The sequence below is a fragment of the Ceratotherium simum genome, chromosome 31 (assembly GCF_057802395.1).
Source record: "Ceratotherium simum simum isolate JZ-2026a chromosome 31, ASM5780239v1, whole genome shotgun sequence".
Lineage (NCBI taxonomy): Eukaryota > Metazoa > Chordata > Mammalia > Perissodactyla > Rhinocerotidae > Ceratotherium > Ceratotherium simum.
In genome coordinates, this window is record NC_141930.1 from 24,697,135 (window position 1) to 24,769,223 (window position 72,089).

A 72,089-nucleotide genomic window follows, 5' to 3' on the forward strand; every position below is an offset into this window, starting at 1 on the left:
CCTCGGATGAAGCTGCTTTAGACAGCTTGCTCTGTCTCAAACAGCTCTCTGTTACTTCCCGTCCCCTCACCCATCTCTGTCTTTCTTTGGAGCATTTATCACCACCTGATATTAAACATATTTACTTGTCTAGCTGTTGCTGGCATGTGTATGAGGTCAGGGACTTTGACTATTCTGCTCACTGCTTATCCTCCTGGTACGTGGCAGGCACTTAATAAATATCTGTGAAGGAAGGAAAGAAAGAAGGAAGGAATGAAGGAAAGGAGGAAAGGAGGAAGGGAGGAAGGAAAAGAGGAAGAAAAGAAAGAAGAAAGGAAAGGAAGGAAGGAAGGGGGATGCATTTCTTTCCAGCTTGAAGCTAAAATACTCACGATGTTTGGCCAGGTTGCCAAAAAAGACAGGCAGAAATCCTACCTACATATGGACAATTCAGGCACAAGGTGGACCTTTTCAAGATTCTACCTTAAACCACTGGTAGATCTAGGACTAAACCATCAAATTCTGTGACTAACAGACTAAGCCGTTGCCAATTATCCCATCAGTGGCTTCCTACCCCCTGCAAATTGTGGCTGGGAGCTGATTTATTAAGCTTTTTCAAGTCTTCTTCCTGTCTACTGCACAACTCTTGCCTAGACATCACTAATCCGACTACCAACACTTCAGTGGCTCCTGGGAAGCAGAAGCCTATTGAGTTGACCCCTGTGTCTTCCAGACAGAACTCGAGTACTTTTTCTAAAAGTCAAAGAATGTAATTCTTGTGTTTGCCATGATCCTCAGAAGTAACTCCTTCCAGTGTGTAATACCCTCATGCTTAGGAGATCGAGAGGAAATGTCGGAGCAGGACCCCACTAGATACTCCTCTAGAGCAAGCCCCGCCAGAAATCTCACGTGTGTAACAGAGTCCCTTCAGACACCGCTCTTTCTTCGTGGTGCTTTAACTTTTTACCTCTGAGCTGCAAAAAGCCAGCAAGGGAAGGAAGCCAGCATATCTGCAAGTCCATTCCTGGCCTCTGCTTCTGGGCCCAGGAAAGAGACATCTGCAAAGTCAAATGTGAGGCAGCAGATGTGAGGTACAAGACTAGACCAAGGTACCAAACCCCCTCCTCTCCCTTCCTTTTTTCTTTTCTTTTCCTTTTTTCTATATATGGTCCTTTAGGCAAGTAAACTTGATCGAGATGAACCCAGAAAGAAGACTCACTCTAAACTGAATGCTTCCACTCTTCCCCAATCATGGTGACCCACAGGAGGTGATTCAAGGAAGCTTTATTGAGGTGGTGGGTGTAGGGGCTGCACAATATGTGAGGCACAGTTTTCTACTTCAACTTCAAGGAGATGAGCATCTCAGATTACACAAGAATACACATTCAAGTGGATTGGTTGGAGGCACCAAAGGGAAGGAAGGAAGAAATCACAGTCTACAGAATCACAGTTGAGAAAATGAGGAAAGATTTCATGAAAGAAGTGGTTTCTGAGATAAATCTTGAAGGAATAGGCGGATTTTAATAGGCAAAGATGGCCTGACGGGAAAATGCCCTACATGGGGGGAGTGACATTGTGACATTGCAGTGGAGAGCTGGCAGTGTGAAGGGTTGGGGTGGGGGCAAAGGCTAGGTGAGTTTGGCCGGTGTATGGGGTACATGCCCAGGAATTGCAGAAGATAAGGCTGCAAAGGAATTGGGGTGCAGAAAGCCAGTCAAATAAGTTTGTGCTTAATTTAAAAGGCAAAGGGGAATGAATGGTCCATCCCTACAATGGGTACCATTCTGCAAAAAGAAGAATGAGATGTTTTTAATTTGATTCAAATTCAAACCAGTGTAAATTCAGCTCTAAAAACTGACATTTGATTCATTTATTGGAAAATTTTAAGGTATATTTGGACAACTTGGTTTTGAATCTTCTCTTAGAACTGTACATCTTATAAAAGCTAAATACAGATTAAGTATATCTGATCAAATTTAACTTCCAAATTGAGATATGCTGTAACTGGGAAACACACACTCGATTTCCAAGCCAGTATGAAGAAGGGACATAAAACATCTTATTCATCACTCTGATGTGATTACATTTTGCAATGATAATATTTTGGATTTCTTGGGTTAAATAAAAATGTTATGAAAATGAAAACAAAAAAAAGGCAAAGGGGAGCTATTGAAGGTCTTTGAGCTGGGCTGTCACATGATTAAAGATACACTAAAATAATAATAATAAAAATCATAACTTTGAGGAAGTGTGAGAGGCAGATTGCAAGAAGGAGAGTTTAGAGACAAGAAAGGCCATTGAAAGATTCTTTTAACAGCCACATCAGAAGCAACCTGACTGAGTCAGAGCCTCAGAAATATGCTCTTCACTCCCAAGACATGACTCAGAAATGGACTCCCTGTTCTCAGGAATGTTTCCACTGGCCGAACACTAACCCTTAATCACTCCCCAAATACTTCGAGGTCAGGAAAGTTCTGGGTTCTATTGGGAAAGGTCAGTTACTGTGAAGGGTCAAAGGTCACCCCAAAAGGTTCTGGACCAAATCTGACCCCTGGTTTGACTCCAAGGAAAACCTGACAAAGTTTGTTATTGCATCTCGGGCTGGAATTTACCATTGGAAATGCAGCCTTTGTCACTGGCACAAGGAGAAATGTTTTGCATTTGATGACATTTTCAAAATGGTGTGAAAAAACCTTGACGTTTTTATTAGGAAATCTATAAAACCCAAACAAATGGTTTCATGCTGCTTTGCCTCATTCTCCATAGGTTCTTCGGCAATCCATCATCCCTCCCACTTCTCCCATGCCCTCCACTCCCCTTGAACCAGTCAGCAGCAACATCTTGCCCATGAAAAAAAGGACTACTCAGAGAAGCCCTTTCAACCTTAGTTGTCCTTTGCTCTCAACTTTTACCCCTTAAATCAACTACAATCATTCCATTTTCATTCACCTCTTTCCTGAAAGGCTAAACAGTGTTGTCACCTCCTTCCAGAAAGTCTTCCTTTACCTCTCAGGACACTGAATTACAGAAGCTTGACCAGCCTTCTCTTTAGTTAGAGATGAGACTCTTTCCCTGGTCTCCCTTACCAGTGATTAAACTTCCAGTTTGAACTAAATAATTGGATTCAGAGCAAATAAATGAAGGATTTCTCTCCTGAAAAAAATGGCGAGTCCCTTTCTTAGATTGCCATTTTGAATAAATATCTCTTCTATCCCAAATATCAACTAAGGTAACCTGCCTCCTTCTGCCTCACTTCAACTCTACCCTATCCAAGCTTACTCCATCTGTCCATCAGTAGGTAACTTCCTGCCTATGCCTTCAGTCTCCCTAAAACAAGCTGTTGTTTGACTTCTTGTCACCCACCTCCATCCTGTGGCTTCTTCCCTGCTGACCCTCCTCCTGTCTGCCACTCATCAGCACAGGGGACACGTTAGGTTCTATAGCATGGGTATCCCTGCTTGTTTGTTGGACCCTGTCACTCTTTTTCTATTTTTGAGTGAGTCTGATGCCTCTGCCAACACCATCACCATTTGGTTCTTTCTCAGTTCTCCGCCTAGCTCCCCCTTGCTCACTTTGATTAATCATCTTTCCTCTATGTTCTGTTTTATGCTCACCCATTTATTTATGCCTTCAACCAAATTTGTTAAGTAGTCACGGTTGGCCAAGTAGTGTGTTGGCATAAGTTTGAGCTTATGGGGTTTTAATGCTTTCATTTAATTCTCACAATATCCTTATGAAATAGGGTGGGTAGAGATTATCATTGGCTCCATTTTAAAGATGATAAAATGGAGGCTCAAAGAGGGTAAATCCCTTTCCTAAGGCTCCCCAGCTCATAAAGGGCAGAGGTGAAACCTAGGTCTTCTGCTCCCAAATCACGACGCCTTTCTACCATACCCCTGTTTCACTTCCTCATCGGGTGCTGTTCCGCATTCTCGTTTCTGATTTCTGGCCTCTCGCGTCTCTCATCAGTCCTCTGCTTGGCTTCACCCACATTGCTTCCTCTCCACTTGATCCTCTGCCCAGGCTCCCTTTGGTCAGTAACTGCCAGCCAGGAGCATTGCACACTAAGCTGAGAGGAACAAATCAGCCAGAAGTCCTCTGCCATCTCGGAGCGAATTCCCTGGTTTGGCTATGAGTCTTTAGAGTAGGATTTTGGTCTGAAATGCTATCATCAGTTGTCCCTACCCTGCTCTTCACCCTCTCTTCCACCCTGCCACCTCGCTCTCACACATGCCCCTCATACCCCAGGACAGTGGCTGCTTAATGGAGGATTGTCCCCTGTGTTCCCAAACCACCATGGACTGTAAAACCTTGAGGCTCATCTCTGTTTTTTTTCTCATCCTCGGTGTGTTTTGTAGCACTCCCTGGGAGCAAATAAATACTGGAAGAAAAAAAGAAAAGAAAAACCCAGCAGGCAGATTCTCCAGCAGCATAAGGGACTGCCTGTGCCAACTCAACTTACACCAAGTGAGACAGTCAACAAAGCTGTGCTACAGGTGAAGGGAAAAGCTGCAAAATAAAGAAAAAATAGGCTGCTTTGTTGTGGGTTTTTTCTTTTTAAACTGAAACTTTTGGGGTCATGTTTACTGATTTTCCTCCAAGACCAGGAACAGACCCAAATAGCAGGAAATGTAGTATTGCTCTAAAATATGCAAATTAGCCAGTGGCAGGGGGCAGTAAATAGAATTCCTACAGTACCCCAAGCCTGGCAGGACTTCTTTTTGTCCCCTAATCCATCTCCTGTGCTACCGAGTATGACAGTAGCCAAACCAGGCAGGCACACAGAACCACGGAGGAGAAGTGACGCCCCACCCTTGTCCCTCACTCCGGAGACCATCACCACCAGGGGCAAGCTCTCACATCTTCTTATGAAAATTCAGTCAGGTATCCTGGTATTGCATGCAGCTATGGAATTAAGGTCAAATAAGTTCACCGAACAAGGCTGAGTGTGTTCAAGCTTGAAGATGATACCAGGATAGGCAGGAAGCAGGTAGGTAGAGAGGGGGGGCCAGCTGGCCAGCCCTCCCAGCACGACACAGCACTTCTCTTCTCCCTCTGCTGTGCTCCTCTCAAATCATTGCCAACTAACAGCCTTAGCACTCTTAGCAAAAGAGTAGGACCTGCTCATGTCTTAAGTCCTCCCCGAGAGAGCACTCAACTAGGAGTCTACTACTTGGGTTCTTTCTTAAGGGAGATGATGGGCAAATCACAAACTCTCAGCACCTCAGTTATTTTTGGAAAAAAAGATGATGCCTTCCTTCTGACCTATTCCCAACCTTCCCACCATCCTACACACACACACACACACACACACACACACACACTCATCTAGAAGAACCTTGAGGGTTAGCAAGAATCCCGAGAGTGCTGTGAGCTCCTTTCCAGGAACTCTGCATAAAAAAAGTACATCTTCTTTTGACAATGACCATCTGGCTATTTAAGGTGATCCTGTACTGTTTAAAAGACCAAGTTTTAGGCTCTTCTCAGCTCAAGAAGAGAGAGCTTGGCTGCAGCTAGAGTAAGGGGACAGCCTCCCCTTTCATTGATGGCACAGCTTCCACAGAAGGTAGAGAGCATGCCTCAGCCTGGGCTGGGCTGGGCATCGCCCATCACTTCAGGAAGCTGTTCTCTTCCCAGACAGGCAACCAGGGGCTTGTTCCCAATAGCAACATGAGAAAGTTGACAATGGATGGAGACTGGGAAACGTGTGGTCTGCCACCCTTCCCCCCACCTGATTTCATTCTAACCAGCACAGATTTAAAAAAGATGTAGTGTATATAGTTACATACATAAATCATATGTAGCTATAAATCAAATATAAATCACATATAGATATAAATCGTACATATAAATATATAAAATTTGTACACGGTTGCATACACATATATGCTAGATATATAGTTTGTTTGTTTGTTCTGAGTACATACTCCAGGCGCTGAGACTATATTGCACCTGTATTTTAGGCAAAGATGTCTCACAATTGTTTCGAGATGCTAATTGCGATGGCTCCCAGGATTCCCAGCCTGTCTGCCCGCTCTCTGAAAGCTCTTTGAGGGCTCCTTATCATTAGAATTCCCTGAGTTTTCACTCCTTCCTTGCCAGCCATCTGGCCTCTCCGTACTGCAGCTGTAGTCCGCCCTCCCCCTGTCACTCACACCTGAGCCTTTGACATCCCCCACCTGAAGCAAATCCATCCATCAAGAATATCCAAAATTGCAACCATTTTTTCCCCAAAATCTAAAATTAAAATTTTTTTTCCTTTTAAACCACGATTAGGTTCCATGCTTAATTTTTTTCTCAAATTCATTATTTATGCTCTTGGAACATATATGGCTGTGTACCGGAGAAAAAAATGTCTAACTCCATTTAATCATTTCCCCCAATTAGCGGAGGCCGCTTGCCTCAGTGGTGTGCCTCTTGAACATTTATAATTGTCATTAACCAAAAGAGCAGAGAAGGTCAGAATGCAGAGGCCTTGGAGAGGCAAAGGTTGCAGGTGATTGCACAATGGCGTAAAAGCCTCTGTCTGCTTCTCCCCAGAAGAAGGGTAGATGCCAACTAGCAAGTCCTTGCTCTCAGTCATTAACCCTGGCCAGAGGGACAATTTGAGTGACAGAGAGCCGCCAGAGCACCACTCAAAGGAATACATAACTGGTGATGGTATTTGTAGATGCGGGAACCTGGAAACAAGAAGAGAGAAAGGAGAGAGGAAAAGCCCAATAGAAGGGGCTGCTACTGTTCTGAAACTGAGACAGAGCTGGGCCTGGGGGTAGAATTTTCAAGAGAGCTTTTCACATTTCTTACCTTTGGAACCAAGTAATTCTTTCTCCCTCTTTCTTCATTTTTATGGTTGTTGTTACTGCTGCTTTTTCCTTGCTTTTGTTTTAATTGAAGAAATACTGAAAAGCTATTTTACAAAGATACGGCAAGCAACCCATATGACTCAGAACACATCTTCCTTCATTCATAAGATGACAATTGTGAACGTGTGCTCCAGTGACACAGGGCATGGGACCAGTAAGAGCAATATCCAGACAACAGAGATGAGGTACTAAAACCTCTAACAACACATGGTGTAACAAAATCACCAAGTCAACTTTCCACCCAATGGCGTTGCAATCAAAAAAAAAAATTCTTAACTCTCCACTCATTTGCCCCTTGCCAGCAGTGGCACACCAGATAGAGGTGTGAGGGAGTCGTGCTGAAAAATACAAGAAAATAAAGCCCAATGGCTTTATTAAAGTCAGAGCAGCAGGTCCATCCACTGCACACACCGTAGGTTGTCTTACGAAAGACAATGCAGCGACATACGTCAACATATTTCACTGGCACTTATCAAGTGTCTGCTTTATGCCAAGTTTTAACATACAATTTCTCATGTAGCCTTCTGTCCTGGGCTGAATTGTGCCCTCCCCCACCAAAAAATTCATGTGTTGAAGGCCTAACCCCCAGTACCTCAGAATGTGACTGGATTTGGAGACAGGGCCTTTAAAGAGGTAGTTAAGGTAAAAATAAGGCTGTTAGGGTCATCCTAATCAAATCGGACTGGTGTCCTTACAAGAAGAGGAGATCAGGACACAGACCGAGGGAAAATTGTCTGAAAACACAAGGAGTAGACAGCCATCTACAAGCCAAGGAGAGAGGCCTCAGGGGAAACCAACCCTGCTGACCCCTCGATCTTGGACTTCCAGCCTCCAGAATTATGAGGAAATAAATTTCTGTTATTTAAGCTCCCACTCTGTGGTATTTTGCATGGCAGCCCTAGTAGACTAATGCACCTTCTCAACAGCCTGTATATTCAGTGTAGAAGCGAGGACACAAAGGCTCAGTGACGGAAAGTAACTTGCTCGGAAACAAAATTATGAGGTGGCAGAGCAGGAATGAAAACACACCTTCTGGCTTTGACTCAGAGGCCTTGAAAAGAGAATGGAGTTTCCCAGCCCCTAAAGACAGGAGAAGCACTGGACAAAACGTCCCTTCTCCACAGATGGGCAGGCATTCCCCTTAAACCTGCCACCTGGGGTAGCTCCAGAGAAAGTATTGACAGGGAGGTCAGTGAGGGGCTGCGAAGAAGCCGGCCTGTCTCCTGCCATTGGTGGGGAGCGCCCCTTCCGCCAGACTTCCCAGCGTGGAGAGGCAGTCAGAGGAGCCGACTCCTGAGCAGCTTTTGGGCAAGTTCTCCTCTCAGAGTTTCACGTGTATTACACCAGATAATCCTCACCACTGTGCCCGGAGCTCGGGACTACTGTTTCTCTCATTTTACAGGTGAGAAGCCCGAGATGCAGAGGCGAAGTAATTGGCTCAGGGTCATCAGCCAGCAAGAGGCAGAACAGGTCGAGAGCCCAGGAGGGCACAAGGGCCCCAGGGCTGCCCACTGCACAAAACCACTTCTGGAGTGTGGGGTCCTGGGGCAGAATTCCACGCTGGGAACTTTATAGAAAAGAAGTGAAGGTCATTCCAAACTGACAGTATATAAACTAAATGGGAAAAGATCCTGTAGTTTGGGAAGCCCCTGTAATTCTCTTTTCATGGTTCCAGAAAGTCAATGAGGGGCTAAAGACCAAAAAATGCTAAGGGCCTCCCCCTCCCCACCATTCAGTGGGACTGTAGTTATTTTTACATGAAATTTAAGGGAAATTGCATAAAGAAAGAAAAAAACCCCACAACTTTCCAGACATTAGTTAACAGTCTTTCTTATCCCCTCATGATGCCCTTGTGAGGTAGACAAGAAGGTGTTTTTGTAATGCTCACCCACTCCTCCTCCTCCCCAACAGTGAAAATGAGGATCAATGAAGCAAATGACGTGCTCGCAATCCAGGCAGCGACAGGGCTCCTCCATGGGGTTTCACTGACCTTCCATGACCTTCCCTAACTCCACGCCCCACCCACCTCCCAGTTCACTGCTGCTGTTTCTGTGAAACGCTTCCCACATTCACCTCCTGGTTCTCCGTTGTCACAGGCCAGCTCTCATGGTGTCATGGTTTTCTCTTCTCCTCAGGTCTTCTGGTTTGTCTAAGGCTGACAAGGCTTTTAGGATCCTCCAAAAACTATGAAATTTACTCAGAAAAAAAATGCACATAAAAATCTCCATGGAAGTTTTCGTGCAGTTGCTAGAGATTCACAGACCTCCAGAACACGGACACAGGCACCTGGGAGACAACCCTGCCCTCGATGTTTCCCTCTCCTTCTCTAACAAACTTGAAGTCTTTTCTCTTTGTCCATTTTCCCCACCACGTTCCCCTCCAGTACATATGGTTGCCCTCCATTGCAGTCATTCAGGGAAGGTCTCTGCCTCAGACAGCGTCCTTTTGCGCTGGTTGTGCTATTTTGTGCTACTTCCTGTCTGAACATTCTAGTCTCTCTTCACCTCCACTTCTCATGGAAACTCTACTGACTCCTGCATTCTATCTATCACCCACATGCAAACTGATCATTTCTATAACTGTGGTGCCTTCACTTAAACACTATATTAAACTCTCACTAAATATGAGCTTGAAAATAGGTGATGAAACACAAGAGAAAATGAGACACGGGTGTGCTCTCGTAGAGTTTACAGATGAGTAAAAAAGATGAAATCAGACAATTACAAATTCGACCCACTACCCTACCGAAATAGAGAAGTGCGGGTTCTTTGGGAGCATGCAGCAGAGGGACCTAAAGGAAGTTGCTGAATGGGCTGCCCTGAGAAAGAGGCGTCTCCAGCGAAACCTGAAGAAGGATCGGGGTGGTCAGGCCAAGCGGGAGGGACAAACCTGGCGGCGCAAAGAGCTTGTTGGCTTCCAGAGTTAGGCGAGCTTGGCTGAGCTGAGAATCTGCAGAAGCCAGGATGACAGGCACAAGGTGAGAGGACACAGAAGCCAGATGGTGGCCATGCTGAAAGCCACCAAAAGGACTGTGCATTATATCCCAAGGATAATACGACCTGATAAAGGGTTTTAAATAGAAGAGAGCCATGGTCTGATATGGGGGAGAAGCTGAGAGCTTCTTTTACTTTTTATTTTAAATTTTTGGATATGCAATACATTCACATGTTTTCAAAAACCAGAAAGTATGACAAGGTATGCAGCAAAAGGTCTTTCCTAGCCCCCAGTTCACCTTGCGTATAGTTTCTTATGTCTCCTTCCCGACCTTTCTTTATTTTTATAGAAGCAATTAAGACTAGAGACTCTTGTTTTTTTCCTTATATATTCAGAAAGTAGCATAGCATGCAGTGTTCCGTACCTTGAATTGTTTGTGATAGCTTTTGACTGTTTTGCATATTGTCGATTTAGCTCTTCTATCAGTATTAGTATTAGTCACCTTTTCACAAATGTGAGTTTCTCCTCCCCTACCAGATGGTAAGCTTCTGAGGGGCAGAAGCTGTGTCCTGTTCAATTTTGCATGAGGTTGGTGTTCAGTAAAGTGTGTTGAATCGAAGTAGGTGATGACAAAGTATCTTTGCTGAATAACTCAGTTACTATTGAAAAGAACAAATGCTTTCTCTGGCCTATTTTCTTGCATTTTTTACTTTTAATTATGCCACTTTTCCAACATTCACAAAAGTAGACAGTATATATAATGAACTCCCATGTACCCATCCACTACCTTCAACAATTGTCAACATTCTGGCAATCTCGATTCTCATCTATCCCCACCACACGTCCACTTTAGGGAAGGAGAGTGCTGTGGTATTTTAAAACAAATGCAAGACATCAGGTCATTTCCTCTGTAAATACCCACTTTCAACGGATAAAGCCTTTGCTCTAAGAACATGAGCACATGCCAACAAAATTAACAGTAGTTCTTTAGTATCATCTAATATCCATTCCATTGTCAGATTTTCCTGATTTTCTCAAAAATGTCTTTATACAGTTGGCTTACTGGAATCAGGAGTCACACAAGGCCTACAGATAATATATGGTCATTGTGTATATAGTTCTAACATCTCTTCCATTCCATCACTGTCTTCTCCTCTCTTTCTCTCTCTCTCTTTTATGCCACTGATTTGTTAGACACAGCAGGTCATTTGTCCTGCACCGTGTCCCACATTCTGCATTTGGCTGACTGCTTCTTTGCAGGTTCATATAACTTGTTCTCTATCTGCCACATTTTCCTAGAAACCGGCGAGATTTGTGTTTTGAAAACTTTATCCAAGCTGCTATGTGGAGAACTGATTGAAGGGTGGGAGAGTGGACAATGAGAGGCTGTGTTAGTTGCCCAGGCAGGAGACAATAGCTCTCTAGATTACAGCAATGGCATGTTGCTTCAGGGGCTGCATGGACAGAGAAATGGGCCGATTCAAGAAATACTTGGGAGATAGGATCAACAAGACTTGTTGACCAATTGGAAAGAAGTGTGCTTTTCAATGCTCTGTTAAGAATCTGGGCCTCACCATGAGACAAACCAAAAAGGCTGCTTTCTCCTGGAAAAGCATTTACATGTTTACTGACTCTCTCCTCACAATTATCATTTATGACAAGTTTTAAGTGCATACAAAGTTGTAGTGTTATTGTTGGTATTAAATTTTATTGCCGTGGCTTTAAAACGTAAACAAAAATAACTCCTTAAGTAGTTGGAAAGTGTAATGATACTCTTGGGAATAGATTTTACTGCTATGGATACTATAAAGCATAAAGACAATAAATTTAAATTGCAGTATTAGTACTGGGAATATATTTTATTGCTTTGGCTAGAACACAAAGAAGCAAGATTCATAACTCATTTTTTTTTCCCCAGCAGCAGGTTTATATGCAATGACCCTAGGTCTGGTGTGTACGGAGGATCAAAGGTCACCAGCATCACAGGTCGTGTGACAGGTGAGCAACCTGGGCTGATGGAAGAAAGTATAGAGAGGCTTGATTCTTACAGGTGATCAGGGAGGCAGAGAGAAGCAGGTCCAGTCAGGAGCAGGAAGTGCAGATGGTCACATAGCACTGAGGAAGGGTCACCTGGGGGGAACTGCTCTGATCCCCGCTCCACAGAGATGTCTCTGCATCTGCCCACCAGCACATCCCACTGCGTCAATTGCATCCGGTTCTGAAAACAAGCTCCACAGACCAAGGGCTGGTTTGGGTTTTGGTGTTGTATGGTCTTTTGCCTTGTGGACACTGCCTGCGGCTCCCTCTGTGTCCCTGTCAGTGGAGGAGCCACCATGCACCCAGCCAGAAACCTAGAAGTCATTTTTGACTCTCCTCTCCCACACCCCTGGTCATCAGCCCTGCCGGTTCTGGCTCCCCAAATATCTCTCACATCAGTACCTATCTCTCCACCCCATTTCAGGCCACCATCATCTCTTACTGGCACTGTCATTACAGCCTCTTTACTGCTTCGGATTTTGCTCCTTGCAATCCACCCTCCACGTTCATGGTAATAATAATGACCACCATTTACTGAGCATTAATAATGTGCCAGGGACTGTGCTAAGCACCTTATACCAGTATCTCACTTGACCCTCACAACTTCCCTGTGTTGGATGGATAGCTCTTTTTTGTAAATGAGGAAACTGTGTTCAGAGGTTAAATATTAAAAGACATCGTGTAAGGGCCGGCCCCGTGGCTTAGCAGCTAAGTGCGCACGCTCCGCTACTGGCAGCCCTGGTTTGGATCCCAGGCACACACCGACGCACCACTTCTCTGACCGTGCTGAGGCCACGTCCCACATACAGCAACTAGAAGCATGTGCAGCTATGACATACAACTATCTACTGGGGCTTTGGGGAAAAAAAAGGAGGAGGATTGGCAATAGATGTTAGCTCAGAGCCGGTCTTCCTCAGCAAAAAGAGGAGGATTAGCATGGATGTTAGCTCAGGGCTGATCTTCCTCACCAAAAAAAAAAAAAAGACATCGTGTAGTTATGAAAATCACCAGGGAAAGGAAAAAATATATCTTTTTAGATCATTTACTATTCTTCAATACTCCTTGTTGCCATTTCTTCCCTCCTTCCTTTCTACCTTCCTTTCACAGATAAACTCCTTAGCATGAAATACACGAGCACTGCCAGTTTCTCCAGACTCATCCATCACCACAACCCCAAGCAATCATAGCTCTCACTAACCAAGTAACTTGGAGGTCTTAGAATGCCAATTGCCCTCGTTATTCCTCTCATCTAGAATGTAACTCCTTTCCCTTTTGTTGTCTAACTTCCTTTCATCCTTTGAGATTTATTTTAGAAAACATCTCCAGCAAGAAGCCCGCTTTTAAGCTATACACTTCCAAACACCATGAACACGCGGGCACGCGCACAACACACACACACACACACACACACACACAAACGGCTCAACCTTTGGCTCCCCTCTTGGCTCCTACTGTACCCTGGGCGTCTCCCTGTCACAGTGCTTATCATGCTACATTGTAATAGTATAAAATACAATGAATTCAACAGTAATTGTTAGAACAATGAGACATAAGAAATATCAGGTCATGCTTTTATTCAGTCTGAGGAACCGTATACTATGTCTCAAATTCAATCAGAAATTACTCACCTGTTTTCATTCTAACGCCCAACAAAATGTTACCTATAAACTCCCGGCAGAGTATAACTGACACTAAGAGAATAAGCAGTTCCTTTCAGGCACTTCAGCAAAGTACTTGGAGAATAGCACCCTAGCAACCACACAAATACATATTGGGAGTACTGTTTACTTTGTTACGGTAAACTTGGAATGCTTCAAGTAGTTAAGGAAATTAGAAGGGTTAGTAAGTGGGAATCCTCCCAAATGCCAGCGTCACCCTAACTTCTGTGGGCTTCTTGTTTGGGAGAGAACTCCTAAATTCCCAACTCATGTGAGGCTCTGTTCTCTGTAGTTGGTCCCCATTGAGGTCATAAACTCCCAGAGTAAGAGTATGGAATTCGGGAATGCGGCAAGTGGGAGAAGCTGACAGGAACCAAGCCTCTGACGGCGCAGGTTCCTGCCTCCCTTTCTGTTTCCACAGAAACGGCCATCCCATCAGCAAAAATAAGTCCGAGATCCTTCCACATTGTTTTCCTTTCTTCTTCCTTTGAGATAACCCCTCAAGGTTTTGCTAATTAGAGAAAACGGGCTTGCGGCTGAAACTTAGAATGTTCGAGAAGTCAAATATCCTCCTAGTGGAAACAGCATGTTTCTACTCCATCCACACATCGGCCTGCTCTGGGGACAGCCACCCGCTCTCCTCTGGGGTGAGGTGCTCACAACCTTTGGCTCAACGATCATCTTCCAGTCACTTCCGGCACTCGGGTAACCTTGATGACTGCACACGTTGCTCGGTATTCATGATGGTCCCTATCAAACTGAGATGACTGTGTTCCATAATGTCTGTTTTTATTACATTAGGCTGGGAAGATGAAATCAAAAGGACCACTTTCAACAAAAACGTCCTGTGTCGACCGTTCAATACTCTTGCTGCAGGCCCGGGTGATTGCCCTCATTGTCCGCTGGATAAAGGCTAACCGTCCAGCCGCCTGCTAGTTGACAAGGCTGTTCTCACGCCAGCAGGTTGCTCTGACTTTTTTTTTTTTTCACAGTAGCCCTCTAATTCCACCAAACCCACTGGATTAACAAAAACCTGAAAGTAAAATGGCACAAAATGATATCCCTGCATGACTTACTATTATACTTTGCAACCTCCAATTACACCGGTGCGATCTAAATGCCCCAAAACATTATTTCATTAATTCAAGCCGTTTCCGAACTGGTAAATATTTTCTCTGCTTAATTTTCTGTTATTATCAGTTTTCAGCAGAGACTTATGAGGCCGGCAAAGACCACCTGAAGGATGTAGTGTGGAGCCAACTGCAGTCAAGATGACAGGACAGAGAGGGGCTGGCACGGGAATGGGGAGGAGAGTTGACGAAGTTGATTTGGAGAGAAGAGAGAAAGAGATCACGGAGAGGGAGACCAGTGGAGATCAAGGAGGAGCTCTCCGGTCCAGGAGACCGAGCTGAGCCGGCTGGTCTCGTGCCTGTGGCCGGCACCGGGTAATTATCTCAGAAGCACCGTCCAGCAAAGCCCAGCGCCGCGGACATCGCGCATGCGCAGGACCCTGGCCTCGCCGCTGCTGTCAAGACCAGTGTTGGAGGTGTCCTCGGGTCTCCGAGTCCACCCCTTTAAAGAGATTTCCTCCTGTGACTGAATCCTTGGACCAGTAAAGATGCACAGTGTGTAGTTAATCTACTTTATAAGAGAAAAAAATGTCCTAACATTCTTAGTTGGTCTAAAATCTTCCTTCTGTAAAACTGCTTTCCGGGGTTGGGAAAGAGGATTTGGGGGAGGATTGTGGAGTTTGGACACAGACGAACAGTATGTGTGTTCGTGGGCAGCTCGGCGATGGGAAGGCGAGGAGCGGAAGGCTTACAGGATGTATCTCAGTCCTTGGCTCATGTCGGGGCAGGGTGGTGGTTAAGAGGAGGGATTTTGGAAAAAGAAAGACCTAGATTCCAGTAGCGGCTTTGCCACTTACTAGCTGTCACCTGGAGTAAGGTATTAAATTTCTGCAAGCCACCACTTCCTCAGCCATGCGAAGGAAATAAAAATAGCACCTACCTCATAGAGTTTCTGTGAGAACCAGATGCGATGACGCAGGTAAAGAGCTTAGCACATTGCTGGGCACCTATTTGACCTGAAATGAAGGTTAGATAGCATTATTTGAAGCAAAATAAAAAATATGACTAGCACTAGACCTCATGGGTCTATGAGTGAGGAAAGGGGTGGTCATTTTACGGTTGTAATTCTCATTAACGAATACTGGGAAGCTCCATGTTGGCGGGTACATCTTTCTAACATCAGGGGCTAGAATGGGAGAGAGGCTCTAGAGAGATGGAGTCGCTGCACCGTGCCTTCCCAGTGGTGAGGATGGACGTTTGCCCCTGTGCGTGAGGGCGGCACCAGGAAGTGCTGGGAGGGTGGAGTCAGAATGCAGGTGGGGTTGAAGCCAAAGGAGGTGGGGAAGAACTTGCTGGAATGCAGGTTAAGCTGAAAGTTCTCCTTTCCAGAACAACAAATATCTCCTGGAAAATGTCATGTTCTAACCTCAAGGGCAGCTCTGCCAGGAAGAAGAGCCTGTACCCTCGGGTCCTGTGGGTGGAGCGTTGGGGAGCAGAGGGTCTTTGGAGCTCATGGGTATTGTGCTCTCCTGGATTCACAACTGTTTGCACAATTACATAACAACAGACAACAGAAAAGGTGCCAATTCACTCTTCAAAGGCACATGAACACACCTCATTCCTGGGGCTGGCGGGCAGCGCTCACATATCACAAGCTCTGATCCCCACTTCCTGCTCCCTGGGGAACCTTCTTCAGTGTCCAGAACCCTCCCCAGGGGCATCCCTCCACCGCTCTCCTTTGGATGGAGCAACAGCTCCTTGCTGATGAGGACTCAGGATCACCACATACGTCTGTGGCAGCAGAGGTTTCCGCAAATACTGGCCCTTGGTCTCTTTGCCCTCCCTGGCTGCCAAGGAGAGAATCCAGCTGCATCTCGGAAAACAATTCCACTCAGCAAACAATGCCATGCCCCGGCTAGTCATAATGAGGTCTGGTTCAAATGTTGGCACACACACAAAATATTAATTAAAATAACGTGCATGATAAATAATATTGGGATCCAAAGCACAGGACTGCTCTCAAATCACGGTTGGTAATTATGTGAGCGCCTGCTAACCCACACTCAGAATTCCAGTGTTGCTTACATGACAAAATTAGTCTCGGGGAGGTGACCTTGAGAGGTCGTCTTGTTGAGCATCCTCCTGCTTATAAACTAAACAGTGTCTAAACAACCCCGGAAGAAGAGTGTCCGTCCTAATTTTCAAGCGCTAAGGAAAGAAATTCTTTGAGACCTCAATAATTCAATTTAACAATAAATGTTTGAGTAGCAGCTAGTGTAAGGCTCTCTGCTTAGCACTGGGGATAAGGGGTAGGGGGTTAGGTGAGGGAACCATGGTTCATGCTTTCAAGAAGTAACTGGTTATGTTTAATACTTGTCGCAGATAGAAAGTCCTTCTATATGCCTCACCTAAATCTTTCACGTTGCTGTTAAAAACCCACAAATTGCCACTTGTTTCGTCCTTGACTGAGGACCTCACAGGATTCCAGTTCTAATGCTTCTGGTTCCTTCATTAGGCACCAGGGGCCGGGGGTAGGGCTGATGACAGGTAAATGTCCCTTGTACTTCCTCTCACTGCTGAGATCCTGACCTAAGATTCCCACCAACTCCAACACAGCAAAGAAATCGCGTGCCACCTACTTTATCTAGACCATTTAAATTATTACCAAATTTGACATTTATTGCCCTAGTTAGTACAGAAACCTAACTGGGAGAAAAAAAGATCCCATTATTTTGATTCCACAACTATTTTCTGTCTGTGGCTCCGTCAACATTTCGGCATCTCGTTAAACGTATTTAATTTCATTCCCTCAACAATAACCCACGTACCACACCAGTGACCACCACTTCGGTGTCCCAGCCCCTAAATTCTATTAGTGTTCAGAAGGCCTCATGGTTGCAACATAATGTTCAATCAGTGCAGAGAAATTAATTAAATTAAAATTATTTTTATTGTGGTTTAATTAGCTTGATTTAATTACTTTGTTCACTGACTGAGCATTCTGTTGTTACGGCCAGATCCTCGCTCGCATTCGTGGCATGAATGTTCCCATAGAATTACCCATTTTCTCTGTTCAGCCATTGGAGCAGGCTGGGGGAGTTTGCCAGAAACTCACGATTTATCACAATCAGCATCATCACAAATTATAGGAAGCATCCAGCAATATGATAACTTCTAAATGAAGTGTCTGAAAGCAGGTCACACCGCCAGCCTCGGCTGTTAATCTGTCATATTTTATAGTCAGCCTGACACTCCGCCCAATTGGCCGGCCCTGCTTTATCACCGGGCGGCCCTGGCGAGCTGCTGCCTCTGAGCGCCCGCCCTCGTAAGAAGTCCAGCGCCTCCACAGGCTGCCTTCCTTGCAGAAGGCCTGCCCGGCCCTCCTTGGCCTCCCTGCAGCCCCGACTCCACACCCACTGGCGCTCCTGCTTTCTCTCCCTTGGAGCTGGAGGCCCTGCACCCGAGCTTCACAAACTGCAATTCGGCCTTTCCCTTGATTCCCAATGTAGGCAACAAACCACAGAGCATTAGCAGTCCCTGGGACCTGGTCCCCAGAGAGCACCAGATAGTTCCATGATCACATTACAGCTACTATACATGCCTTGGAGACTTCTACATTCATCACTACTTCAAAACAATAACAGTGGGTATCAGACCCCCCTCCCCTAGTAGGTCACACATGAGCTCAACCTCTTCACCACAGGCCCCTCCACAGTGCAGTGTGTGTGCAAACTGGGCCACAGCAGCCTCCCCACTAGTGTCTTCCAAAAATAAAATCAGCTCTAACTCGCCTATATTTGAAATGTGTCATCTTGATTAACGTGCTCAAAGCTGCACAAAGTTGTTTTCTTATGTTCTAACAACTGTATTTCAATACATTTGGCTTTCTGCGGGATCTTATGTATTTTATTTTATGATTTGAAACCATTTTCCTTGAGAAGTGATCCACAGGCTTTGCCAGACTGCTCTAACAATAGAGGCCTTAGCTGTTTTGTCCCTGTATGAGTTTCCTGTGGCTGCTGTGACAAGTTACCACAACTTGGTGGCTTCAAACTACAGAAACTTATTCTCTCACCATTCTGGATGCCACAAGTTCAACATCAGCCTCACTGAACAGAAATCAAGGTGCCGTCAGGCCGTCCTCCCTCCAGAGACTCCAGAGGAGAATCCATTCTTTGCCTCTTCCAGCTTCTAGTGGCTGCCAGCATTCTTTTGCTTGTGGCCACATTGCTCCAATCTCTGCCTCCATCTCCACATTGCCTACTCTTCTATGTGCGTCATCTCCCCCTGCCTTTCTCTTAGAAGGACACTTTTTGTGGGGTGGGCACTGAGGAAGATTGGCCCTGAGCTAACATCTGTGCCCATCTTCCTCTATTTTATGTGGGACACCTGCCACAGCATGGCTTGATAGGTGGTGTGTAGGTCTGCACCCAGGATCTGAACCTGCGAACCCCAGGCCACTGAAGTGGAGCACACAAACATAACCACTAGGCCACTGGGCTGGCCCCTATAAGGATACTTTCGATGGCATTTAAGGCCCAACTGGATACTCCAGGATAATCTCCTCATCTCAAGGTCCTTAATTTAATTACATCTTCAAAGGCTCTTTTTCCAAAAAAGGCAACATTGACAGGTTCCAGGGATTAGGGCCTGATATTTTGGGGGCCACCATTCAGTCCACTGTAAGTTTCTCTGGTTAATTCTTTATTGACCATACAATTCTGACCTTGAGTCTGATGACATAAGGGACATAAAGAGATTTCAAAGATGTGACAAAGCTGGTACCAAATTAAAATAGATGTCCATGCCAAAGCCCATTAAAATTAGTTGAGTTAATGTGATAGTTAAAGAGAAAGCAAGGCCATCAAAAGACTAAGTTTTCACCAAGGCCCAGGAGAGGAAACAGGCCTGTTTCTTCACCTCCAGATGAAGAAAGCACAGGCTTTGCAAACCTTGCCGCTAGAACACGTGTGGTTCTTGGGCCCTGAAGATCTCACAGGGCTCAGGCTGGCAGTTCTGTTTCTCCCTCCTGCACCTCTTGTCCTGCCCCGAGGGCGCTGTATTTATGTGTGCTGCAATGTGCTGAATGAGGAACTTACGCCGCTGACCAGAAGTGAAAAAGGGCAGAGACTGTGTGTTTTTCAATTAAACAGAACAAGAGGAAGTAAGTGTGAACTTCGACATGACATATTTAGGCTACTGCTTAGAAAAGAGTCCCTACAGTCAGGTGTGCTGCACCAGAGTTCATTTCCAAGTGGAGTTCTAGAACCGCCTCTTCTGGACATCGTGAAAATGGTGCACCAGCTGAGCCAGTGCAGCCTCATATCATTCTCTGGTCTCCAAGTCAGACCTGGCTTCCTGCCCCAGCTTCGCCTCTTCTCTTGTGATTTTATTCACAAAACCAGACGTCTCTAAGGGCCAGTTTCTCATCTGGGGCAGATGTACTGCATGGGTTTCTTAAAGGCAGAACTCACTCTTATTTTTCTGTGTGCAGCTTTGAGCACATTGCCTGGCACACAGAGGACCCTCAATAAATATTCATTTCCTTGAACTGAGTGTCTGCCTTACCTAACTCAGAGACTCAAAGCGATACTGGGCACACCCCCTCTGAAGATCACTCCGAAACTCTGCACAGACAGAGTCATCAGCGTTGCCACAGGTGTTGCCGCTCTTGCACTAAATCATTTTGCAAGGTCCCTTCCAGCCATGTGATACTTTCATCCCTTTTAAAATTAGCCTCAGAGAGTGCACATCTGCACTGGAACAGAGTAAAAAAAGATCTCCGTTACTCACTCTCTTCAGTTCAGAGGGTATGCCCTATTGAGGGGACTGTGTGCAGACCTTGGTGCCCATCATCAGCCTGGAAAGACCTTTGAGATTACTGAGTTCAACATCCTCCCTTTACAGATAGGAAAACTGAGAGCTCTCCAGTGTCACATGGCTGGTTAGCAGCAAAGAACCCAAGCAGCTCGAACCCACTTCTACTGTCTTCTAGTCCACTGCTTTCTCCATTTATTATGCTCCTTCTTTAACCCAAGGTCTTCACTTGGCCTTATAAAACTGGTCCAATGCACCACCTCACAACTGAGTGTTCCAAGCCATCAAAGAGGAGTGTATGTTACAGTCCTCTCACACAGGCTGGGTTGTGAGAACCCATAAAAAAAACCATCACAAGATATTCTGAAAAAATGTAGAAAGTTTCGGTAGTGCTTGATTTTTCAGTGTCCCATTTTGATTCTCTCTTCTTGCCTTTCCTTATTTTTCAGTTATTTTCTTAGTAGTTATCTTGAGAATTACAAATAACATCTTAAATTTATAACAACCCAGTTTGAATAATAGCAACTTAGTTTCAATAGTATACAAACACTCTGCTCCTATACAGCTCCATTTCTCCCCCTTTATATTGTTATTGTTACAGATTACATATTTATACATTGTATGCCCATTAACATAGACTTATAACCATTGTTTAGTGCATTTGCCTATTAAATCATATAGGAAAAAGAGAGGTTACAAACCACACCAAAAGTGCAATGATACGGGATTCTATATTTACCTATGTAGTTACATTTACCAGTGTGCTTTATTTTTTTTCTAATGGCTTTCATTTACAGTCTACTGTCCTTTCATTTCAGCCTGAAGGACTCCCTTTAACATTTACTGTAAGGCAGGTCTACTAGTAATGAAGTCTCTCAGGTTTTGTTTATCTGGAAATGTCTTAATTTCTCCTTCATTGTTTTCCCTCCCACAGGGAAAGATTCGCCCTGAGATAACTTCTGTTGCCAATTTTCCTCTTTTTTTTTTTTCTCTCCAAAGTCCCCCCAGTACATGGTTGTATATCCTAGTTGTAAGTCATTCTAGTTCTTCTATGTGAGCCGCCACCACAGCATGGCAACTGACAGGCGGGTGGTGTGGTTCCATGACCAGGAAGCGAACCTGGGCCACCAAAGTGGTGAGCACTGAACTTTAACCACTAGGCCATCAGGGCTGGCTCTCTTCTTCATTCTTTTTTTATTTTTGGTGAGGAAGATTGGCCCTGAGCTAAGATCTGTTGCCAATCTTCCTCTTTTTGCTTGAGGAAGGTTGTCCCTGAGCTAACATCTGTGCCCATCTTCCTCTATTTTGTATGTGGGATGCCGCCACAGCATGGTTTGATGAGCAGTGTGTAGGTCCATGCCTGGTATCTGAACCTGTGAACCCCAGGCTGACAAAGCAGAGCACATGAACTCAACCACTACACCACCAGGGCAGCCCTCTCCTTCATTCTTGGAAGTTATTTTGCCAGATATAGAATCCTTGGTTGACAGTTTCTTTTTCTTCCAGCACTTTAAATATGTCATCCCACTGCCTTCTGGCCTCCATGGTTTCTGAAGAGAAATAAGCTGTTAATCTTATTGAAGATCCCTTGAACAAGGTGAATCACTTCTCTCTTGCTGCCTTCAAAATTCTCTTTCTCTTTGAGTTTTGACAATTTGACTATGTGTCTCAAAGTGGATCTCTTTGAGTTTATCCTGCATGGAGTTCATTGAGCTTCTTTGACACGTATATTCATGTGTTTCTTCAGATTTGGGAAGTTTTCAGCTATAATATATTCAATTGTTTTTCTTCCCCTTTCTCTCTTCTCCTCCTGGAACTCCTATATTGTGTGTTGCTCTGTTTGATGATATCTCACACATCCCTCACGCTCTGTTCATTTTTCTTCATTCTTTTCTGTTTCTGCTCCTCTGGATAATTTCAGTTGTCTCATCTTCAGGTTCATTGATCCTTTCTTTTGCCTGCTCAAATCTGCTGTTTAACCCCTCTTCTGGCTTTTCATTTCAGTTATCGTACTTTTCACCTCCAGAATTTCTATTTGGTTCCTTTTATAAGTTCTATATCTTTGTTGATCTTCTCATTTTGTTCATACATTGTTTTCCTGATTCCCTTTAGTTCTTTGTCCATAGTCTCTTTTAGCTCATTGAACATATTTAAGATAGCAAATTTAATGTCTTTGACTAATAATTTGAATGTCTGAGATTCCTTAGGGATTATTTCTGACAAATTCTTCTTTTCCCGTGAATGGGCCATGTTTCTTTATGTATTTTGTATTTTTGTTTTTGTTGAGAACTGGACATTCTGAGTATTATGTTATGATAACTCTAAAAATCTAATTCTCCCACACCTTGAGGATTGGTGAATCTTGTTTATTGAAAGCTGAAGCCATCCATTTGTAACTTTTCCAAACTATTTTTGCAATGTGTGTATTCCTTGCTTTGTGTGGGCACTCATGTTTCTATTCTGTTATCTGTATAGTCAGCCAGTGACCTGACAAAGATTTCCTTAAATGTCTACCTCCCAAAAGGAGTGAGGGAGAGCAAAAAAAAAAAATAGATCTTGTCTCTTTAAATCCCTTCAGAAGCTGCTTCAGCCCGTGATTGGGCACATAGTTCCTGCCAGCTCAATCGCTATTTGGTGGAGGGGCAGATTCTTGGAGCTTCCTACTCTGCCGTCTCCCCTGACATCACCCAATAGTGACTGATTTTAATTTAGAAACAAGACAGAGAAAATAATTATTAATTCACAGTTCAAAGTACATGGTTTTATCAAACATGAAAAAACATCTTATCATTGTGGGTCTTGACTTTCTCATGGTCCCTCATGAGAGATTAAACAACCCAGTGATATTTGTCTGCCGTACTTAAGTTATATATCTTAAAATCTCTTTAAGAGGCATCAAGGTATAAAACATGCTGGAAACATGATGTGGAAAAAACTTAGACCTAGAAGAGTCTAGCAGGAGAGTCAGAATTGAGAAACCAAAGTAATGTTGCTAAATGAGGAGTATCTTCCAGTGCATGAAGAAAGCAAGCTAGTTCTCAGGATCGAGGAATATTTGATCAAGAGAAACATTGAGTCTGAGTGCAAAGAAGTCCCTGACCTCCCTGTACTTACTGTATGCACTCTTCACTTAGCTCAGCCACCTGCTGGCTTGTGGCATCCCCATCTTCTGGTCCTGTTTGGTCATTTAACTTGCATATCACTTAACTTTTGCTGGGACATACATTCTTTGCTCCAGCATAATTAGATCTCTCTTGAGAACAAGAATAATTTCTTAAACATTATAATTAAGCTGAAGGAGGAGGAAGAGGGGAAGGGTGCGTTTGTCTCCTAGGGCTGCCATAACAAATTACCACAAATGTGGTGGCTCAAAACAACAAAAATTTATTTTCTAACAGTGCTGGAGACCAGAAGTCCAAACTCAAGGTGTCACTAGGGCTAAAGCCCCTCTAAAGATCTCCAAATCTTTCCTTGCGTCTTCTAGCTTCTGGTGGCTCCAAGTATTTTTGGTCTTGTGGTAACATAACTTCCATCTCGGCCTCTATCTTCATATGACCTTCTCCCCTGTGTGTCTATGTGTCTATCTCTCCAATCCTGTATCTTATAAGGATACCAGTCACTGGATTTAGGGCCTACCCTAAATCCACAATAATTTCACCTCAAGATCCTTAACTTAATTGCATCTATAAAACCCTATTTCCAAATAAGGTCACATTCACAGATACCAAGGTGTGGTATAATACAAAAATATATTTGGTCTGTGTCTCTGGCTCCTGGCACAGAGCTCATAAAACCCTTACGATTTCCAGAGTGATAGAAATGTCTCTTGTTCTTCATAATGAGCCCATTTCCATCAGACTGGAGTTTATGCTAATGAAGCGGGCAGAGACTGTTGATAGCCTCAGGATGGGGCTGGTCACCAGAAAGACCAAGCGACTAGAGGGTTGGAACTTTCAGCCGCACCCATCAACCTCTAGGCAGGAAGGCTGGAGATTGAGCTCTATAAAATCTTTTAAACGATGAGATTCAGAGAGCTTCCAGGTTGGTGAACACATCATAGTGCTGGATGGGTGACACTCCCAGAGAGGGCATGGAACTCCGTGCCCCTGCCTCATACCTTGCCCCATGCATCTCTTCCATCTGGCTGTTCCTGAATTTTATCCTTTATAATAAACCAGTAAACATCAGCAAACTGTTTTCCTGAGTGCTGTGAGCTGTTCTAGCAAATTATCAAACCTGAGGAGGGGGTCATGGGGACCTTCAATTTATACCTGATCAGTCAGAGCTTTGGGTGGCCTGACACTTGTGACTGGCATCTGAAGTGGGGAAAGTCTTGTAAGACTGAGCCCTTAACCGGTAGGATCTGCATTAACTCTGCGTAATTAGTGTCAGAATTGAATTGAATTGAATTTCTGGACACCCAGTTTTGGTGTTGAAGAATTAGAGAATTGGTTGGTGTCAGAGAAAACACCACATAAAGGGTTAGGATTTGAACATATATTTTAGGGGGTACATAATTCAATTCACCACAAAAGGGAAGGGAAAGAAGAAGCAGGATTCTTGTATTCTCACAAAATTTATACTGCTGAGCACATATTAATTAAATCTATGAATCTGTAAGAAGGCAAAAGTAGAGAGGAGGGTGCTTCATGATAGAGACTTCTTTTGCCTGGTTAGACAGGAGGTCTTTGCACAAACTTTATAGAAAAGATTGTAAGTCTTCACGGCTTACTCCACCTGCCCATCAATCCTGAGTTTACATTGCAGGTGGTCTTCTGGGAGAATGGGCAGGAAATATGAATAACATTTACCAAGGGTGAAATCTGTAAGCTGGCCGCTGGAGTTGTGACTGCTCCTAGAGCGAAGGAAGCATTCAAAGATTTGAGACCCAAATTTAAGCCCCTTGGGCTTCCCTCCTGGAACGTCCCTGCAGTTTCTCACCATTAAAAAATAAGTGATTTAGATTCATGCCAAGGTCAGGCAGCCAACCAAATGGTACCATTGTTCTCAATCTTATGAATTTTTTGTGTCATTTCTCTTCCTTTTTTAACACTACATTTTCTCTCTTTTCTTCATTTTTTTAAAAAATAATAACAAACATTTGCTTTCACCGACATGCAATTTTATCTTGCATCAATGCCACAAGGTCGGTATCATTATTGCTATTTTACAGAGAGTGAAATGGGGCCTCAAAGAGGTAATATAAGCTTATGCAGACTTTCGGTGGTGGAGCTAGACACAGGCACTAAATCTCGTGCTTTTTCCTTGGCCCTACGATGTCTTCTTTTCTACCCCTCCTGATTCCCCTTCCTCCTTTTTCCCTATTCCACAGGCACTCACAGGCTCAGGACATGCACCCATTCCTCTAGACCCATGGTTCTCAGCACTCAAGTACCAAGACTACACAGGGAGCTTTTTATGAAAGCTGATGACTGGGCCCCATCCCAGGCCAAGCAAATCATAACTTCCAGGGGTGGGGCCTGAACATCAGCATTTTGTCAAAGCCACCCAAGTGATCCTAATGTGCAGCCAGGATTGAGAACCACTGCTACAGACAATGTTTGCACCTCTTATTAGCCATAGAAAAGAAAATATTCACTCTTTCAAGCATAATCAAATCTTTGGAGCATGTCTAAGTAAACCTGCTGATGAAAACCTAGGACAAAGGTACCAATAAGACGTATAGATGGCAAGTTGAGCTGACAGTTGAATGCCCCTCCCTTCCCAAATCCCACTGAAAGGATCATAGAGTTATACTAAGTAGGGAGGAAAGTCTATAACATTCATGTAAAATAAGGAAGAATGCGATCAAGGGGCTGCACACTATGAAGACATGGGAATGATTTGGTGCAGGTGAAAATAGACGGTCCAAGTGCTAACAAGAACTATTCAGAGGGCCGGCCTGGTGGTGTAGCAGTTGAGTTCATGTGCCGGGCTTCAGCAGCCCGGAGTTTGCAAGTTCAGATCCCAGGCGTGCACTGACGCACCGCTTGTCAAGCCATGCTGTGGCGGCATCCCATATAAAGTAGAGGAAGATGGGCACGGACGTTAGCCCAGGGCCAATCCTCCTCAGCAAAAAGAAGATTGGTGACAGATGTCAGTTCCTGGCTAATCTTCCTCAAAAAAAAAAAAAAAAGAACTATTCAGTGCTGACAAAGAAAGCCATGTGGGAAGAAAGTGGGTGAAATTCCCCCCAAAGACCAGGGAAATTCTCACACTTGAACTGGAAGAGAATAGGACTGAGGGACAGTTGGTGGTGGCAAACGAGAGCAGTTTGGCAACCACACCAATGCCTCAAAACAGAACTGCTGGCCGCCCTGGAGGGATCTGGGGAAGGCCACCATCAGCACCTCCACCACAAGAGGCTTCCAAGGAACCATCCAAAAAAGCAGTGAGTTCCTAAGGCAAAAAAACGACTTCCCAGTAATTGCTACCAACTTCTCCCAGCCAAATAGATTCCTAAGCAAGGAAAATAAAACTACCAAATAAATAAAAACTTAAAATTCCCCTTTGGGACTAAGAGAATAGGAACCAATACAATTGCTGACAAAACCAACTGAATTTTCCAAACTGGGTAAATATAGATCTCCTTCCAAAGGAAAAAGCAAATTGAAACAAAATAAAAATCACAGAACATATGAAAAGATTTAGTACACAAAAAGAAAGAAAACATTTTTGAAGACTCAGAGCAAATGTTTATCTATAAAATAAACTTATTCCAAAAAGCAGGGGATAAATTTAACACAATCTTTAATTTGGATCTTCAACAATGTTGAAAGGACATTATGGAGAATAGTAATAAAGAGGAAGCAATTGATAAATATTCCTGTGGTGAAAATCATGCTCACTAGAATTTTTTTAAATCAACCTTAACCTGGGCAGTATAGCAGATTAAAATTTCCAAAGGTGGCAATCTCTTAACCCACACGCTCATATGCAATGTGACCTTCCTCTTCCATCAAGAGGAGGAGTCTATTTCTTCACATCCTTGAATCTGGGCAGGGGGCGAAGGGAGCTCTGTGACTTCTCTGACCAATAGAATATGCTGGAAGTGACCGTGGGCCAGCTCTGATCATAGCTGGTCTGGCAGCTTTTGCTTCCTGCCCATTGGAATTCAGCAGCCACGTAAAAGGTGTGCCCACCCTGAGACCACTATGCTGTGAGAAGCCCAAGCCACACCGAGAGACCCTGGAGAGTGAGACACCACAGAGAGAGAGGAAGTGAGACTGAGAGAGGCCATGCCTTGGGAGTGAGAAGCCAGCATGGAAGTGGACCCTCCATCCCAGCTGCACCAGCTGAGGCCAGCTGATCAGAGATACACCACCCAGCTGAGCTACCAAATTCCTGACCCTAAATATCATGAGCAAAATAAAATGAGCCACAAAGTTTTGGGGTAGTTTGTTAAACAGAAATAGATAGCAGTCAGAGGCAGCCAACAGCAGCCTGGGGCACCATACAGAAACGGGTGGATTTGGTGAATGTACACTTGCTGAATGTTGAAATCCCAAGCCCTCCTCCCCACCTCAGCCCCCAGGCCACCAGGATATTACCCTTCAGGCAGGAGACGGGCAGATTCTCCTCTGGGAATTCTGACCAGCTGTAGCAGAAAGGCCAAAAGCAACTCACTTGGGAACTCTCACAGCCACCCTAGCTCCCTTTCAGTAGGATCCTGCCCACAGGCACACAGCCTCCAGCTTTCAGTCCCCGCCCTAAACTTGTGCAAACAATCCAGGATTACTAGACATCCGAAGCCTTTAGTATGAACCAAAGACACCAAACACACAGATGAAAGAGGATTTAGAGGAAACAGAGATTATGAGGGGGAAAGAAATCTAAAAAGCAAAATGATCATTACTGTTCTTGGAGAAGGAGATATAGGAAAAGTTATTGCACCCGTAAAACAAGAACAGGATGTTATTAAAAAGAAAAAGTAGTCAAAGAACAAAAAAGGGCTTTTGGAAATTAATTATATGATAGTATAAGTGAATAATTCAGGAGAAAGGTTGGAAGATAAGCTGAGGAAACTTTTTAGAAAGGAGAGAAAAAGACAGAGATGGAAAATAGAAAAGATAAGAAAATTAGAGGACCAGTGCAGACCAAAACTTACCTGTTTCATCAAATAACAAAGAGTTCCAAAGAGAAAGAACAGAGAAAATGGAGAGGAGGAAATCACCAGTAAAGTAATTCAAGGGAACTTCCCAGAATTGAAGGGCATGACCCACACCAGGTCAAATCATCATGAAACCTCACAACATTGGTGAGAAAAAGAAGATTCTGCAAGGAAAGAGAGAGATTGAGAAAACGATCACATACAAATGATAAGAAATCTAATGATGTCTTAGAACTTCTCAATAGCAACACAGGGAGCTAAAAGACAATAGTGCAATGCCTTCCAAATTCTGAAAAATTATCTCCATTTTGGGCTTATCTATCCAGACAAACTAGGAGTCAAGGGCATGTACAGAACGAACACATTTTCAAACATATGAAAAATTAATCTCCTACACACTTTTTCTTAGGAAACTATAGGAGAGTGTGTTTCATAAAACAAAGAAATGAACCAAGAAAGAAGAAGATATGAGATCCAGGAAACGGGTTTCAACATAGTAGAACAATAAAGGGAATTCTGAGGACGTTAGTGAAGAAAGATCACAGAATGACAGCAGCCAGTCCAGACAACAGCCCCTCAGAGGACTCCAGAAGATGAAGAGAACAGAATGTCTGATGTGAATGCACACGTCAAGAGGAGATCTAGAACACTGGCATAGAATCAGGGGTTGATAACTGTAACGCAAATCAAATAAATAAACAAAACAACTATAATCCAAGGCAGTGCTCTCCAGTAGGAACAAAGTGTGAATGAACCCCATACGTAATTTTAAATTTATTAGTAATCACATTTTAAAAAGAAAGAGCTAAAATTACTTAATATCAATAATATATTTTATTTAACCCAATATATCTAAAATATTATTTCAACATAAAATTAATGAGATGTTTTATATTCTTTTTTCATACTAATTTTTGAGATCCAGTATGTATTTTGCATTTACAGCCCATCTCAACTTGCACACTACAATTTCTCAGAAATATTTGATTATACCTGTATTCAGTTTTCATTAAATTTGCAGTTGAAAAAGTTACTCACATACCAAAGGTGTTCCAAACATCCTTAAAATTTTTCCAAAAGCTGTCAGTTTTTTAATTTATGTGTAAAATAATTAAATTTAAATACTATTTAAAAATTAATTCCTTAGTCACGCTACCCACATTTCAAGTATGCAGCCACGTGTGCCTAGTGGATATTGTATTGGATAGCTAAGATCCAGAGAGATCAAAAAGTTATTTGGAAAAGGAAAAATAATCATAGTTACTACATGGCTCAGCTTCGAATAACATACTCTGAATATTCATTTAATCAAAATTATAATATTACCTCCATTGGGAAGATGGGGTTGGGAAATGCTCATTGTATTAAGGAAGGAAGAGGAAAGAAAGCTAAATCCTAGATGCCTGGAACTGAACAATTAAAAAGTAGCAGCAGAAACACAGCAGTAAACACAAAAGCAATCTATCAACATAGCTCCAAGTGACTGCCTCTGAAGAAGGAGAAATGGAGGGGACAGAGGCTTGGGACTCCCGTTTTTCTTGACAAACCTCACAGTATTGGTTGACTCTTTAAACTCATGCACGTATGATTTTCATTTTTAAAAAGATCTTGAAAAATGATCACTGGAAAGTCTGTCCACGAATGTGTGGAGCAAGAATTTTCTACGTAATATTGCGAATGTAGGATTGTCACTTTAAAACGTAACCCTTCAATGGTCGTATGGAAGGAGGAGAAGCTGGGAGGCAGTCCAAGTATACGAGGGAAAATAAAGAGAAAGGGTATGCGCGGTGGCAGATGCCTCCTCCTGGCCGCGTCCCAAATCCCACTCTCAAGTGCCCACCCCTGAGCAGGCGCAGGAGAGGCTCTGAAGAGGTGACACAAAATGGCTTCCTGAGGATCCCGAGGGGACAGATGAGCTGGGGGAGGGGAAGTACAGTTCTCAGGAGATGAACGCACAGAGGCCACAGGGTAAGTGTGCGATGCATCCTACTTTCTCCACACCTCACACCTGCCGCCTTCTCTGGGGTCTGAATACTCCAGTGGTCCCATCGGCAGACCCAAGACCTCCTCCCCTCCTCCAAGCCAAGCCCTACCATCCTTCAGGGCCACTGCAGGGCTTCTTTCTCCATTCAATTTTCCCTGACTTCTCCTGTCCTCACCAATTAGCTTCTTCTTTTTTTTTTTTAATCTCATGCAACTCATGTGGTTTGTCTCACACCGTTTGGGCCTTAATTATAAATTGTTTTGAATTGCACACTGTTATTCACATATAATTTCCAAGCTGCATGATAAAACTAAAGACAATACCATATGCTTCTGCATGCCCATCAGATCTAGCACAGAAGTAAACCCACAGTATAGGTTTAAAGAGTATTTGATGACTGATTGTTGATAGTGATATTATCTATGCATTTAAGCAGTTCTACAGTATCTCTTATCAGAGAAACTATGGCATTTTATAGGTAGGTAGATCAATGAGAGAGAAATTTTATACATACAAATTCAGGTACAGAGCTGAGTTCATTGTTCCTTCATTTTGTGGCACAATATTATAATTGGTCAGTACAAAACCTCTCCCTTCTTTAATTTTATTAGAATTTTTTCCTTTTCTCCTCGATCTTCAAGACCTGTCTGTCTCCTTCCTCTCTTCCCACCCAACAGACACCCATCTAATGTATTAGGAATTTGCCCTTGGAAATGTACCTACCTTAAAAATAGAGTGTTGTTTGTATGTGTATGCTTTTCTTAACTTTATTAAAATGGTATCACGCCATAGATCTTGCTCTCTTTCTTACTTTTTCATTTAACACTCTTTTTAAAGGACTGTGGTCATCTATTGCTTCAATTGCTGCATGGTATTCCACCACAAGCTTCTATCACATTTCATCTATCCACTCTCCAAATGATGGCTACCTATGTTGCCTCCAACTCCATGGGACCCAGAATAACGCTGTGAGGAACATCCTTACACATTTGTTTCCGTATGGACGTCTACAAGAGTTTCTCTGGCATGTATTGGGATTGCTGTGTCATGGAATATAAAAATATGTAATTTGGCTAAGTATTTTTGAATTTCTGTCTAGAATGGCTACACCCATCTCACCTCTACCAGCTGTACATGAGAATTCACTGCTGTGTAATTCAGAAACAGCTGTCAAATACAATGTGACAGAAACAGCTTTGGGAGCACAGTTGAGCACCTCAGAAGATAAGTCTTGCAATGATTCTCGTCATCTCCATGAAAAGGAGAGGACAGAAGACAGAGGCTGTTGCTTGCGGGTCCATTTACTGGGACCACATCCCTTTAATGTAGAGACAGGTGTAGTCTCTGTTTAAGAGATGCTGCTTCCCCACTCTCCCCATTCTCTGCTTCTGACTCCTGGCGGTACTAGTTAGGGCACAACCTATTTCAGACAGCTTTTTTGATTCATATCTCAAAAGGTTTCTAATTTGGGAAAATAAAGAAAGAGGGAAAGAGAAATAAGAAAGCACTAATTAAGAATACCTGAATCCACAGTTTCTTAAACAGTAGAAACACACTCACAGACAATTAGTTAGAAGTAACATGGCTCTGAGGTTGATGTCTGTTCCCTACCAACTGGGGAATTGATGAACCCCTTCTCCAGGTGCGGCTGGGTGAAATGCCTCTGTCTTTTCCTGCCCGCGTCCTGGTGTTTCATCACCCAGGGTCTGCCTGGTCCCAGCGGCATGGAGGTCTTTTGTTTTCCCTCTTCCTGCCCTCCATCGGGAGGGCTACCTCACCGTGGCTCCTCTGAGTACCCCTCTACCATCATCTGTCCTCCTCAAGTGTGTCCTGTGCCCTCCACATGCCCACGTTTGAGCTGGAAGATCAGACATGTCAGGCACCCTTTTCCCACTTTGCCTCCACTGCCGAATCTAGAGAGCTGGGCAGCGGGATGGCAGATCAGACGTGGAGACAGAGGAGGACCAAGCACCCGAGAAAGGGCTGAGAGCCTTTTCCCACCTGGGCCCCAAACCCCACATGCCCCTCAGCTTCCTTTCCCAGATTCCCACCATCTGGGTCCACCTATGAATTGACAAACTCCTGTTGGTCACATCTGGTTTAAGAGAAAGAAACAAGGAGTTAGGAGACCTAAACTAATAGGCAGCACTTGGCACGCACAATAGAAGCAGCTGCTGTTTATAGCCCTTTTTTAGGGTGGCCTCAAGCTGGACCTCACACTTCCCTCCCTGACTTTCCCCTGTGGGGCATTGTTTTACACAGAGCATCTGGAACCTCACAATCTTGCAGCTCAAGGAAAAAAAAAAACACCACCACGAATCCCATGAATCTATGAAACTCTAATGAACTCCCTTCCTGGGAAAACTTCCCAGACTCACTCCTGGCTTATCTCTTATGGTGAGGCAGGTCCATATAGCTCCTAACTCCTCACTTTCTCTATCCATTAAATGGGAATATAAGGATCAGCCAGTTGGCTATTCAGTAAAAATGCTCCCCCATGAAGCCTTTTTCCAAATAACAGCCTATGAGATTTGAACTACTTCCAATTTCTTAACTGGGGGAAAAACAGGGTGAATTCAGGTTGTCAGGTCAAGACCAACATCACACTGCATAGGAGGCAAGTTGCAACGCCCTTCCCAGGCCCATCCTGCTTGGTATTGTTATCTGTGAGTCTTTTCTGACCCCAGGGCTTCCTTCCCCAGTCTTGTCCCCATAGAAACAAGCATGGAGCTGGCAGGCTCCGAGGAGGCTCTGCGCGTACCATCTGACTCCACCAGCGCCCTTCCAATACCCACTCCTGATTTCCGACGCCTGAGCTGGCTCCGTTGGGCAAGGTGGCGCCTAATTACCTCCCTTCTGTTTTTTTCCCTCCTTTCTTCTCTTGTCCTCTCCCCTCCCCACCCCCTTAGAGGACAGCTTTTCCAAGAAATAACACACAGGCACACACCTGGCATGGTGCGATAGGGAGGCTCACCATGGATACCGGGCTACCATTCCCACTCCGGCAGCGGCTCCTGGGAATAAGTAACTATCTCCAGAATGCTACAAACTCCAGATGTGCACCGACCGGTGCCTTGAGACCTGGCTTCCTTGTCTCATTATGCCTATTTTTTTCACAAGTTTCATCTATGCATAGCAAGCCTTCAGAAGGGGAAAAAATGGGACATGGTAATCTTCCTTTTAATATGCTACCACATGCCAGCCCTGAACAGCTGTGCACACACGACACGTTGCACTGGACATGAAATATAGCCCAGGACCATTTTTTAAGCATTCATTCCCAGGGCTTACAAAACACGTTTACTTGGAGGGAGGTCACACAGTCTTCCTTCTGCATAAAAAGGTGGCTTTGAAATAGGTACAGCCATCTGGAAACAGCCTCCTCTGCCATTGATATGTAAAATGCACATATTACACCATCTTGCTCGGGACTGTGCAGCAGGAGGCTGAGACACACACAGGCCCATAATTGTTTAAATATACAGCCTCCAGTTCTCCGTAGTGCTTACCTTGCTCTGAAAAACCATTTGCCAGCAGCCTAGGTGACTCTGGACAGGCTGGGGAAGCAATTTGCTCACAGGGGCATTCATCTGTGTGCAGGAGGAGTGTCCTGGAGTCCAGATTTTGGGGGAAATTACTCAAACACTCTCCAGTGCTGCTCCAGGCTTGCTAACAAGAAAGAAAATGTCCAGAGCATAACTGGGAGTAAACGGCAAACACCCCATTGAAATAATGACCTCTGCTCTCATGCTCATTATAGATAGCCATTTGCCTCCCTCCCTAGAAGACTTAGATCCAACTTTTAATAACTGATTTTGTCAGGCATTTAAAGGAAAACAGCAATGGGTCCTATATCGAACATTGATGTCCATGTAGTCAGGGGGATGTACGTTTATTAACATTTGTTCCTTAAAATGAGTACCCCCCCGCAAGACTTTCACTGTGCAGACCTTATCCAAATAAATTCTTAACCCCTGAAGCTATTTAACTTTTGTGTTGTTTTTTCTATTTTTTATTTCCTAGCCTTGTTTTTCATTTCTATTTTTTCAAATGTATACATCCTAAGAATAACATAAATCAGCTGCCTTAAAATTTAAAATGCCATCCCAAAGCCAGACACTCTCCCAAAAGAAATCCCGGAAAGAATCCAGAGCCTGGAGTCACTCAAAGGGTTAAGCTGTGAAATGCACAAATAGCAGCGCTCCAGTTACCGGGAGAGGAGAGGGAGCCGACTGGAAGGAGGAGATCACGCTAGGTCAGCCTGTCCTTTACATTGTGAAGAGCTTGAAAGGGGCTAATAAACCCAGCAGCCTATGGCAAAGGTAATTTATTTTATATTCCTAGTCATCACATGCAATATTTTTTGGAGAAGGAGAGCAAATATAATTCAAAGAAAGTGATAAACAATAAAAAAAAAAAACAATATCTCGTGATGCTTCCACCCGCAAGTTAAGGGAACACGTGCCCTTCTCTGCTTTTGTGGTGCATTTCTCATCCTGTTTGTGCATCAACATCTTCAAAGTGCCTAAGTGGCTGGGGGGAGGGGGATGGTGGCTCTGCCTAGCCTGGGGTCAGCGGTCCTTCTTGGGGGAGACACAAACCCCCTGACATTAGCAGCTCCCAGGTGTGGGCACACATTTCTGCAGACACCTCTCAGTCCCACCCCCGGAAGACATCCACTTGACTTATGAATCGGCTCTGCCTGGGAGTAATTACTAAATGGACAACTCTCCGGCTGATTTCCTGAGCCCACATGGAGGACAGCTTCTCTCTAGTTCCAAATGAGAGGCTGGGCCCATTCTGCTCCTGTCTCGCACTTGCCACATTTTACGTGGATGAGGTCATTGCACTGCAGATGAGGTAACGGCGCAGGCTGCCCGTGAGCTGGAGAGGTTACCATATGACCATCCGTGTCAACACAGTGAGGGCCCCGTGGGGCCTCCCGACAGCTGGGTTCTGCTGCTGGCGGCGGAGGGCTGGGAGTCACAGGACTCCTGGAGCTCGTCCGACCTCTTAAAGGAGCCAAATCTCACATGAGTTCCTGTCACACCCACTTCAGACACTGGTCCACCAGCCTCAGGTCAGAGCAACATCCTCAAGGGAGGAGTGCAGGCTGGTTCTGTGACAGGTTTGCACAGGGACATAGATGAATACATAACACTGCCCCTTAAAAGAGGACCTTTCCAAGGCAGAAAGACACTGTAGACTGAGGGGTGTGTGGTGCTCTGCAAACCCAGCTCTAAACCTCTCTGCACTCAGCTGGTAGGGGGGGTTCCAACATTTGGACATTTAGACACATCTCCTGATTGTCTCTAAGTTAGAAACATGGCTGGAAAATAAGCATTTTTTTAAAAACAAAAAATAAAACAATTTTTTTAAGCTCTTCTAAACTACAGAATGATAGACTGCATTTCTAGGTGTAGAGTTGTCCTGTTCAGGTGTTCCAGAATCCCAAGATATTCAAAGCCAGAAAGTTCTTTCCAGGGTCAAGTCAGACTAACTAAATTCTGTATCTATCTCACTCGTTCCTCATTTATTCCTTTTTTACTGAGCCCTCCCATGTACCAAGCACTATATGGAACACTGGGAATATTGTGGGAAATAAGAGGTTGGTCTCCACACTCGTGGAGCTCACACACCAGCAGACAATTACAACTCCCCCCAGCAGTAATCTACGAATGATTACAATAAAGGAGGACGTGTGCAGGGAGGGGAAATGTGAGAGCCATGAGCACAGAGGGCATCTTAAGGAAGACCTCCCTGAGAGCCTCATGAAGCTGAGACCAGAGCACGAGAGTCACAATAATAGCACAGCAGTAGCAAAGAGGCATCGTGGGGCCTGTCACAGGTCTTGTAACGACCTGTGAGGTAAGTGCACTGTGATCCGCATTTTACAGATGCTCACGCAGCTTAAGAGAAGTTAAGTAAACAGCCCAAGGAAGTGGTAGAATCAGGATTTGAACCAAGGGGCGGGACCCCAGAGCCTGCATTCTCTAATTGCTCTGCCCCAGACACAGTCAAAGGGACACCAAAACAAGCAGAGCCTCGTGAGCCAAGTGCGGGGCCTGTGCCCTGCCAACAACACAAGCAGCTGACTAACAGGAAGGGTGGGAAGACCCTGGTAGAAGAGAGCTAGGTGATGGGGAGAACATTCTGGAAAGAGCAAACATATATGTAGGCCCATGTGCGTGTGCATGTGCACACATACACGAGAGAGAGAAAGAGAGGAGGACTTTGCAAGCCATACTACAGAACTTGAACTTTTTCCCAAGGGTGGTAGGGAGTCATTGAAGGACTTTAGGCAGATTAACAAGATGATCAGATTTGTTTGTTTGTAATGTTGCTCTGGCTGCAGTGTGGAAAATGGATTGGAGAGCAGTGAAGGGCGTGTTGGAATAACGGAAGTGAGAAATAACAGCCAGGACTGAGAAGGAGCCATGAGCATAGAACCAATGCAGGAGGTTGAGTTCTACACAGGAGGCAGAATCAGCAGAGCTTGGTAACTGATTGGATGTGGGATGGTGTGTGGGTGGGAAGAGGGAGGAAGATGTTTTCCGATGGAGCTGCGTCAGAGGATGTGGAAGATTGGGTTTAGAGATGCTCATTAGGCACTCAGACATGCATATCTCCAGCTCAAGAACAAGATCTGATCTGAAGATAGAGGTTTGGGGTCATCAACAGATACAAGGCGACTGAACCTTGGAAGTTGCTGAGCATGACTGAGTTGTCACTAATACTCCATTTCTTTAACTGGGTCTTTTGATACTTGTAGAAAGGCACATTCTCCCCCTTTGGAATATAAGCTACATGAGGACAGGGACATATTTTATCTTGTTCTCCATTTGTTCCTCAGTGCATGGCATATGGATTGTAGAAAATGTTCCATAGAGATTGTGGAATAAAAGACCTGAAGGATAACTCTTTCTAAAGTAAGGTCATAAAAATAATACAGGCAGGGAATTTTAAAAGTTTTAAAGCATACCAAAGAATTTAAAATTTAAATTCTCCCTCAAACCCTCACCCTTCAGACGTACTACGTAAAACGAAATGAGTATATGCAGAGGGCATGGTCCTCCCAGCCTTCTTTAGCTGGTGTGCATGCTTCTATAGCGTCAGGTTTATAGCATTTACTTTCTGTCCTTAAGTACATTTGGGTCTTTCTAGCTTTGTCAACGTAAGTTGAATCTAAAACTTTAAACCCAAAAACAACATCTATACTACTGTTATTGCATAAATATCATCCACTCCTACACTGAGTAATATGGCTGAACTCACAGAAAAGTCAGTGTACCAATTGGACTGAATGTCACTAAACTCGTGCTGCCAGAGGACAATGTTCACACAGCAAGATCAAATGCATTCTCTTTTCTTAAATTGTATAAACTGCTCTAAATCACGCTATATTTCAGCTTACTTCATATTTGAACTATACATTTCTTATAAAATTTTTGTTTTTCTCATAATTTCTAATGCCTTTCTTTTTTTCTGATTAACAGAAGACATATACACTCATTGTGAAAATCTTCCAAGTTCTTCATGATATAATGTGTGTAATGGAACTCCCTTTCTTATTAAGGACATTCTTTATTGGGCCCTCTGCTTTCCTGTGCTAATTTGGACCAATTGTGGTCTAAGACGGCTGCTCAGGTATCACTGCAGAGTTCCTTTTCATTATACTCCTGGGTTAGGTTCACTGTTTCTCAGAGTCCCATTTTTCTTTTTCTTTGAGACTTTTTTGTTTTGATTTTGCTATTTTGCTACTATATAGAAAATTATATTTTGCTATTTTGTTTTGATTTTGCTACTGTATCTCAACTACACTAGGATTCTCTCTGACCCAACAAAATACCAACAATGGGGGCCGGCTTGTGGCGCAGTGGTTAAGTGCGCGCGCTCTGCTTCTGCGGCCCAGGGTTCACAGGTTCGGATCCCGGGCACACACTGAGGCACCACTTGTCAAGCCATGCTGTGGCGGCGTCCAACATAAAGTAGAGGAAGATGGGCATGGATGTTAGCCCAGGGCCAGTCTTCCTCAGCAAAAAAAAAAAAAAAAAAAAAAAAAGATTCTATTTTATAGACTCTGCACTGGTTTGCACAACATTTTGTGACAAGTGCTCTGTGTTTAATGCTCCCCTCCGCTCCCCACCTCAGATCTTTACAGAGCTTGTCTCTTTATACATTCAAGTCAGGTTTAAATGTTGCCTTCTCACCGAGTGCCCCTTTCCTACCATCCGATTGAAACAAACGAAAACAACCTCCCAGTCATTCTCTATTAAAACGACTTCTGTCGTTTTCAACACAGCACCCTCCTTTCCTAACATTTTCTGGTTTTATGCACTTATTTATTTTCTGTTCCTCCCCATTAAAATGCCAGGTTCAAGAGAGCAGGATTTTTTCTGTCTTTTCCACCTGCAAACCTCAGCCCCTAGAGCAGTGAGAGGCATGTGGAAGAGGCTCAACAAACGTGGCTGAAAGAACTTCTAGAAGCCCATGTTCATATATAACACCTCAATTTTTCTACTCTATCCTCTGACATGAGAGAAGAGAGGTCAGATTCTTGCTAACCCGAGGCTGTAAGCTCTCAAGTGGAAGAGGACCTATAAATCAGTGCAACAAGATGCTAAAGGACTGGGGGAGATGCTTAAGGAAATAGATGGCTGTCATTTAGCTAACTTCCAGGTTTTGTTGAGCCAAAAGGGTACGTAAGCTAAAAGGGGGAGATAAATTGTTGGGTTTTGCTATTAGAAATACAGAAGACTAGATATTTTGAAAATTCTTCCATTGCAAAAAAAAAAAATTGAGATGCTGCATAAATTGCAATATTAAATGAATTGATTAACTCTCAAGATAATAAGGGAAATTCCCAAAAACATAAAGTAAAATAAAACAAAACAAAATAAGCCATGAGCTAAAAAGTAAGAAAATTCAGGAGCTGGAGCTGTTCAGGAAACAAATGCCTATACCATGACTTTGGAGCAGGAATTGGCAAACCACAACACATGAGCCAACCACTTGTTTTTGTAAATAAAGTTTTATTGGCACACACCCACTTATTTATGTATTCTCTATGGCTGCTTTTGTGCTTCAAAAGCATAGTTAAGTAGTTGTAACAGAGACCATACAGCCTACAAGCCTAAAATATTTATTCTCTGATCCTTTAGGAAAACTCTTAATGGTTGTGTAGGGAAATGGGGTCTTTGGGCCTGTACAAAGTAGAGGGTGGAACCTGAGACTCACTTAAAGTTTGAACCTTCAAAGGGGCTCAGTCTCCAGGAAAAGGGTAGACTGGAAAAACACACCTGCTGGCAAAACAACTCAGAGGAAAATCTATCTGTTTCTGCCATAGCTCCAGGTGGAAAATATTACTAATAATAGCAATAATAATAAAAATAAAAAGTAAGAATGATATTCTCCCCTGGGAATTTGTACCTATGGGCCTGCTGTCACATGAGTCTCAGGTTCAAATTTTCACTACCCACCTAATCTTGAAAACCTCAAAGAAAATAAAGTGATCCCAGGTTGATAACGCCTGTGTGCCTGGCAAAGGGAAATGCAAATCCTCTCCAGAGCAAAGCCTTCTTCCGAGTCACACGAGGATTCCCACAGTTTAAGTTCAATTAAATATAAGTTTAAGAAAAGAGAAAAAATTTACCAAACCACAAAGTAACCAACCACTATAAGTGAGAGTCAACAGAAACAACAAGCATGATTTAAAGCCCCTAGAATTCAAATATTAGAGTTAGCAGATATAGAACATTAAATAACTATATACAAAACGTCAAAAGAAATAAAAGATAGGAAAATGGACAAGGAAAAAGAGGACTATCAAAAATGACCAGATTTGACAAAGAACCAAACACAACTTATAGAAATAAAAATAAAACTATATATAATTAAAGCCATATGTATATATTAAAATATATGTATATGTCTGGATATATATACTAATGGATAGGTGAAACAGAAAAATAAACATAGATGAAGAGAAGATTAGTGAACTGAAGACAGATCTGAAGAAAACACTTGGAAGACAGCACAAAAAGATAATAGAAAACAGAAAGAGGAAAGGAGGAAAGAATGAGACTTTCTAACATACATCCAAACAGAGTTACACAAGAGAGAATGGGAAGAATAAGGGAGAGACCCTGTTTGAAGAGATAAAAGCTAAGAAAATGCCAGAACTAAAAAGAGACATGAATCTTCAGAGACAGGAAATATAACATATCCCGGGCAGGGTAAATTTTTAAAAAATGATTACACACACTAGGTACACCATGTAAAACTGTAAAACACCAAAGCCAAAGAGAAAATCTTGAAAGTAACAAGAAAGAAAAGACAGATCACCTATCACAGAATGACAGCAGACTTCCAACAGAAACAATGAAGCCAAAAGATGGTGGAACCATATCTTCAAAGGCTGAAAAAGATTAACTGTCAATCTAGAACTGTGCTTTCAGAAATATTATCGTTCAAGAATGATAAGAAAATAGGGCTGGCCCCATGGCATAGTGGTTAAGTGCGCACGCTCTGCTGCTGGCAGCCCGGGTTCGGATCCCGGGCGCACACCGACGCACCGCTTCTCCGGCCATGCTGTGGTGACGTCCCACATAAAGTGGAGGAAGACAGTCACAGATGTTAGCCCAGGGCCAGTCTTCCTCAGCAAAAAGAGGAGGATTGGCATGGATGTTAGCTCAGGGCTGATCTTCCTCAGAAAAAAAAAAAAAAGAATGATAAGAAAATAAAAACATTTGAGCAAACAAAAACTAAGACAGTTTACCATTAACAGACTCTTATCAAATGAACATCTAAAGAATGAACATCTAGAAAAACAAAATTTTCTAAAAGCATCTAAAAGGATGCTCTGGAATAGAACAAGAAATGCTGAGCTGAATTGCTTAGGAAACTAGGATTTTGAGGCAAGAGAAGAAAGGGAGACAAGAAAGCTGGCAAAAAAAAAAAAAAAAAAAAAAAGATGTGCTTTGTGGAAGGTCAAAGGAAATGTCTAATAGGATGTTTTCTTGTTTTTGCAGTGTAGAATTTTTTTTGAATTCTTCTTCCTGAATTCCCAGAATATCTTCAGTAAAATATATACTTTTATTAAGTATTTTGTGGAGCTGAATCTATTTCTTAAGAGAGGATTAAAAGCCAGATACATGTTCAGTGTGTATTTGAGGCAAGAATTGGAATTCAGGCATGTTCTTGTGGGCACAACCGAAGCATTTTCTAGCGGAATCTAGTGGTATTATTTCCATAGTGCACTATCATAGCTTTTTTCTCCATCCCACTCATCATAAGCACAAGGGCTTACTCACCAGGTTGGACTATGGAGTAAAGAAGGTGCCCTTCTTATCTCAAATGGAAAGTTAGGACAGCACACCCATTTCCACTAAGGGCAGGCTTCAGTCTTGTTGATGACAGGTTCCAAGCACAATCTTAGGCAAAAAGGGAAATTGAGAAAGGAACATTAACTGTGTACTCACATGACCAGGCATTTGCACTGCTCTTTTTGCATATTATGTCATTTAACCCTCACATATAAGGTACATGTGGCCTACAAGACGTGTGGCTGTTGCATGGTGGGATGTGGGCATGGAGAAGGGGACAGCCACAGTGAGACAGGCCCTACGAGCTTGGAAATAAGTTTGTACCTAATAAAAACACTGTAAAATCAACACATAATGGATGTGACCAACGATCTAAGAAGTTTTCCAATTAGAGGCAACCTGTTGCCTAAATCAGGGGTCAGCAAACTACAGCCTACAGGCCAAATCCAGCCTATACCTGATTGATTTTCACACTTGTTAATGGTTGAAAAAAGGGAAGAAAGAAAAAAAATATTTTGTGATAAGTAAAAATTATATGAAACCTAAATTTTGGTATCCATAAAATTTTATTGGAATTCAGGCATGTTTATTCATTTACATATAGTTTATGGCTGCTTTTGCCTCATAGTGGCAGAGTTGAGTATTTGCAACAGAGATAACAGGATAAGAAGGGATGAGTAGGATGCAAGGAAAGAGGTTGGGACTATCACTTCAGAAGAAACAGTGCCCATGTAGCAACAAAGGTCCCCATCACCTCATCTGACGCGCCCCAAACCCCCCCCTTCTGTTGCTGCTGCTCTTTTTTCTTTCTGCCCAAAATATTTGCTCTCAGTCTCTTTACAGAAAGAGTTTGCCAACCCCTGGTCTAATTGATGGAATTAACATATTTAAAAGAAAAAATGTAATAATCAGAAATGTCAGTGGGTGTTTAAGGGAAAAAAAGTCAAGGAAATAAAAGCCAGATGTACCCGTCCAAGCACTAACTTAATGAGGTTAGCTTGACAAAACCCAGGGTTAGCAAGTCCTAGTGGAACTTTTTGCAAAAATGGATGTGTGGAGCTAAAATAGTGTATCAATAGTTGTTACAGCACCATTTATTGAGCACATCTATGTGCCAGACATTGTGCTTTGCACTTTACAAATATTATCTAATTTAACACTCAAAACAAGATTATGAGTTAGGTGGGCTAGTTCCATTTCAGAAGTGAAAAATATGAGATTCAGAGAGGTTAGATGGCTTTCCCAATTCCATACAGGGAGGAAGTGGGAGAGCTGGAGTCCTGGACCATCTGACTCCAAAGCTCCCAGCCACTAACAACCTATACAGTAATTAATACTCTAATGTTATATCCACCAAGGAAATGCCTACTGGTCATCACTGCATCTGTAGCATCTAGCCCAAAGCCTAGTATATCTTAGGTGATCAGAATCATTTGTTGAACACTTGAAAGAGCCCATGTTCACCCAGCAAGGTTTTGTTGTTGTTATTGTTTATTCTTGTTGAAATTTTTTATCATTGTTATTAGTTAGGTGTTTGTTGTAGTCTGGCTTCCCATGTCGTTGCCTCCATGGAAAGAATGCACTGGATGGAGAACTCAGGACTCCAGCCCCTTGCCTCCTCACTCTATCCCACTATCAAGTAAAATAAAAATGAAGTTTAATTTATACAGGAGTCATTTATGAAGTTTGTTAGTGTAAGTCAATCCCTGATCCACTCTTGGGTGATAACAAAATCAAGACTTTGAGCCTGCAAAGCTGTGGGGACCAAGCCCTGTTCACACATCAGCACGTGTGGACCTTCGGGGCCACCACATGACAGCCTGTCTCGCTGTGCATTGCTGTGAGGCCCCAACAGTGGGACTAAGAAACAAAAGATCCAAGTGTCAAGGTGACTTGCTAGTAGGAGCAAAACTGGGACTCCAAACCAGATCTTTCTAACTCTAGATCCGACACTATTTCCTTCCACCATACGTTCTCTTTTGTATGACAAGATATTTGCAATCTTCCACTTTCTTTAATTACTCAAGAAATCCATATTCATTTTAGGAAAAAGTTAACACAGTAAATTAGAAAAAAGAAAAAAATTCCACTTAATCCTTCTCCCAGAGATGACCTATCAATAGTCTGGGTTATATTTTTCCACATTCTTTCTTATGCATGCACGTTTTAACCAAAAAGGCAATTATACTGTCTTATTATCTGCTTTGGCCTCTAATAGAGTGTGAATACCTTATGATAATCTAGACATATATATAATCATTTTAAATGATATTATCATGTTTTATTGTGTTGACATGCCATAATTTATTTAACCAAAATATTTTTGTGTCTGTGTGTGTATGAGGAACATCAGCCCTGAGCTAACATCTGATGCCAATCCTCCTCTTTTTTGATGGGGAAGATTGGCCCTGGGCTAACATCCGTGCCCCTCTTCCTCTACTTTATATGGGACGCCGCCACAGCATGGCTTGACAAGTGGTGCATATATATGCGCCCAGGATCCGAACCTGCGAACCCCGGGCCACCTCAGCGGAGGGTGAGCACTTAACCACCGTGCCACCAGGCGGCCCCCCCCCAAAAACTCACTCTTAGATAACTGAGCTTGTGCTGGGTTCCAGGTTACGGTCTCATGTGTCCACCTTCTTCTCAGTAAGCAACTCCCCCTGAACGCCAGCCCTAATCCTCACTTGATCTGTCTCAAATGCCAGTATTAAATCCTGCACTGTTAGCTTTTCAGCGATGAAAATCACAACTTTTTCCTCCATCTCTGATTTCAGAATCAGTTCAAAGTAGACACAGTTGTTCAAAATAGCAACTTTATTACTAGTACGTCTGAATCGGATACCACAGTTTAGAAATGGCCACAGTTTAGACATGAAGACAGCCCAAACCATCGCCTTATACCCTACGATCTACAACAAGCAGCCGGCCCGGCCTTTCGGCCCCTGGAGCAAGGAGAGGGTGGAACCCGTTATATGTGGGCTAACAAATTTTTGAGAAAGCTAAGATGCCATGCTCGCTTCTCACCACCTCACCAATCAGAGGGAAACACCCCCCACACCCGGGCTAAGGAAGGCATGAGGAAGGCATGAGGAAAGAGGCTGGGTCATTCCAGCAGAAGCAGTGCCCGCACTTGATGAAATACAAACATCGATGCCCACCTCTGCTACTGCTGCTGCCTCTTGGTCTTTCTCCTCCCTCCCCCCAGTTCTGAGACAGGATGGTTCCCCATGGCTTCCCACATATCACATGGGCCATGACCACAAAGCTACGCATTTGCTTTGGCCATGGCCACAGGCTCAGTGTGGCTGCCACCAGCCCGGCTGACTCAGCCCTGGTCAGGATGGGCAGTCTGCAGAAGGCGCTTGGTTTTGCCTCGACATGAGTCATTCTAACTAATCATAAGAGCTGATTAACTCTGCAGGAAACTATTTCTTCTCTCCCGTGAACTAAGGCACAGAGGTCCCTGCCTCTGTCCCTTCAAGGTGGATCCCAAAGTGTTCTGGCCACCTTTGGAGCTCCCAGGGCTCTGCAGCTCCTACGGCCACCTGCTCCCTCCAGGAGGCCGTAAATATGCCCACCTTGAACTTGTGCTCCAGCCACCTTGTCTTCCTGAACCATGGTGTCCTCATCTGCAAATGAGGACAGGCGGTCCCTTTCAGAGACTGCTGAGGGTGGCACCGCGGGCAGGCACACTGGCCTGCCTCCCCCACGCCCCACCCCACTCACAGGTGCGCCCCTGGTTCTGCCTCACGGGCCTCTGCCCCTCGGCCCCTGTTATTCCTTGTCTTGTTTGCACTTCCTCGGGAAGTTTCCCACCCCCAGGCTTCCTGCTTACCTCTCTCATACCCTTACCCCAGTGCTATGAGATTATTTCCACACCTGCCTGCCTCACCTATCCATAAAGTCCTCTAGGGCAGGCAGCTTGTTTCTTTGTTCCCCATTTCCGTGCTCAGTGGCATGTTGACCTGACTCTAATGAAAGGTAAGGGGAATGGGATAGGAGAAGGTATTCAAATCACAGGATTCCTGAGTTCTGGAAATCTATGCAATTCGTCCCTTTTAGTGTCTACAACTCTCCAAACACAGTCTCACTTCTTAGTCTAAAAACTGCCCTTTAAGGGCACTGGGACACCAACCGTGGTAACTCAGCCGGAAGCTGTGTGTGCGCTCCGCTGGCGCTGGATCGGCAGCTCCGTGCCCAGGATTACTGAGAATCTGGAGTGGGAGGGTCTGCCCTGGAGCCCCGGGGCATGTGTGCACGCAATCGGCAGCCTCTCCAATACAAACAACCCGGGAAAGACAATACCAGTTTGTTTCAAGGAGAGAGGAATTCTAAGCAGTTGCTATTTCCTGGATGACTGAGTATTCTAGACCCTGGAAACAGGGACAGTCTGAATAGAATTTATTCAAAAACTCTTTTCCCCCTTGTTTCAAAATAAGGGGTTCAGTGTTACCTCTGAGCAGTTTGTGACAGTGGTATTGGAAGCAGAGAGGCTTCCAATGGATATTTCAGTACTACCTCCTCCAAGGAGTGTGCAAATTCAGCCATAAAAGCCAGAGATGAGAGTGCGTGGAAGAATGCCAAGTGCATGCACAGTTTTCTGGGAGACCTATAGGCATAATTTCTGCCTCCAATCCATCTCATGTGTAAATGATTTTGCATATAACATACAGACATTTTTTTTAGCTTGAATATCAGGCTAAGGAGAAAAACACTGTGGCCTTTTATAAGGGGAAGCATCTCCCTGAGGAAATAATTGAAGGCCCCAATTGCTCAAGTCTTTCAAAAGAGGCTGTACAAAGCTCTCCTGAAAATACCACGGGGAATAATTCTGTGTGAGCTGGGGAATTGCCTAGATGATCTAATAGGTCTTTGCCCTCGCTCTAATTTCTATGATTCATGTGTGACTTATTTAATTGTTATCATCTATTGCAGATATATAAAAGAATGCTTTTATTCTAAAAAAATCTAAATTCAAATCATCTTTAATATCACACCAAGTTCTTACTCCCGTCACCCTTCAGAACATTGACATATTAACTTTTTGACCTACCTGAACCCTCCTGTGACCTCCCAGGATACAAAAAGTACATCTGCCTCACGACTGGGTGTAACGGGAACCCCCACCCTACAGTGCATTGAAAACAGGTTTGGGAGAACTAAGGGTTAAGTGGGTCCCCTAGGAATTCCAATCTGCTGCAGGCTGCTAATTCAGAAGCTGCCTGGGGCCTACGTGTAACCACAGCTAGGAAAACAATGCCTAACAGCCTTATCCTCAGCAACACCCAGCATTTATCATGGTTAGAAAACCACCTGTTACTTGGGAGAGATTCAAAAGAATTCTGAGCCATAATTAAAGCAATAATGAATAAAAATATATTGTGAATCGCTACCCAAACCCCAGGCAGATGTGTTATTTAACTGTGGGCTTGATCTGTGTTATTAATTTGGAATTAAAAATAACAGACAACAAAACATATACCAAATCAAGACCCTGCCTGGCCCAAGGTTTTGTTTTCTCCCAAGGCCTTGATAGTTGTGGTTAGTTACCCATTGCAAGCAGAGCTGACGCTTCTTGCAAACCTGAGGGGTGGCTGGCGGCTGGCAGCCAATCAGAATCAAAGGAACCACTGGATCGCTGTGACCACCCATAAACAAAGTTGAAGGTGATGAGAAAGTCGGGTTTCCATCCTCCCACCCTGCTGAGGGTGGTCTCACGCAGAGGCCTTTTAACCCTGCCAAAGCCAACAGCAGATCTTCTGCCCAGAAGAATCCATACCTGACTACTTGAATCCCGCCAGGAGAAACTTCAGGCGTTTCACTGGGAAGCATCTGAAAATACATTTTGCCAACTGTCAGCGGAATTGCAATTAAACACAGAAACTCACATGGAAGGGTCAGTGGCAGGGAGAGGTCAGTTTCTAACAGCAAATTCTGTTTGGCAGCTGTTGGTTGGTTTTTAAGGCTCTGATTCCACCTCTTCAAGCTCCTGTGAAATCCTCAGAGAGAAGCCTGCTCTGCAGAGGGTGAAGGGAAGGGCAGTGGGGGTGTGAAGTGAAGAAGAGAGGGGCAAAGCAATTTTGTGGTACGCGGGTGTTCGTAACTTTGTATTCAACATTACTCTTAAAAGAATTCAGAATTTGGTTGACAGATCTATGCAAATGTATGAAAAGTGGAAAAAGACAAGCTAGCGTTCATTTCAAAAGTTGAAAGCCTCACTTTGATTTGCAGCGATCTTTAATCTGCCTCACTTACCACAAAGAAACTCTGCAAAGAACAGAGCCCCAAATGTCACGAGACAAAGCCTGCCAATGTTCTGTTGGCATATATTTTAATTCTCAATCAATTACCCTGCCATATACATTTATTCTTGAATTTTATATATCGACACATTAAATTTTGGAGCTGAAAGAGAAAATGACACATGTAACTACCCCCCAATGCAGAACTGACTCTAAAATGTAGTCTACTAACACGTGTGTGTGTGTGTACGTGCCTGTGTGTGCACCTACAGTAAATCTGTGAAAAGTGCAAAGTATTGCTGGTTTATTGCAGTTGACTAAATGTCACCCTCAAAGACTTTGAATGTACATGTTCGTGCCCTGAAAAAGTTTTGAGTAGGACTTTTCTGGGACAGACAATCATCTATATTTAGGACATGACCTCTAAACTAGCTAAAATAAGTTGCACTAATGTGAATTTATAGTTGAGAGTGGCCTTTATGTGGCTAGAGTCATATTATTGCCCTTCAATGGCTCCCCAATGACTTTCAAAGTAATTACAGACTGTCATTCAAAACTTCCCAAATATGGCCCCAGCACATTTCCTGGATTCACCTTCCATTAGTCTACAAACTTCATACCAGCCACAGCAGGCTACTGGGTGCTTTACAAAGCTTACTTACCTTTTTTCATCCTCTGTCTTTGCTCACCCTGTTTCCTCCTCTTGAAATTCCCTTCCTGACTCCCCCCATCCCCGTTGAAATCTCATCCTGAAGACCATTTCCCAGGTACCATGACTACATCTTGGTCATCCCTCTATCCTCAGCATCTATCACAATGACTGGCAAAGGGTGGAGACTCAATATGCACTGAATGAATGGATTTTCATATCATTTTCAAAAACTAGTTTTTTAATTAAGACTTTTCCAATCCCTTTCTCTCCTGGACTCCAGAGTGCAGTGTTGAAATTCTTTTGTGGGACTCCCCATACTTGCCCTGGTATTACAGTTACTTATCTAGTCCTCCCCCCAGCCCCTCCCATTAGCCGTCCCCCCGCCACAGTGGTCTCCTTGTCTTGCCGACTATCAGCTAAAGCTATTAATTCACATACCTCACACGTACCTTATGCTCAGTATTGAATAACAACAATACTACTATCTAACATTTGAACAGGGCAGAAAATTTTACAAAGCACTTTCACATTCATTACCTTGTATCATCCCTACAATAAGTATATGCATAGGAAGGGCCACCATTTGATAGACAGTAATAATAGGTAACATTTATTGAGGGTTTACTCCAGGCCAAGCTGTTAAGTACATGACCTTGTTTAACCCTCATGACCTCATGAGGACAGCTCTATTTTTGTCCTCGTTTGACACAGGAAGAACCTCTGGCCTAGATGGGTTAAGCATAGGTCTAGGAGCACCCAGCTGGTAAGCGGGAGAGAGCGGGTGTGAGCCCAGCTTGCTCTGGCTCCAGAGGCTGTGCACTTAGTCATAGCCCCCAACTGAAGCTTAGAGAGACCACCTGGAAATCTCACAGCTGTAAATGTCAGAACGGGGCAGGAAGTCAGTTCTTTCCATTCTACTCTACTGTCTCTTCTGTCCTCTCCGGTAAGGACTCTGAAAGAGCTGAATTTAGTTTGAGAGCTGAATCTCTATTGGTAGGATAGTGGTCAACAGCACCGATTGTGGAACCTGACTTCCTGGGTTCCAAGTCCACCTCCACCACTCACTAGCAGTGTGGCACTGAGCAAGCAGGTTAGTTCTCTGTGCCTCTCATCTTCATCCCAATGGGGGCAACCATAGTATCTACAACATAAGGGTGTTATGAGGACTAAATAGGTTAACATATGAAGAGCATGAGGATTGGCACATGCTTTATGCAGACTTGACACCTTGCCCCATTCGGTGGGGTTCTGAAGCCAATCGGGACAAAAAGCCTTCCCTCGGGCTTCCAGAATCTCTGTATGCTAGGACCACCCCTAAAAATTCAAGAGAATGATTTCACCCCATGCGGAACGGGCCCTTACATCCTAGCCATGGTCTAATGACTTGGTGGGTACTCTACCATCTCCTCAGCCTCATGTATGTGCAAGAGCGCTGACTAGGGCTAAGGGGGAAGCCTCTTGCCGTGGAAACACAGGTGTCCCAGCCCACCTCCCTCCCAGAACTCACTCCCGGCCCATTAGGAATATGCTAACGACCATTCAGATGCTCACTTTGCCTTATTTCACACATGGTCCTCCAGATGGGACTGACATTCTACACTACCCCATTTTCCATTTGTGTGCACTTAACCCAACTAAAAGGCCACCAACCGTGCCCGTCTGCCCTCTTATCTGTCTGTCTCTACTTCCAGCTCTCTGCTTCTCCATTTCTTTGTTTCCTTCTGTCTGTTTCTCTGTCTCTCCCTCCTCTCTCTGAGTCTCCCTCTCCATCTTTCTTTCCCTGTCTGAGATTTTTTTCCCTTTCTCTTTTTCTCTCTCTCTTTCTACTACTCTGTCTCTGTCTCACACACACACACACACACACACACCTCTCTCTGTCTCTCTGTCTCTCTCTCTCTCACACACACACATACATACCCAACATGACATGCTAATTGGGCTCCCAAGTGAGTCGGCCTCATCCATAAGACAGAAGTGAAGAGAGATGGGATAGAAAGGACATACTTCACACCTGTCAATTAAGCTCAATTGCTTGTTGTGTGAAAATAGACCCAATGCCCAGGAACAGGCTGACCTGGCTGGATTGGGCCCAGCCTCAGCTGTCCCTCCAAAGTAGGGCTCAGAGAACAAATGCTCCTTCTGTTCTCAGTGGATGAGAGCATCTCTTGGAATGTCCCAGGAGCAGGTGTGGGCCCCTCCATAGGATGGACAGAAGGGCCTGTTCCCAGCAAGTTTACAGAACTATATGTACAGCAGTTGGTCAGCTATTTTTACAAAATTCCAATTACACAGCAAAAGGACAAACACTACATAAGGAGGAAATAGGTGATGTCCCAGCACTGGTGTCGCTGGAGTATAACAGTAACAAGGAAATGTCTTGAGACTGGACTGGCCATAATAGGAAAGAAATATTACCCGAAACAAAGGTGCCTCTATTAATATATTACTTTCGATTTAAAATGGTCTGCCAACTGGAACAGAGCCCATTAAGAGTGAAAGCTGGATGTTGCTGCAAGGGAAGAGTGGGAATATTTTTAAGGGTAGGCTGAGATCCAAGTCTTCATCCGTCATTCTATTCACTTGACAATTATTTGAGGGCTTATAGTGTTGAAAGCATGGTGCTAACCAGAGAGGGTGTCCCCTCTCTGAGGGGACTCACAGAGCTTACAGTTTAGAGGAGAATAAGGACAAGGGAACAAGAAATGAACACTTTGTGTGCTGAGTGTCATGAACATGGAAGTCCAGGGTTCTGAGCATGGGAAGTGGGGGGATAGGGAGGGACTAATGTAGTTGAGGAGTCAGGAAAGGCCTCCCCAAGGAAATGGCAGGCAAGCTGAGTCCTGACTGACAAGTAGGACTAACAAGGAGAGGGAAGGAAAGAGTGTTCCAAGCAAAAGGGACAGAAAATGCAAAGGCCAGAAGTGAGGGAAGTTGGAGAGAGGAAAGAAGCCAGATGACAAAGGGTCTGCTGGGCCCCGTTAAGGAATCTGGACCTTATCCTAAGGTAAATGGAAAGTTATTAAAGGGTTTTAAGTGGGATACTATACAATCAGAATCGCACTTCAGAAATTTTGCTCTGGCTGCTGTGGAAAGAAAAGAATGGTGGCAAGCAGGAGGTTGTTATGGTAAATGCAGTGGAGAGAATGGAGGAATCAAGTGGTATTTAGGAGGCAAATCAATAGGACTTGTTGGCTGATTGTTTGAGGGGTTGATTAGAAGGAATCAAGGATGACCTCTGGGCATTTGGTTTGAAGGGTGGTGCCATTTGCTACCCCAGGGAAGCTGGAAGGAGAGCAGAGTAGTCAGGAGGTGGTGTGGCCCCCTTAGGGCTTGTTGATGATCCTTACGGACATCTGCAGCACTCAGACTCCAGAGAGACCCGTGATCCAACCTCCCAACCTCCCGGTGCTCATGCCCTTGTTTAATCCCTTCCTCTTGAGTGTGGGAGGGACCTGTGACTTCCTTCTAACCAACAGAGTATTGCAAAGGTGATGGGGCGCCGCTCCTGTGATTACATTATGTTATGTAAGACTCTCAGTCAGCTGGAACTAGAGACTCCTTCAGGCTTGATGAAGTGAGCAGCCACGTTGGGAAAGCCATGTGAGGAACAGCGAGCAGCCTCTGGAACCTGAGGATGGTCTCCAGCAAATAGCTAGCAAGAAGGGGTGGCCCTCAGTCACACAGCTGCGTGGAAATTAATTCTGCCAACAACCTGAGTGAGTTTGGAAGTGGACTCTTCACCCATTGAACCATCCAAATGAGAGCACAACCCAACCACCACTTTGACTTCAGCCTTGTAAGACGCTGAGCAGAAGACCCAGATAAGCCGTGCCTGGACTCCTAACCCATGAGATAATAAATGTGTGTTGGCTTAAGATACTAAGCGTGTAGTGATTTGTTATGCAGCAATAGAAAAATAGTACAGTATCTAATTAGAGAGAGCAAACAAGCAATTGGATATTTGGGTCTGCACCACGAGACAGAGGTCAAGCTTGGAGATATATATTTGGCAATTACTAACATATAGATAGTAGCCGAACCATGGGAGAGTGTGCAATGACGAGGAGAAGGCCTAGGACAGAAACTTGAGGATCCACCAATATTTAGCTGATGAGTAGATGAGAAAGAGTCTCAAAGGATTCTGAGAAAGAGCAAGGCAGGAGGAAAACTAAGAATATGGTTGTATTAATAATAGCCAACATTTATTAAGAACTTTCCATTTGCCAGGTACTGTTCTAAGTGGATGACGAATATTAACTCATGTAATCCTTACAACCCCTGTATGAGGTATTACCATGTTAGTATCCTTATATTACAGATGAGGTAACTGAGGCAAAGAAAGAATAAGTAACTTGCCCAAGGTCACGGATAGTAAACGGAAAGAGCAAAGATTCTAACTCAGGTGGCTGCCTCCAGAACCCACATTCTCATCCATTTATGCCAAATTGACCCTTTCTGTTCCGAGGAAGGGAAACCCAATGCAAACTGACTTAACCATAAGTGAGGATTTACTAGTTCACCATAACTAAAGATGAGGGTAGAACATATAACTCATTTCAGGCACACCTGGGGGATTGAAGCAATGTCATCAATGTCATCATTCGTGCTCTCTCTCTCCCCCTCCCTCCCTGTCTTCCCCTCCCTTTCACCCCTTCCTTCCTCTCTGCATCTCTCAGCTCAGCTTTCCTTGTGTTGCCTTTACTCTCACATACACTCTATCGACATGATGGCAAACATAGCTCCCAGCAGGTCCAGCCTGATGTTAGCTTCACAGGAGAGTTCCTCTCCCATCACTTGCCAACACTAAACCAATTATAGAGTCCAGGTAGATGACTGGACTCCCCTCACCCCAAAGTTAGAATCACTTGAGAGACAGGGGCAGGAGCCAGACAAACAGAGTCCACATGTCAGATTTGGGGGGGCCAGGGGGTGCTACACTGAAGACATGGCTTATGTGTTTGGCAAAAATGGGCTTTCTAATATTGCACCTAAGAATAAAAGTTACCCCCAGTTACAGGCAACAGTGGACAACCAGCAGCTGTCCAGCAGAGGCACAGCCTGGGAACACAACCAGCCCAGCTAAGCCTGCCACATGGCATCATAGTGCACCTTCTCGTCGTAACGCACCTTCTCTGCAGGCAGAAAGAGAGACGGAAGCTGAGACGCACAGGCCTTGTCCCAAACTCACCTATCAGATGATTCACCTCTCTACCCAACTTCCCACCCCTTCTCCAACCCCTGGGAATAATGAAGAAGAAGAAGAAGAAAATCCCTGGTACATATCTATTAGCATGGCCAAAATTTAAAAACCTGACAATACCAAGTGCTGATGAGGACCTGGAGCAACTAGAAGTTTCATCCATTGCTGATGGGAGTGCAAAATAGTACAGCCACCTTGGAAGACAGTTTCTTAAGAAGCTAAATGTACTTTTACCATATGACTCAGCAATCCCACTCCTAAGTATTTACCCCAAAGAAATGAAAACATATGTCCACACAAAGATCTGTATGTGAATGTTTATAGAAGCTTTATTCATACTCACCAAAAACTTGAAACCATCCAAATGCCCCACCAACTGGGGAATGATTGAACAAACTCTAGTATCCACACAATGGATACTACTCAGCAATAAACAAGAACTCAGCACTGATACACATGGCAATGTGGATGAGTCTCAAAAGCATTGTGCTAAGGGGAAGAAGCTAGTCTCAAAGGGCTACATACTATATGATTCCATTATACGACATTCTGGAAATGGCAAAATTATAAGAAAAAAAATAACATCAGTAGTTGCCAGGTGCTGGGGGTGAAGGGAAGGATTAAATTCAAAGGAGGATAAGGGAATTTCGGGGGATGATAGAAGTATTCAATATCTTGTTAACGATACTGATTTCATGACAGTATACGTTTGTTAAAATTCCTAGAACTGTGCATTTAAAAAGAGTGAATATTACCATTTGTAAATTAAACGTCAATAAACCTAAAACAAAGCAAAAACAAACCACAAAACACAGGGATGTTACGATCGTTCTCAAACTTTAATGTGAGTCAAAATCACCAGCAGAGCTTGTAAAACACAGATTGCTAAGCCCACCCCAGAGTTTCTGATTCAGTGAGTCTGGGGTGGGGCCTAAGAACCTGCATTTCTAACACGTTCCCAAGGGATGCTGATACCCCTGGCCCAGGGACCACACTTTGGGAACCACTGCTCTTGTGAAAATCCCTCCCTGTGGAAATAAGGAGCAGGAGACGAGCATTCCTTCCTAACCGGGTATTGGAGCCAGCCTGGGGCAGGCTGAGAGAGACCAGCCTTTACATGGACAGCCCCATAAGTAAGAAAGGGGAGTTTCTGAAAGGAAAAGAGGGGTTCTTTTTCCAAAGGAGGATGATCAAGAGGTAAGTAGCCCAAAACAACATCTACTTTGGAGGCACACCAGAGAGGCCAAAGGAGGTATTTCTACACGAAAGGAGTGGGGAGCACTGTCAGAAGCTCAGATAGGTCAAGAAGATAAGGACTAAGATGCTTTCGCTGGATTTAGCAGCATGGAGGTCACTGTGACCTTGGAAAGACCACATTCAAAGGATGCCAACAGTAGAGCCTGATTGCAAAAGGGTGGGAACGCAAGGTGGGAAAATAGATGCAGGAATTTACATGACCTATTCAGTAAGTATGGAGCATACATGGACATACATGGGGAGGTGTGATGGGGGGCATTTCTTTTTTAAGATGGGACATACTTAAATGAGGAAAGGAGTCGGTAAATGACAAGAGGTTGAAAACATAGAAGAAAGATTATGGTCATCGAATGAGGCCTTTAAGAAGGCAGGCAAGGGTAACCCTGAGCACAGATGCAGCAAGGAGCTGTGGAGAAGCACAAGGTAGGCACAAGGAAGGAAGATGGGGTGCAGATGCAGGCAGGCTTGTCAAGTTCAATGGAGGAAGATAGAGAGTGTTCCCATCTGATGGCTTCTATTTGTTCTGGGGAGGAGGTAACAAGTCAGGGAGGCCATAAAGCACTGCGTTGAGAGTTCAGTCTCCAAAGTCAGAGTTCCAACTTGGTGCATGATATTGAACGAGTTACCGCAATGCTTAACCAACGTCTATAAAATGGGAACATCAATAGGACCTTTTTCAGCGTAAAAGTGCTTAGAACTATGCCTGAAACATAGCAAATGCTGAGTGTTTGCTGACTGAGAGTGAAGAGTTTGAGGAGTGAAGACAACATCTGAAGAGACTATTAACCATCAAACTGCTAACAGGTCACAGCTATTAAAGTTTAACTCTCTACCAAAAGGAGTAAAACCCTCACTAATCGAGTCACCTGCACTCAGCGCAGTCTGTGGAACATCACCAGTGATCCTCTTCAACCCTAACAGAAGGCCAACCTTGTTCGTAAAACTATGGGAGCCAATGTGTGCCCTGGAGAGAGATTCCAAAGTCCTAGAATCTCCTACCACGTGAGCCACCAGCTGTGGGAACATGAGTGTTTCATAGGCAAGGCCATTATTGAAGTCACCTCTAAAGTTCCATCAAGACCCAACAAGTTGGTGTTTCAGAGGCTCAGAAGTGAGTCATTCACCCACAGTTGGCACCTTCAAATGAATCCATTGTGTAAGATACCCGGATAGGAAGAGTAGGGGCAGCTGGATTTGGTTAACCTGGGGAGACCAAAGATGACTCTTCTCCCCACTCACACCCCCAGCCACCAGCCAAGGCCATGGGTTAAGGTCACTGCTTCCATTTCATAGGACAAGTGAAAAAGGGAGAGCAATTGTTCTTCAAAGCATTCCTTCTTCCATTGTGTGTGCCAGAGCTGAGCCTGCATTTCCAAAGAAGTTTTTTCTCCTTGAATTCTTTGGACATGAGTAGGTAAGAGAGCTGTCCCAGGTGTGGGCCCCAATTTAATCATAGGAAAAGCAGAACTGCTTCAGTTCTTTTGTTCCTTTTCCAAAAGGTGAGGCTTTTCTGAGCTTCTCTTTATTCCTTTATGACTTTTTACTCAGGACCTCACCAAAAGGTGGTTACCATATTTCATCAATTCTAGGATGCACATTTTCCTCATTGTAACATCTGGGGAATGCGGGCGCATTTTACAGTCCATGGCGCCTTAGCTTTGTGTAATAATTAAATTGTCCATCTGACAACCAGTGTCTTTGTTTTGACGAACTATGGAGATTGCCCTTCAATGAGTGCCTGGGTGCTGGGGTTTCGCCTAAGTGTTTTCCATAGGTCTAACCACAGCCCTGTACATTTGGTATGATACCCCATATTATGGCAGAACACAGGATTATATGTGGTTAGTAAGACTCGAGGCCACATGGTTAGTAAGTAGCAGAGTGGAATGGTGCAAAGTCACATTGCTTCCTGAAACCTTCTAGCTGGATTAGAATCATGAACTAACCATATGCATGAACATGACAGAGGAGATAAATAAGGTTCACAGAAGGATTTTAGCTTAAACTACATCGTAAGGTATGGACATATAAAGACAGCCATGTACAGAGAAATTTAGAACCAGCTATGGGAAGAAGCAACCAGAGAACTGTTATCTTCCCTGGGCCTCAGCATCCTTGTAAATATGGTCACACTCACAACAATGACTACCACTTATTGAGGACTTGCACATAACTGGATCTGTGCCAAGCATTTTACCACATTGTCTTATTTATTTCTCACAACAATCCAAAAACTACATGTCATTTTCCTCATTAGAAACTGTTGCTTAGAGTGTTTAAGTATCTCACCCAAGATTACAGATCTAGTAAGTATCAGAATTGAAATTCAACTCTGCCCGGTTGGCTCCAGGGAGTGCTTAAACCCCTGCCATTCAGCCCCAACCATCAAAGGAAGTGAGTGGACCAGATGACCTCTGAAATCCTGTCCCTAACAGGCAGTGGTCCTGCTTTCACAAATAAGTACACGACTGCAATATGCCGGGTGACCATGCTCTATAACAAGGTGTTTAAAAGTGATTTGGTGGTTCCTGAAAAAGTTAAACATAGAATGACCATATGACCCAGCAATTCCATTGCTAAGTATATACCCAAAAGAATTGAAAGCAGGGACTCAGATATTTGTATTTGATGTCCATAGCAGTGTTATTCACAATAGCCAAAAAGATGGAAACAACTCAAATGTCCATCAACAGAGAAACGGATAAACAAAATGTGGCATATACATAAAATGGAATATTACTTAGCCTTAAAAAGGAATGAAATTTTGATATATGCTACAACATGGATGAATCTTGAAGACATTATTTTAAGTGAAATAAGCCAGACACAAAAGGACAAATACTGCATGATTCCACTTATTTGAGGTAACTAGAATAGGCAAATTCATAAATACACACAGTAGAATAAAGGTTACCAGGAGCTAGAGGGAGGGGAGAACGGGGAGTTCATGTTTAATGGGTCCAGGCCTTCTGTTTGGGATGGTGGAAAAGTTCTGGAGATGGACAGTGGTGATGGTTGCACAACGTTGTGAATGTACTTAATCTCCCTGAACTGCACACTTTAAAATGGTTCAAATGGTTTTGTTATGTATACTTTACCATGATTTCAAAAATCTCCAAATATTTATATATTTGGGAGTAGTCATCCTACCCCAAATCAAGAACAGGAAAACTTTTGAGACCTGCATTAAGGTAGAAGTAAGGAGTCATGTTCCCAGAGTGTGTCATGGAGGACCAGGTGAGGGCATGAGAGGTGAAAGTTGCATGTTCTGGAAAAAGGAAAAAGGGAAAGGCAGAGGTTGTGAGATCTAATAGACAATCCCGGGCACAGACCCAGAGTCTCTCAGAGCAGATGGCAAGTTTGGTCACGACAGCAAGGAACAGGCCAACGGATACCATGTCATTGAGAAATAAACCATCCACCTCAGGACTCCAGGGAATTACTTTAAAAACAGAACACATCAGCCCTTTCACATATCAAACAATACTGTATCCTTCCTCAAACCTGTAAATAAACATGTGTGCATCCGAATTTTCATTGCAATTAGGAAACAGTTGATTTATGAAGTCACTACTTGGCCTCCAGGGGACATTCAAGTAATCTAAAATGTTTATTCATACCAGATCCCAAATATCTGGATTATAGAGTGTTGTGCTGCTCCTGATAAATGTGTGCTGACATGTGGTTCCTGAATCCCAGGAAGGGTTTCCCAGGTGGCTCTGAGGAGCTCTGTCCCCTGCAGTGGGGCTGAGGCACCAGCCCAGAGCCTTTCTGGATGCCACGCCTGCCTCCTGTTGAAACAAGCAGCCCCCCATGGGATGCTTTCACGTCGTTTTTTACAGAGAAAGGAATAAAGTACTCTGTTCAGAAGACTCAGGAAGGACTCTAGTACTCAACCTGTCTCAACTCTTGTTTGCGTGGGCGTTGTGGGTGGAGATGAGAAGGAAGATGAGACAGTGCATGTCTCATCTGGAGATCGTGGGGGCTGCGGAAGAGTCTGCAGTGGTTTCAAGATTTATCAGAAAAACAAACAAAGGAAAGTATTCTCTGAAAATGTAGCAAAAGTCCCAACTCAGGATCAGAGGACGATCTCATTTAATACCTCCAGTCTATTTCCGCTGGCCTGTGTAAATCTTCGAACCAACCAACAACCTCTGCTCCAAGGCCTACCTGTCCAGGGCAGGCAGAGTGCGGGGCCTGGGGGCTGGGCGGTTCACTCCATCTCTCCGTCTCAGCTTCCTTTCTCCAAACGAAGAGACTGAAATAGATGGTTTCCAAGGGTAATACATGTGCAACATCTCCATTCACTTTGCATTTATAATTTTTAATGATAAAGGTGATATAACAATAACATTCAAATTTAATTACCTCTAATCCTACTATCCTAAGTTGCTTAGTTTTATATTTGAATGTTTTAAATCTTGCAGCATAACTGGTTCTGAAAAGTACTAAAATGTTTTAGATATTTTTTTAGGAAAAAAAATCTTATTAATACATTCAATTTTTTTTTTTGACGGGTAAGCCCTTATACTTTTTAAACTTCAAAGCCTTGTGCTATGTCATGATGACTCTTGGTGAGTGTTATCAGCTGACTTGTGCCCCCCAAAATTCATATGCTGAAGTTAGAAAGTGACTATATTTGAGGTAGGGTCTTTAAAGGAGGTAATTAAGTTAAAATGAGGTCATTAGGCTGCAATCTGATATGACTGGTGTCCTTATAAGAAGAGGAGATTAGGACACAGATACACGCAGAGAGGAGACTATATGAGGACACAGGAAGAAGGTGGCCATCTACAAGTCAAGGAGAGAGGCCTGAGAAGAAACCAACCCTGCCGACACCTTGATCTTGGACTTCTAGCCTCCAGAACTGTGAGAAAGTAAATTTCTGTTGTTGAAGCCACCCAGTCTGTGGTCACCTGTTATGGGAACCCTAACAAAGTGATACAATGAAATATAATTTCCTTTCTTGGTATACTATACCAATCACACTAAACGGTCATTGACCACAAGACTCTCCATATAATACCCAGGAAAACACCTACACACACACACACACAAGCTGTTTTAATGACTACAGGTCTATTAAATTGTAACATGAGTGTGTTTTGCAACAATTTTTTTTTTGATCCTGTAACAGAACAGGGTCTTGCAAAGTAACCACATCCTCTCCCTCAGCTGCTTCTCCCTTCCTGCCAGCCAGCTACCCTCACGTAGATGCTTTGAGAGTGAGCCCAGGACACAGGGTTAAGCGGAATAGCTCCCTCCAACCTGGCCTGCCGCATGAATCCTCTCCAAGAAGGTTTGGTTAACAGTCTATCCACTTTTCCACAAAGGAGACGAGAAGCACCCACTCACACACCCCGCATGCCTGCAGGTTCTTCAGAGTGACTGTAAGCAGGAAGCCTCCTCCAGGATCAGACCTCTGATGGCTCATTCCTACAGCTCTCACCTGGCAAACACGCCAGTGCCTTGCCACAGCTGCTAGAGCAGCCGCAATCTCCTGCCCTAACGGGAAGGATGGCTTCTGGGCAGCAGCACTGTTTGCTTTTGGATTTAAACACCAGCTTCCCCATCCAGACCGGGTGTAGGGAGTGGCAGCTGCACAGAGGCTCATTTATGTCGTGACCAAGACAGCTTTAAACAACAACAACAAAGAGAACAGAGAGACTCAGGCTGTTTTACTTCAGAGGAGCAGGCCACTAGACCCCTCAGTTTTCAGTCAGTATAACCAGGATCCACCAACAGTTGAAAATGCAAACAATTCACCTTTTTCTCATTCCCGAAAGGTTCAAAAGAGAGAGTAGAGGCTGAAAGAGACATGGCCATCTGTGGACCAAACTGCATGCAAGAGATGCTGAAAACAGCTGCAGCCCAGAACCCAGGGTGACCTCAAACGGGTGGGAAGAACGAATAAGCATTAGACAAAGGGTGTTCTGAAAAGCACCTACGATGTGCAGACAGGGAAGGGGGCTGAACATCCCCAAGGATTTCTGGTCTAGCAAACAACCAGGAAGAGCGCGTAGGACAATGGCGAAAAGGCCCAGCAACTTTAATGAATATCAACAACTCACTGCTGCGGTTACAACCTAGTTTCAGCTGCTGCCTCAACCAGACAGTTCCTCCTCTTTCTCATGGGGAACTCTCCCATGACCACTGTTACCTCCTCTCATTAAAGATCAGCCTCTGCATTATCACTTCCTTTGCATTGTCATTGAGGCCACAAAAATGTAAGGGAGAGAGTGACACCCACACAGCCCTCCCCATTGGTGCTTCCTCCAGCCTCCCCAGTGACGACACTTTTCGACACTTTTTGTGAGGACTAGCAGTTAGGGAGGGATGAGCCGGGCTTCCCACAGAGGCGCACCTCCAGGCCAGGGCTGACCTAAGAAAGCAAGTGACAGGGAAAACAGTCCCCAATGCCATCAGAGGGCTCTAACCCTGTACCTGTTCCCAGTAGAATTAACCAACTGCAGTGTTAGAAGAAGGCATAGACAAGACAAAGGCAAGAGGCTCTATGTCTGTGGGCACACCTTCCACATACATCAGCCCACGGTCTCCTCGCAAGTTTCTGAAATAGTCCTACCCCTATTCTGCAGATGAAGCTCCTTCCTTCAGGCCTGTGCTCAATGTCAACTTCTCGTGAAGCCTCCCCTGGCTACGTTCCCTACAATATCCACACCAACCCCTGCCGGCACATTTCTGATCCTCATCCTGTTCGGGACTTCACCACTCTCTAACTGCCGTTTTACTTACTTCTCCCATTTAATGTCTGTCTCCCTGACTAAGATGTATAATTTTTATATAACTGTATATTATAAAAGCTCCATGAAGGCAAGGCCACGTCTGTTTTGTTCACTGCTGTATTGCCAGCACCTAGCACATGGTGGAGGCTCATACCTATCTGTTGAATGAATGAACAAGGCAACTGAAGTCCCAGGGTTGAATCCAGCAAGACAAGCTATTAAAAGGCAGAACCAGCACTGGAACTCAAATCTGATACCAAGTCCTGCCCCAGCCCCATGTGACCCCTTCCTCATAGAAGTGGAGAAACTGCTACATTGACTGGCAAGGTGGGAGACGGAAGACCAAACAAAATTAGGTGCAACAGGACCCAGAGGGGAGCAAACCCGTGCTGTTTGCATTTTCTTTGAGAAAGGCTAGAAGAGCAAAGGCAAGTTGAAGGACCCTTGAGAAAAAAGTAAAGTGGCAGCTGATTCCAAGCTGGCAAAAGAAGAAAAACATAGGAAGATGAGACAAAATGAAACTAGGAACAGAGCTCCAGAATGGGAGGAGCCTACTCCATCCCCAGGGCTTTCTTAAGCAGTAGATGGAGAAAGAAAAAATTCATACAGCTTCCTGGAGAGTCCGGGAAAGAGAAAAGAGAAAGAACAACCGATACATAAAAGAGTGAACTTCTTAACAGCCTAAGAAATCTCTGAGGGTTGGTTTGGGGGTAGGACTGCGAGGGGTTGGGATGAGAAAGTTGCAGTGGGGGAGGAGGGATCCTAAACGGAGTTGGGGAAGCTTCTCTTGGAGTGGCCTAACGGAGGATCAAGGAGCCTGGGTGGAGGCTGCACATTGAAGACTAGCCGAGTGGAATATAAGAGGAACTCAGTGCTCTCTGAAGAAAAGCAACCTGCACAGCCAGATTGCACAGGGCCCACCACTGAAGGGAGGTTAAGCTGGGCCTCAATGATGGTCATTCCCAGAAGCTATAGGCTGGAATCTCCCCTTTTCCAACACCAGTAATTGTAAGAAAGGGCAGGGCAGGTAGCCCATAGCTGCTTCCCATGGGGTGTGAGCCTAGAATCCTCAGAGAAGGATGCAACTGATTCAAAATATCATTGTGGGCTTGCACGGTTGTGGGTACCACCCCACCCTCTGAGGTTCCAAGCTCTGTCCTGTGGGAAGATGCCTTGTTAAGAAAACACTTGAGAGCAAATGATGGTCATGGGAGTACAAGATGACAGACTGGGGTTAATGACCCGAAGTTGAGAGACGGGGATCAGGTGGTGCCCCAGACCAGGCCAGCTTGCTGGAAAATCCAGCAGCGTTCCAGGAATCTGACAAACTTTGCTGGTGAGGAACTCCTAAAGGGTGGTCTCAGAACCTAGGTGCAGGTGTGGCTTTTACTGAGAGAGGCTCTGGGCTTGGCACCAGGGTGAAATGACCAGAAGGGAGGTTGAACTTCTTGGAAGCATATAAAGGCTTTTCCAGTAGCTCTCACAGCCTTGAGTCCTCTTGGCTTAAGTAACTAATGAATTAAAAATCATCCACATGGGTGAAATGACATGATGTTGGGATTTGCTTTAAAAGTCTCCAGCAAACCAAAAAGTTGGGGGAGGGGATAGAAGAAACATAGTGGGTAAAATGTTATACATGTTAAAGCTGGGTGAAGGTTACAAAGGAATTTATTATGGGAGTGGATCTCAGAGTGCCCTTTCCAGACCAGCAAGAGCAGCATCTGGGAACTCTAACTAAAGTTGCAAATTCTCAGGCTGGAGCAGGAGACCCCAGATTCAGTAAATAAAAAACTCTGCGGTGGGGCCCAGCAATCTGTTTTCCTAAGGCCCCCAGAGGATTCTGCTCCTTGATTCTGATGCTTGCTCAAATTTAAGAGCCACTGCATGATACCATTTTCTCTCCTTGAGTGTTTGTGCGATTATTTCCATAATAAAGGGTTTTAAAAACCATCTCTATGGGCATTTTTGTTGTTGAGTTGTTTATTTCTTACATCACGTGTCTTCAATTGCTATTTAACTATTGTTTTGATCTTTTCCTGGAGCCAGAACAAAAAGCCAGGAAGCAGATGCGACTACGACTCTCTCCCTCTGTCTCCCTCGGCAGTTTCAAATGTAAACTTCCTGTAAGAGTCGCCCGGGCCGGCGTACATGCCAGTCACACCTGAAGAAGTGTGTCCGCAAAGTGGCCCTGGAGCAACACCCCGGCGAGATGCAGGCCGCCTTTCGGAGAGGCCTTCCCGGGGTCTCCACTGGGTGCTCTCGGCGCACGTCCGGCCTCCAGGAGCCGAGGCCCTGACCGCACTGCCACGCGTGGATCCTAGGGTGCTCCCCCCTGGATTCGCTTTCAAAACTGCAGCTCGAAAGACCTGGGCCCCCTGATCTTTTCTGTTCGCCCCTTCAGAAGTTTACCAAGAAGACGGGGAAGAGAGCGAGGAGAGCCGGAGGCCGGGTCCCAGGGCGGCCCCCTCCAACACCGTCGTCTCCTCCCCCTGTTCCCGCCCGTGGGTGCGCGTGCGAGGCTCCGAGAGGCTTGGGCCGCGGGAGGCGAAGGGTTAAGAAGCGGGGGCCACTTCCCCCCTCCCCCACGTGTGCCGTAAAACAATCCCTTTGTTTCCTCTTTAAGACGTTAGCCTCAGGGGCCATTATAGGAAAGAAAGGTAGCCGGGCTCTTTTATCTGCAAGAATCCATTAAGCGTGGCCTCGGTGCAGCGGGCCGTTCGTTTATGGGCTGCTTCACGAGGGGACCCTGGGGGGACCCCTCCCAAGTGGGGACCCACATGCACCTGTACCCCATCTCACTACTCCCTCGGGAACTGAAATTTGGGAGGAGTGGAGAGTAAGAAGTCCCCAAACCAAACAAGAGTTAAAACAGCAGAGCCCTGGCGCTCTGCCGCCTTGGGGGTGTCTTCCAAAGCACCCCGTTTCGCACCTCCCTGCCCTTGCGGCCATCTCTTCCTGCGCACCCCAGGAAGGAGGAGTAAACTTTCGACGGCGGCGAGATGGGAAATGCCCCTCCCCTTCGCTTTCCTCTCCTCTCCCCGCAGGCGAGCCCACGTTTCCCCTCCGGCTCTCGGGGCTGGAGGAGGGCACCGAGCGCCGGAGGGCGGCCACGCGCAGCTGCGCCTCGTGGGCGCGGGAAGATGCGCACGTGTGTCCACCAGTCTGCGTGTCTGTCGGTCGGAGGGAGCCGCATCCCGACTGGCGCTCACACGGCAGACGGCCCCTCCCGCGCGCGTTTGACTGTGGCCCTGCTGGGCGGCGCGAGTTTCCCACTGGGGGACGAGAAGAGGGACCTTTACCTTTCTTAGGAGGCTGTGATGCAAAATGCCGGCTGGAAAGCCCTGGAGAAGGCACCAGAAGTTTCATGTGGCTTATCAGAAAGTAATGTAACACCGATTAATTATTTACATCTTCCCCCAAGAACCAGTTGCCCCAAATGCCCACTTGTTCTGTGCGCCCCGTTACCCAGTCTCCCAATCAAAACAACAAGGGAAGAAACGCCGACAGGCCCAGGGGACAAGCGACCAGAGAGGGAGGCTTTGAATTCTGGTCTTGGGGGCAGAGGCAGGGGAAGGGGAGGCGGTGGGAACCTGGCAGAGCCCTGAGAAGGGCCAGTTTGGTACTTTCATGGAACTTAGGGGGAGGGATAGTCCCTTTTTCAAATTGCCAACAATTAAAATTTAATTAAGAGGAACGAAGGTGGCAGAGAAAGCAACAAAACAAAACTCTTTAAATTTTCTGCGGTATCCGGGCCAAAGACAGAATATCAAGGCTGCGTGTCTCCTGCTTGAAATCTCTGTGGAATGACCTTCTTTGGATCTTCTTCTGCTCTTTCCGCATGAATATAAATATTTTCTCTACTTGCCATATGTTACCCACGCACTTCCACAGACCCCACGCCTCTGCCCTGCTGGGCTCCTTGCAAAAGGAAAGTCTGCCCTCCTCTCCACCGGGAGGGCAGGGGGAGGAGGGAGCCGTGTTGTTTAAGGGACAATGTCACTTTCCTCTTCGTCAAGATTCTTTGTCAATTGCTGGGGAAATAATTGACCTCAAGCTACTTCAGTCACAACCAATAGAAAAATGGAATGGTGATGTGTCCAGCTGTTAAGGGGAGGCAGGCTGGAAAACAAAGGTGGCAGGGAATAGAACTGACATGAAAAATATGTAAAGCTTCATGTTGAAATTCCCAGGAAATAGAGGAATTTCACTTAAAAATAAAGCAACAACAGCAAAAACCCCTTGTTTTCTGTTCATTTGCCATATCTTAAAGTTTGCAGTCCTTAATTTATGCCTCTGGATAGCTAAAAAGGAGAATCCCAGCCCAGAAGCACTTTAATCCAGCTGTAGTCTTTTCGGTTCCCTGACCCTTCCCTTAACTAGCACAATGGTACTTTTTTTCCAACATCCTCCACTCATTGGGCAGCCAGAACGACTCAGTTCTGTCTGGTTCAGGGGCCCAGGGAATGATTTGAGAGTTCAGTGAGTACTGTTTGCAGGTTTTTGTTTGTAAGCAGTGGGAGAACATGGCAGGAGGAAAAAGGGGGCACGAGGAGGAGTGAGAAGGGTCAGGGAGAGAGAGCCAGGAAGAAATTCAGCAATCGCCTTCCCTTGGTTCCCTGGGAGAGATGATGGTTAAATGTGGTTTGTTAAAACAAATCTCATATTTCAGACCACAAGATGTCCCATTTATGAAGCTGATCCTGTCCCAGGTAGGACCAATCAGGAAAAAATCAATAAGGGCATTTGATGCCACCAATGTGGTAATAAGCAAAAAACAATTTCAAACAGCAGGTCTACTGGGCTTCAAACGTGAGGTTTGAGCCAAAATCGTGTGGTTGGTCTTGCAAGGAGGAGAAAAGAGGACTTTGGAGGAAAAAATCCACATGCTACAAAAGCAGCCCAAGACCTTTGGTGGTACAAATTTTCTCCTCGAATGTATGACTAAACCTGCACGGCAGATGTGTGTTGACGAATAGCCACCATGCAGAAGAATTAAGGTCCCTGCCTTCTCCAGGCTTAGCATTGAAACACAGAGGGTGAGGCATAATATCCTTATGGCCCAAACCCCTGTCACCCAGGTAGAAGAGGTCACCAGAGCCCACATATGAATTTCTCAGCAGCCTACATCTTCTCCATGGAGCTGCAGGGAGGGGTGGGTGGTGTGCAAGTCATCTTGAAAAGAAAGCATGTCAGGGCACAGAAAGTGCATCGCAGTAGAGCTGAGACTGGTCACGCTCAGCGCAGGTGCTCGGACGTTTAGTGTAACCGTAGAAATTTCCCCAATAGCATGATGCGTTTTTCTCAAACAGAATTTTTGAAATTTGTGTGTCTGCTCTAAGATGAGCACAGGTAAATGGGTTAATGGGCATATTTCCGAATCTCTCCAGTTTCTCGCAAGTACTTTCCAGGATCTTCTCCAAGGTTCATTCAAGTCATAGCACAATCAGCAACTACACTTTACTTCTCTCAGAATTACTAACTCCAACCAGTGGGTTGGTGTTATTTAAAGGAAGAAAAGCCCGCTGAAGGAATTCTCTAGTTTCCATCAGTGTTTGAAGCTACTGACCCCTATTTCATTGGAAGCTAGAGAGATTTATTTCATATACCATCCTCGAAAAGAGCTGGATCTGGACTAGTTTTGTTCTAGCTGGATCCGGAACTTTCATTCTAGAATTCAACCATTGTTCAATATGAAATATTGTAATTGTGCCTATTAAGCATCCTCCCCCCAAGTTCACCTAATGGTTCAATGATGAAGCCTTTGAGTTGGCTGTCTACTGATGGTAATGGATTTGCAGTGAACTCTCCATGTTCTCTTTCAATCTCCGGGGTGACCCCTGCCATTCATTTGCAAGGTGGGAAGCCAAGATTTGGGGGAAATCGGCAGCTGTGGTAGTTAGTAAGGCTAATTGGCTCGTGTGAGGATGAAACTTATGGCTTGGCCTCATTAGCCCTGCATTAAATCTAATGTATCAAAGTGCAGTTGAATGGACATAGCTTTTGCCTGGAATATATTTGTAATTTGGTAGAATTAAATATGGTTCTAATTGAACTCTGCCCCATCTGGGAGATGTTCTGGACAAAACAGGAAATTAGAGGAAGATGCCAATCAATATTCTAGATTTATGAAAATTAAATGCTTTTAAAATATGTTTTCCATTCTGCAAATAATTTATGTTTAAACATCTTAAAACACTGCATTTTATTGTGTGTAAATTATGGTTCTATTTATGTAAAAACAAAAAAAAATGCCTAGGAAAAAAGCTGAAAAGAAATAAACCAAAAAGTTTACAAGTTTTTATTTAGATGGCAGAATTATGGGTAAACAATTTTTCCTCATCTCAATTTTCCAAAAATGTTGTTGAATGGTTACAACTAGTTTTTAATGGAATAAAATATATGATGATTCTGTAAACATTTGTTAATATTCACGCATAGGAATCACTATTAAGAAAGTGACTTAAGTACAATTCCTGTTTTCTGGGAAAACAGTGACTTGAACAAGCATAAAGGAGAAGGAAAAGGAGGAAAGGAGCAGGCACTGAGTGCCTCCCACCATCTGTTGAGCATTTCATGGTGGTATCTCATTTAATTCTCTCTCCTGGGGCAGTAGACAGTATCACTGATTTCACAGAGCAGGGAACTGAAGCTCTGAGAGTATGTATAAACTGCCCAAGATCGTACTGGGAAAGGAGACACCCAGACTCAGTTTGTCTCCCTATGCTCTTTCCTCCTGCTACACAGAACACATAGTAGCAGCAGAATTAACTTTTAATAGGTTAGACAAGTAAATAAATAATGTATCAACATTCTGTCCAACCAACGGCTCAGTACTCAACAGTACAACTGACCTGACCACTCCCCTCACACAAAATTGCCTCCACACACACAGGTACACACATCCACACATATACATACACACATACATGTACACAGATCCACACATATACATATCCACACATACACACATACATAGAGACACACACACATTGCTGTCACTGCTTGGACCAAGGATGATCACCTGACCCAAAGACGCCATGCTGTTAACTTCTTCTCAAGAATTTGAATAAAGAGATGTATAAATTGTGGTGAAGTCCATAATAAGTTTTCCAACTCAGATGTTAGGTTAGGGGGCAAGAGCAGGGATCAACTCTTTATAGAGCAAAGATATGGAGGATGGAGGCCTCATGGATGAGCAGAGAAGACTGGTCTACACAGAGGGGAATGAAGCAGAAATGAAGGAACAAGTGGCCATGTTGCCCTGGGTAGTCCAGAAGAGCTGTTCCCATCCTCACAGCTTTCCTATGAGCAACAGGCCCCACGAAGCTCTCTGTGTCCTAAGAATTCCACATTTTATTTGAGCTAGTTTGAGTGAGTTTCTTTCCTTACAACCCAAAGATCTCAGACTACAGCAGAAGTAAACATGATTTATCTGAATGATTTTCTCAAGTCTCTCCTGGCCATGCCAGTGATGACCAATATCCCCAAACTCATCCATCTGGATGTCTCTCAGGAACCTCAAACCCAACAGGTACAAAAGCAAACCCATCCCCTTCCCCTCTCACTTCCCCAAGTGTTCCCAAACTCAGCGAGTGTCACTAATATCCTCCTAGTTGTTCAAGTCAGAAACCTGCGAGTTATCCTCAACCTTCCCCTCTCCTTTGCCTCCCATATCCAACCTATTACAAGTCCATTTAAATATTGCTCTATTCCATCCATTTCTCTGCCCCTCCACTACCCTAGTCCAGGCTCCATCACCTGGCCTCTGGCATATGCAACAGCCTCCTATCTGCCTCAGTCTTGCTCCTCTCAAGTACCCTTCTTTTTTTTTTTTTTTTTTTTTAAGATTTTATTTATTTTTTCCCCCCAAAGCCCCAGTAGATAGTTGTAAGTCATAGCTGCACATCCTTCTAGTTACTGTATGTGGGACGCGGCCTCAGCATGGCTGGAGAAGCGGTGCGTTGGTGCGTACCCGGGATCCGAACCCGGGCCGCCAGCAGCGGAGTGCGCGCACTTAACCGCTAAGCCACGGGGCCGGCCCTCGAGTACCCTTCTAATACTCAAGTCTGACCGTTACACACACACAAACACACACACACACACACACACACACACACACACACACCAGCATATAAACCCTCCCACGGCTTTCCTTTGCCTTTTAGGGTAAAATCAAAACTCACGTGCACCGTCTACAATGCCCTGTTCATTGTACCCTCTTCCAGTCCTGTCTCTCAGCACCTCACCCACGCTCTGCCCAGGCTGAACCTTTTTCAGTTCCTCAAAAATGTCATGCTTCTCTGCCTGAAGGACTTTTGTGTACCCTGTTGCCCTCCACGTGGAACTGTCCCTCTACTTGGCTGACTCCTGCTCTCATACCATGTCCCAGTTTCGAGTCGACGTCCTCCACAAAGCCTCATCTGACTCTCTAAGCTTAAGTGTCCCTAATATGTGGTCCTGTGACTTTCTGGACCTGCCCACCCATAGCACGTGCCGACCTGCATGGTCATTACTTGTTTGTATTACCCGCCTCCCCTGCTTGACTGTAGACTCCATGCAAGCATATCCCCCATGCTGAGCCCACAGGGCATGTTTAGGAAGGACTGGAGGAATGAATGCATTATGCTCAGAACAACACTTAGATATTTTAGTGGAGCAGCTCTTCTACTCATTTTTGTTATAGCTTACACTCTTTTAGAATCTGGTACAAGACTCTAAAAGGGAAGGTAGGAAATGAGGCCAGAGAACAACATTAATAATAATATTTACTGTTACTATTATTAGCATACCTGAAATCTCCCCTCCCTGTTTGCACAAGACCAGTAGCTTATAGTCTCACTACTCTGATTACACTTTGGCTCTCCTTGCCCTCACAGTGAGTCCTTCCCCAGGACCCTCTTGGGTCTTCATACGAATCAATCTTACAGGCCTTTCCAGAAGTCCCTCCTCCTAACATCAAATTTAGGGTGGACATAAGCCAAAGAATCTCCACTACACATGTGCAGGAGCATATCACTGAGATGAGGAAACCAAGTTCTTGCACAGAGATGGCTGATAGAAGAGACCAGACTGTTCTCTCTCTCCCACAGGCTGCCTTTGGGGGCCGAGCAGTCTACTGCAGCCCAGATCAGAGAGGAGAACTTGGACTTGGGGGGCAGGTTAGGTAGCAATGAGGACATGACAGGAACGAAGCACTCAGGAACTAGATGTGTATGATGGTCTTAGAAAGGAAATAAGAGAGGTTATAAGAGGGAGCCACTGAGAATGAAGATGCTTTGGACCCAGAGTCTCAAGATAGAGAAAGTGGCTGGAAGGAAGGGTATTCAAGAGAAGATGGGGCCGGCCCCGTGGCTTAGCGGTTAAGTGCGCGCGCTCTGATGCTGGCGGCCCGGGTTCGGATCCCGGGAGCGCCCCGAGGCACCACTTCTCCGTCCAACGCGAGGCCGAGTCCCACGTACAGCAACTAGAAGGATGTGAACCTATGACGTACAACTATCTACTGGGGCTTTGGGGGGAAAAACTGAATAAATAAAATCTTTAAAAAAAAAAAAAAAAAAAAAAAAAAAAAAAAAAAGAGAAGATGGAACCAGCATGCCTCCCAGAATGGAGTCAAACATTTGGAAGTTGGGAGAGGATTTCTGATTTAGAGAGAAGACAATACTTTGGTTTTTAGACAGATTGGGTTTGTGATGGCACGAGAAGTCCAAGTGGAACTTGGAGTTGCAGGAAGTATCTGCAGAGAGATGAGGGCTGGGGGGTGACAATCTGGAGGTGACCCACGTGGAGTTGATAGTTGCAGGATAGATGAGGGAGATTCTACAATGTGAGCCAAATACAGGGCCAACAGGCACTCCCCCCGTTAAATCAAGAAGACCAGCAAAGACTGGGAGAAGAACTTCAAGGAGACAGAGAAGGCAGAGATCAGACGTGATCCAGAAACATCGTGTGGGGTTACAAAGCCAAGGGAGGAGAGAGGTTAAGAAGGAATTCAATGGTGATCACGTTATTTGAGCCCTTACCACGCGCTAGGCGTGTTTCGAGGAACTCTTCATCAGTGATCTCAGTCAATTCTCACAGCAACTCTATGAGAGGGATGCTATTATTATACTCATTTTACAGATGAGCTGAGACTCTGAGAAATCATACAACTTATCAAGGCCATATGGCCAGTAAAAGGCAGAGCTAGGATTCAAACCCATTGTCTTGGAACCCAGAG

General features: G+C 44.4%; 1 long non-coding RNA gene across 1 annotated transcript; it reads right to left on the reverse strand.

Moving 5' to 3' along the window:
- Positions 1 to 13,381: 13,381 nt before the first annotated feature.
- LOC147913044 (uncharacterized) lies at positions 13,382 to 41,877 on the reverse strand. Its single transcript, XR_015549279.1, has 3 exons — positions 41,765 to 41,877; positions 15,482 to 15,557; positions 13,382 to 14,504 (listed from the first exon to the last, which is right to left on the reverse strand). It is a non-coding gene; the product is annotated as an uncharacterized LOC147913044 (long non-coding RNA).
- Between the last annotated feature and the right edge of the window lie 30,212 nt (positions 41,878 to 72,089).